We start from the raw sequence: 72,089 nt of genomic DNA on the forward strand, positions 1-72,089 counted from the left end.
GTAGTAACCTGGATTTTCTCGTAATTAGATTGCATTGGGTTGCCCGACCAATTCAGGTCTCATATTGGATAAGAGTCCAGTAGTAAGACCCGGATTTCCTCATAATTAGACTGCATTGGGTTGCCCGACCAATTCAGGTCTCATATTGGGTAAGAGGACCCAGATTGGATTCTCAAAAATGGATCCAATTAGCTCTTCGAACCAGGTTCATCCATCGCGTGAATTGGTCCTTTCCCTTCCTGCTGACTCCCGTTATTGGAATCGAACGGAGCATTTCAGTATGCCCCGGCTGACTATAACGGGGTGACTGAACCTGGCCACTCAGTATTTACACTGGAGTTGGTCGTTGCTCCCAATATTCGAGGTAACTGAACATTAATAAAAGTCTCTTTTCTTTATATTTTCATGGTATACTCGTGTTACAATACGACATCCACCCCCTCTGAACCTATGCATCCTCCGGTATGCACCAATTTATCCAATTGCTGTTTGATTCAGAATATATCCTCTACGTCTTTCTCCTGTTCATCTTCGTCACCTTCATTACCCAAATCACTATCATCTTCTTGCTGCTAAATCTCTATACCTTCATTAAGGTCTTCCATATTTATCTTTGTGTGTCTTCGTTTAAATATTTTTACTCGCTTCCCTGCAATTGGTATTTTCAATTTTATACCATCTAACTCCCGTAATGAGTAAGTCGCATTATCATAAACTGTTGTTACCACATATGATCCAAACCAACGTTTTGAAAATTTTTGCAAAATACTATGTTGATTATCCAGACTATTGTCATAAACAAGTACCCAATCACCTTCCTCGATTGCTTTTAGTCTCAATCGATGTTGCTTATCGAATCGTGCCTTGTTTTGTAACCTTGCTCTTTTTAACCTTTCCAATGCTATCTGCACATCTTCCGTTCTTTGCTCCAATTATCAAATCCTAATAGCCAGAAGTTCTTCTCTTGTCAATCCATCTTTCCATGGTAGCCTACTCCAAGTAAGTACCTTTTCTTTAATCGGCATAATTGGTTTTTGACCTGTCATAAGTTCTACTGGCATATATCCTGTCACCGAACTATGTGTTGTTCGATAAGCCCATAATGCAAATGACAAAAGCCGTGGCCACTCTCTAACTTTCCCATTACAAGCTTTAACTAATGCTTTCACAATCGGTGGGTGACCGCGTTCGCTTTTTGCATTCCCTTCTGGATTATAAGCAGTAGTCAGTGATAGTTTAATTCCACATCTTTCAAAGAACTTACGAGCTTCTTGTGCATTTAATTCTCCACGATCTGCAGTGATTTTTTCTATACATCCGTAGCGGCAAATGACATCTTCAAGCAAAAACCTACAAATCTCCTCTGTAGATTTTGTCCTCAATGCTCTTCCTTCTACTTGATTTGATAAATCTTCACGAGCTAAAACCAAATATCTCATCTGCCATAACCCAATCGGCATAATAACCAAATCAACAACCCATTTAAAATAAATAGCCAGAGGATACGTAGGATGAAGACCATCTCGATATCGGATATTAGAATACGATTGACAGATTTCACATGACTCTACAAATGAGAGCACATCTCGATACATATTTTTCCACCAATATCGTTCTTTTAGTTTAGCAAAAGTAGCTCAGATTCCTCTATGCCCTGCCCATAAACTAGTATGAAACTCCTTTAATAATTTTAGTTTTTCTTCCTTTTTGCCTATCACTCGTTGTGGCATCCCAATTCCTTTCTTCGGTCTCTTCCATAAGAATCCATCTCGAAGCAAAAATCCATATGCTTTTTTTCTTATTTGTTTGAATTTTTCTGTAGACCAATTCCCCTGCTTAGTCAAGGTATTCAAGTAACGACCAATATCCAATAATTCTCCTTCATAAGATTCTTCAAGAAATAGCTTGTCTTCTTTGTTGAGATTTGATATTGAATAGAATTTCAATCCGACGTCATCAATGTCTTCAACCATTTCGTCCTCCCTCTCGTATCTTGTTCGAGATAGCATGTTCGCTACTAAATTGTCCTTCCCAGTAACATGCTTAAATTCTAGATTTAATGACTTAATATAAGCAATCCATCTCAACATTGCAATATCTGGCATTGAATAGTTAGTAATCATTCCAAGCAATGGCAAGCAATCTGTTTCAATTACTACTACTGCCCCAATCAAATAGTCCTTTTCAGCTTTCATAGCCGAAACAACTCTCCAAAGTTTTCTTTTGACTTGCGAATATGCACGCTAATGAATACTTAAAACTTTAGTTCTAAATTGAACTACAAATCTATTCCAACTTGAATCATCTTGACCCACAGCCCATCCAATGGCAATTGGACTAGCGTCCACAATAAGAATCACTGATCTATTACACTTATAATCAACCTTCCTCAATATTGGAGGTGACATCAATAATTTCTTCAATCTTTGCATTGCTTGAATATACCTTTCTTCCCATTTAAATCGGTAATCCTTGCATAACAGTTCATATAATGGATCCGCTATGTGAGCAAAATGAGGGATCTAGATTCGATAAAATACACATGCACCCAAAAACCTGCAAACCTTTGTTAAAGAATCACAATCCTCTTTCATCCTTCCAATTGCATCAACTTTAGTCGGATTTGGTTTTCTTCCGTAAGATCCACATAAATGTCCAACAATTACAACCTCTCGTACTCCAAATACGGACTTCATACCCGATAATGTAAGATGAACTTCTCCAAGCCGAGTTAAAATCTTTTCACAATCTTGTATATGATCAACAACATATTTGCGACACCCCCTCGTATCTAAAGTTTCATCCTTGTCTCCTTCTCTGCACCCTTTTATAGGAACATCATCCAGAAAAGGCATAGTCTTTTCCAGAATAAAATCTCTCAATACCTTATTCGTCCCATTCATCATATGCGCAACTGAGTTGGTCGCGCCTTGAGGAAGAGTGCACATTCTAACCAATCCAAGTGGTGTCCTCATAGTTGTCATATCTCTACTTCCTTCGGTAAGTTGAAATTGATTATAACCTGAATACAATTCACCTATTGAATAGATCGCCCTTCCAGCAAACGCCTCAGTAAATTCATCCACAATAGGTCCAATTCCTGTATTCCTGACAGTTACTGCATTCACCAGTTGCATATCTTGAATAAACCGTAGTGACCCATTCTTCTTAGGTACCGTAAACCATCAACTAGAATACGGCGCAAATGAAGGTTCCAATATTTTCATCTTTATCTTTTCTTTTAATAGTTCAACCAATTTAGGTAAATGTACCCTCGATACTGGAATCGGTCTTAGATTCCAAGGTACATGTGGTACAGTGAAGATAACCATAGGTGTTACAATATTTGGATCCACACACCCAATTTCATGAGATTTGAAGGCAAATGATTTACCATATTTAGCCAACATCTTTTTGAAGCAAGTAATTTCCTCTGGTAATAAAGAACCATCAGAACCAATCTTCAATTCTTCAAAAGTCTCTTTAGTAAACTGATGTCCAATACTCATTGGATCTCTTAAACTTGCTTCTTTTGATGCTTCTCCCATTTGTTCTTTAGAATCTTCTGGTAATGGTCCGGCAACAGGCTTTACCTTCTTATCTGCTATTTTATATCTCGTCTCTATAGTGACTTCTGGTGCTTGAAAAGATTCAAGTATGGTATAAACCTCTCTTGAATGAATCTCAACAATCTTATCATTATCCTCTAACCCAATAGATGTAATCAATTCCAATGAATCTTCCAGTCCATTTTCTTCATAAACACCTAAAATCCTCTCATCATCTTGTAATGTACCTAACTTGCGTAATTGTCCTTCAATATCATATAATCTTTTTCTTTCTTTTCTTTTAAAATCATCAACTTTCTTATACATAATATTTCCATTCTCCAATATATCAATAAAACTCGCATCAAAGGCACCTTCATCTCGCGAGAGTACCTCATCTTTTGTACCTCCATAATCTCGCTTTACAATGGTACCTCCCCAAAATCCTTAAATCCTTTAATAATCTTAGGCAATGGTTTCTCCCTCAACCTATCTCAATTCCGTTCATAGTTAGGAGGTACTGTTAGAAATTGTACAGTTTTCCTCCCATCTTCGCTCCGTACCCTTGCATAAGCAGAACCATCGTCCAGTACTTTTGTTTCCATCCGTGTTGCCGTAATATAAGGTTGTCTTAAAATCAACGGATAGGACGTTGTATCTTGAACAAAGAAATATTGCTCCGTCGCAACATCCCCAATCCAAATTTTGACATCTGGACAAGCTCCATATAATTCGCCCTGTGTGTTATTAGTCGCTCGAATTGTCCATCCATATTCCATATCAATTGGCCATTTTTGCTTCTTATAAAGATCTTTAGACATAAGATTCATTTCAGAACCATGGTCGACTAAAGCAACAATTGGTTCTTCTATATCTCCTACTTTCACCAATACCTCAGTAGTTGCCCTTGCCCAATGCTTTCGAGTATAATGGCTCAAAGTCCCCATTTCCTTGTCACTAGAACCTTCGAAACGTACTCGTTGATTATACCCATTCTTTTCATTTGTTTGTTGCTTGTAACCAATATCAACCTCTTCTTCATCTTTATATATTCTTGCATCAATAGCATGACTCATTCTAGTTTCACCCATTAATTGCCTCTTTTGCATAATGCTGTCAATGATGACATCATGAAACTCCTTCTTTGCAATTTCCAAGACTTCTTTCAATGTGAATTCCATCTTAGCATTTAATATACGTTCTTCCAACACCCCTTTCAAATTTGTTGCTGCTTCAATGTCAGAAAGTAGCTTATAAGCAATTGATTTGCCCTTATCTTTTGTCTCCTTTGTTTTTTCTCCCAATGATGCTAAGGTATCCTTTACAGGCAATTCTTGTGAAGCTGCCTCCCGAGCCTTGTCTCCTCGAGTTTACCTCTTAGAAGAATTTCCTTCTTTAGTATCATCAAAATTTCCTCGTCTCTTTTCTTCCATCAAAGCTTCATGTTGGCTCTTAGCAATATATGCATGAATTGAAAGAGACTCAACAAGATCCTCCCAACCTGTTCTACCTCGTATTGTAGCTGCAGTCCTCAATAACACTTCTCGAGGTAATTTCCCTTCTCGCATTGTAGAAATGGCAGAAGCCCAAAACTCACTAGTTTCCGTACTTCGACCAAGGTCATCATCTACTCTAGCACCATAACTTGCACTTTCTCGTGCTGCTGTTTCATGCTCTTTTAGGTAATCTTGAACCAATGCTCTCATTCCTCCCTTATCAAAATTGGTTTGAAGAAGATCCTCTCTATTTTTCAATGCTATCTTCCCATCTTTCCAGCAAATAATTCCCTGCCGTATCATATTATTAAATTCATTGCAATCTTTTCTAGTGTATGAAGCATCATCACACCAAATGCATCTTTGTACATATCTTTGTTTTGAAACATTCTTCGAATTGTTTGTAGAAGTATTCTCTTCAAGTCTTGCCAATTTGATTTGAAGATCTCGCATTCCTCGTATAATTTCTTCCATCCCCATATCTGCTTTCTTTGATAAGGATGTCGAAGGTTGAATTGTAGGCATTGTTGGTGGTATTGTACGTACTGGAGCTTTGGGTGCTTGTACTGTTTTCGTAATATTGCTCCTATCCTTCCTCCTTTCTCTTTTTGTAAGCAACCCCACCGCATCTTCAACGTTCTTCCACTTTGTTGTCAATCCTTCATCTTCTTCTTTGTCTTCAAGAAGGAGTTCTAATTTCCCTTGCAATTCTCCATCAGCAGCTTGAAGAAATAGATCAACTTTATTCGGCTCCAATGTCAATTTTTCTACCTTCGATAATTGAGAGTACTGCCTCTCAAATTCCCTTAGTAGCTCTGTTGCTTGCAAATTCTTATTGGGCCGTTCAATCCATTCCAGAAACAGCTTCTTAGTAACGCGATCAGGATCTTCCAAGAAATATTCGTCTTTCAATGCATGTGAAAAAACCTCCCATGAATTCCCATAACGATCTGTAATTGATGTAATGTGGTCTCTTATCTCCGGTATCGTGGCAAGTCCAAATAGTGCAACCATTTTTTTCTCAGAAACCCGATTTAATTCCATTTCACGAACATAACATCTTAAATACCTTGAAATATTCCTCCCATCAAATTGATCAATTTTATTGACCACTGCTTGCAATGCTTTGGTTGCCAAAGCTTCCTTTCGATCATTGCTTTGCTATTGCTGCATTGATAATAAGAAGGCTTGAAACATACTAGCAATAGACAGATCCATGTGCATATCTTGTCCTTTAGAAGACTCCCCACCAGAAACTCCTTCCAAAAATCCTTCAAAATTTTTATTTTCGTTTTCCATAAAATAAAGATAAAATCAACTGAAATCCAATACCTTCCACCTCAAGCTTTCACGTCGGGTTTACCACTTTTGTCGTATTACGTGCTTTTCTGCTCGAGAATACGCCGGGCGTCTGGCTGTAGAAGGTAGTATGGAGATTCGTCAATAGTCAAGCAGTCTATCAGTTTTTGACTGCTGGAATATAAACGACTGCAAGAATACACCGTAAATCTATACAGATGCCCTCCGACTACTTGTCGAAGTCCTTTTTGTCCCACCTGATAGGTCTCTAGATGTTACAGAGAACCCCGAACAACCCAAACTGTTAATCTTCAATACCGCTTTGTACTTACGATCTTGTATCTACTGACTGTCTTGTTAGATTAACCCAATAAATTTCATTCACTCCGTATACTCAATCCTATAGACACCCTTTTAATTCTTCAATCACAGACGTAACTCGATTTCACAAAACAGTTAAGAGTAATCAAACCCACTTCATTAAAAATCCCGATTCACCATTACAACACTGACTTCAGCAACGATTGCCTCCGTCTTTCCAAAACTCTATGAAGAAGAAAAATCCAATTCTCCGTCTTTTCTTCCCCAACCCGAAGCATGAAGCTCTTCTCCAATCCCCTTGATCTTCAAAAACCTTCAATGAAAAAAAAGAAAAAAAACTAGTAACCTTCCCAAGAGCTTCAAGCTACCTCTTCCCTGATCCCCAAAAAAAAACCCCCCCCTGATCTCAGTCTTCCCCTAACCTTATCCTCTGAATTTCTTCTATCTTCCGTCTTAGATCCGGAATTGGCTCCCATCGTCAGAGCTTAGATCTGAAATTGGCTCCCGCAGTCAGAGCTTTCAAAATGGCACAGAGAATAGGACAGCCTGAAACAGAATCAAAACCCCGTACTCGGGTCCACATCGAGTGGCCCGACCAATTCAGGTCTCATATTGCGTAAGAGGACCTCTAGTAACCTGGATGTTCCCGTAATCAGACTGTATTGGGTTGCCCGACCAATGTAGGTCTCATATTGGGTAAGATGTCCGAAGTAAGACCTGGATTTTCCCGTAATTAGACTGCATTGGGTTGCCCAGCCAATTTAGGTCTCATATTGGATAAGAGTCTAGTAGTAAGACCCGGATTTCCCTGTAATTAGACTGCATTGGGTTGCCCGACTAATTCAGGTCTCATATTGGGTAAGAGGACCCGGATTGGATTCTCAAAATTGGATCCAATTGGCTCTTCGAACCAGGCTCACCCATCGTGTGAATTGGTCCTTTTCCTTCCTGCTGACCCCCGTTATTGGAATCGAATGGAGCATTTCAGTATGCCCCGACTGATTGTAACGGGGTGACTGAACCTGGCCACTCAGTATTTGCACTGGAGTTGGTCGTTGCTCCTAATATTCGAGGTAACTGAACATTAATAAAAGTCTCCTTTCTTTATATTTTCACGGTATACTCGTATTACAACACGACAACGGTTATAATCACGACATCAATTTCAGTATCCTGTGTAATTCACAAATACACAAGCACAATCCAAACCCTAGAACAAACAACTTCCAATCCACAAAATCTGATCGAGACAATTCCTTCGACTACAATTCCTCTCTACTGAACTTACAACCTTGTGATAAACAATGACTGGAAACTTCCACACATCTTCAATCTTTCATAACAATTGATAAATAGTGATCCATAAACAACTTCATAAATCAAACATTAATTCATTAAATCAATTCTCTTCACTAGAATCAACACTAATACTAAAGAAACAATAAAACTAAGAAGAAGACATAGCACCAAACTTATCCCTAGCTCAGTACTATCGCAGTCTGGTATTTTCTTCCCCTCTCCCATCCTCCTTATACAATCCCGAGATACCAACTCCTATACTATAGATGATAACTACTTTTCCTGATTATTCATCTATTCTACTTGCTGAACTGCCTTTTCAGCAGTTATCTATCTCTGTTTACACTATACACTAGGTATCTTCATTCTGTAAAATAACTACTTATTCTATATAGCCCCACTCCTAACTGTGTAGCGTCCCCGCAAACACATTATTGATAAACAAAAACCAATTTTTTTTTTTTTTTTTTTTTTTTTTTTTTTTTTGTAAACTGGATTGTTCAATCTCTTCAATTTTTGGCACTGGCTCAATTTGGTCTTGTTCCAATACTATATCTTCTTCCTCCCACTCGTCTTGAATCTCTGCCAATAATTGAGTTGTTAAATCTTCATTATACGCTCCCAATTTTTGAACCTAAGCTTCCAATTAGACAATTCTGGCATCTTTAGCTTCCAATTGTTGCTGCTATTGTTGCAATTTCTCCTTCAATTTTCCAATTCTTACTGCCGTTGAAGCAGATGTCTGTGACTGACCAATACTGACCAAATCACTCTCCAATTTTATTACTGTTTCCTTCAAAACAACAATTTTTGCATGTAGCTCATCCATTTTGTTTCGATATTAGTTACCCAATTGTTTCTTTTCAAGTTTCAATACCTCCTTCTTCTCTTATTCTATCTTCAACTCAACGTTCCTCTTCTCTTGTTTCAATTTATATGATTTGCAAGTTTGTAGTAATTCTTGTCTTTGATTTTTTAAGATATGTTGAATCCTCTGTTTCTCCTTTGACCAGTTTTCCACTCTCTCATCCAATTCACGCTTCACTCGCATCTTGGATTCCGATTCTACCTTGATGACTTCTTCTTGTTCCCTGATTTTATAATTTTGATCTAATATTATTTTTTTGCTCGCTTCTACTTGCCTTTTTAAGCTACCCTCATCTTCGAGCTTACTCACCGTAAGTTGCAGCTGAGAAATTTGACCCAATATAACTTCCTTAAGATTCCACCCTTCCATTACATCCCGTTGAAACCCTAATTGGTTGCTTTTTTTTGGTACTTATATTGGTATCGTCATCTCTATTGTTGGCCGAATTGGAACTCGCTCTGGTGTAGATATTGGTCTTGCTTCCCATTCTGCCACTCTACTGGATTCTCTCGCTTCATATACCATTACTCATGGACTAACTGTTCCCGTTTGTAAACTTGAAACTACTCGTTGAGATTCCTGTTTCAATGTATACTTAATCATTAAGTTTACATAATTGGAATATAATAGTGAAGCAAACTTCCACGTCTTCCGCTTAGCTCCCATTTCTGCATGTATCCTTGTGGCCACATAAGTTACCCAATTGAATACCATGCCTTCCAATGTTCCTATCACAGAAAACAGTAATCGCTTCGCCATGTAGGTGGTATGCCGATTCAATGTTAATTGCTTCTAAACGAACCACATCCATTCTATAAGTTTGGGCGTAAGTGCCTCATATACCTTTTATCCTTGATTTCACTCGAGAGACGACATCCCTCCTTTGAAGTAGCTTCCTAGCCTGAAATCATTTGATGCATTTCCTCCCACCTCAAGCTCTTTGGTTAGTACATGCAAGACCTGTATAAGATATTCTCATCTATTCCAATCAAGACTCCTCTTACTACACTCGAACCAACCTCTGGATCATAATTTTTTATATATTCCGCCACTCGTTCTACATCAATTGGTGGTAGTTTATCCGATCCTTGCAGAAACGTAAATAACTATGTATTTCTAAAATCTTTTTGCCTTTTCAATGACCAACAGATATCTAACTTCATTGGTTCCATGTTGGTGATAACTACAAGAGACGACGATCCTAAATCGTACTTAGACCTCACATTGCAGTGTCTTTTTGATCGTTCCGGTGCTCTCTTCGCTCTTTTCATCGACATTGTAAAAATCAAACTCTCAATACTTCATCACGCTAATACTATTGCTGATTACTGTCGTAAAGCTTACAATTCAAAGCACAATGTCTGAAATTTGTAACAATGAAATCTTCTATGAGTGCCTCACTCCTAACTGCTTACTCGGGGTCCGAATCAAGAACATCTAATCTAATGTACCTTATTCTCACGTCTAATCAAGAATGTCTAATTTCCTAACTAGTCAGTTTCAATACCCAAAATTAACCATCAATTGTTTCTAAACTATCACAACCTTTCTAATCCTATCGGTAATCATTATTACGGAGACTCCCTCCCTCCACTGAGTAAATCCGTGTCAATTTTACGTATAATATAGACGTAACCGATTTCCATTAATGCGTGTTGTTAATTGGATTCCCAAAAAATCTTTTAATTGAACGGAACCATTAGGGAAACCTTCCACCTTTCGATATGGCCCATGCCATCGTACTTGAAATTTACTGGGAAAGTTGTTCAAGCGGCTATCATAAAGTAGCACTAGATCATTGGGCATAAAATATTTTGGCCGTAACTTACTGTCGTAATAACTCTTTCTGCGGCACTGTATAGCTTCCATAATCAAAAGAGCCGTAGCCCTAGCTTCATCCAATTTCTCCAATTGGACTAACCTATATTGAAGAGATTCTCTACCTCCTAAACGTTCATCCAACACAATTCATAAACTTTGGACTTCCAATTCAATTGGTAGAATTGCCTCTTAGTCGTATACCAATTGAAATGGGATAGAATTGGTAGTTACTTTATATGCAGTATGGTACGCCCATAAAGCTGCAAACAATTTAGTGTCTCAATCAGTTCCCGCTCCTGAAATAGTCTTTGTTAAGATCTTGCATAGGATACCGTTTGTCTTTTCGGTCTGCCCATTGGCTCGTGGATGATAAGGTATAGTTTTGTGGTGCTTGATCTCATACTTCACTGTTAATGCTTCAATTGTAGCATTAAGAAAATATGTGTCGCGATCACTAACCATTTCTTTTGGATAGCCAAAACGAGTGATAATGTTCTCATATAAAAATGTTGCTACGGTATTGGCATTATCAGTTTTTGTTGCCATGGCCTCCGTCCATTTGGTGACATAATTAGTAGCTACTAGAATATAATGTTTATATCTATTTCAAGAGGCAGGTGCAATTGGTCCGACAAAGTCAATATCCCATTTTTCAAATGATGCCTGTGCCAAAATTGGTATCAATGGCATTGCAGAAGTTCCAGTAGGGCGACCAATTTGTTGACAAGGATCACAACGACGAACATATTGGTGTGCATCTGAAAACATTGTTGGCCACCAATATCCAGCCATTAAAGCCTTACGTGAAGTGGTATCATCCACAAAATGTCCATAACTGTCCAAATGACATCCTTCCAAAATTGCACGAACTTTACTTTGAAAGATGCAACGGCGTAAAATTCCATCCCGCCCTTGTTTGTACAAGGCATCGCCAATCATGATATACGGTGCACTTTTTAAAATCAGATGCTTCTTTAATTGTTCATTATAAGAAATGAAAAAAATCTGAAACGTTAGATATTGGATCAATTCACCATATTTGGGTGTAATGACATCCATAGAAAATAGTTGTGCATCCGAAAGAGCATTGTTTATCGGCTCATTACCCAGTATATTAGATAAATGGGATAAGTGATCCCCATTGGCATGTTTTGTACCGGATCGAACTTTAACCGTAAAGTTGAATTCTTGGAGAAGTAACACCCATCGAGTAATTTGTCCACTCAATTGAGGTTTATTTATCATATACTTAAGTGCATCATGATCAACGTGGAATACAAATGGATATTTGTCACGAACATAGAACTACAGACTTGAGATCTAACAAGAAGTTCAAGAAGAACTGGCAAGAACTAGATTAATTAGATGAATACAAGAACAACACCAGAGAGGTGAGCTAGAGCTTCAAGAGATGTGTTGTCGAGACTGAAGAACTCTTCAGCCTCGATTCCAATATATATTCCTATTTAAGAAGCTTCTCAAGCAACTTCTACTAACTAGAAAGCTTCTAAAAGGTTCTAGAGACTTGCTTCTAGAAGGTTCTAGAAACTTATCTCTAGAAGGTTCTAAGGATTATGTCCCTAACATCTTCTATCAACTAAGAAGCTTCTAGAAGATTCGAGAGACTTGCTTCTAGAAGGTTCTAGAAGCTTATCTCTAGAAGGTTCTAAGGACTATGTCCCTAACACCCTAACATCTTCAATCAACTAAGAAGCTTCTAGAAGATTTCGGAGACTTCCTTCTAGAAGGTTCTAGAAGCTTGTCTTTAGAAGGTTCTGGAAACTTGTCTCTAGAAGGTTCTAAGGACTATGTTCCTAATATCACCCCCTCTTTTAGCTTCGAGGTCTCTAAGAAGCAATGTTGTTGTCAATCAGTACCAACGCAAGAAAATGAAGATCTGTCGCATAACGTCTGCTATGAACTCCAACTGTTGTTCACGAGGTAAGTGGTTCATCAACCCTTGAAGCCAACGGTAGTGGCCTACTCCTTCAACTTCTAACCAAGCATGAACTTCCGTGTCTTCATTGTGAAATTGTCCTGCAAATATGTCTTCTGGCTGACCATCGTAAGCAGGCTCGGACTCAAATCACCACTGATCGATTACTTGGTATCCTCCGTCGTCGTCATGGTGCAGGTGGTTCTTCATCTCTTTCGCCTTCGTGAGTTAGTTGGTTGAGATAATCTGACTGGCATAGTATCTATCTCTTGGCTATCCATATCAGAAGACCAAACTATGGCTATTGAAAAATTCTATTTTATCTTGGAGAAAATAACTACATCAACTACGAATTTTGGTGGTGATCTCCCCCTTTCTTATATTCTTGGGTGAGTAAGCTTCCGAAGGAAGCTATCATCAAATCGGCTTAGGTTTATGAGGATGTTGTTGATGAAACTCCTGTACCTTTTGCGACGCATTGGCCAGATTTTTAGTTGGCTCCCACGTTCGCTCATTAATGTCGTAGCCGCACCAATGAACAAGATACTCCAACTTGTCCCACCTTCGCCGTGAATCCAGTACCTTTTCAACCTCGTATTCCTTGTGGTTCTCGAACTCAATACTAGGTGGTGGACATTGCACTCTTCCAGGAAAAGACGACTCTCGATAAGGCTCCAATAGGGAAACATGAAAGACTGGATGTACCTTCATAAAAGCTGGTAATTCCAAACGATACGCAACGGGATTGATTTGCTTCTGGATGATAAATGGTCTCAATCTTCGATAGTCCAACTTATCACATGGTCGCTTAGTCTTCATATTTTGTCGAAGAAGCCATGCTTTATCTCCAATTTTGAAAGTAGGTGCTTGATTCCGAAATCTATCTGTAGACGCCTTATAGGATTCTTGAGCGGATTGTAATTGAAGCTTCAACGTATTTTGAAGCTCTGATAGTTGTTTCGCAAATCCTTCAGCTGCTCGATTGTTATTTGTTGATGGACTCAATAAATCAAGCTTCGGATGATATCCATAGTTAGAAAAGAATGGTGTGTATTGAGTCGACGCATGGAAGGTGTTGTTATATGTAAACTCGGCTAGCGACAGATATGTGGTCCAATCGTCTTACTGATAGTTGATGCTGCATCGTAAGTATTGTTCCAAGACTTGGTTCATCCGTTCCGTTTGGCCATCAGTTTGAGGATGAAAAGCCGAAGAAAGCTTGATATCCACCTTCAATATCTCAAAGAGAGATCTCCAAAACTTTGATACGAACTCGGTTCCTCGATTTGATACGATATCATCTGGTAGTCCATGATATCGATACACATTATTGAGAAAGAACCTTGCTGTGACTTCACTCGACGATGTCTTCTTGCAAAGAACAAAGTGCGCCATCTTTGTAAGCCGATCTACCACGATAAAGATGTTGTCAAATGAGTTTGATGATGGCAAGTCCATTATGAATTCCATGGAAATTGAAGACCATGGTCGACATGGAATCGGCAATGGCTGTAGAAGTCCATAAGGGCGATGCCGAGGATACTTAGATCTTGAACAGATGTCACAAGAGAGGACAAAATCTTTCACATCCTTCCACATTTGGAGCCACGAAAAATCTCGAGAAATAAGCTCCAAGGTCTTGTTGAATCCAAAATGTCCCGCAGCTAGAAAATCGTGGCAAGATTGAAGAACTCGGAGTCGTGCTGGTCCTTTTGGGATATATAACCGCTCCTCAAAGTATAAAAGATCTCCTTCCACCTTGAACTTGTCATCATTGGTACGTTGCTTAATATCAATGGCTATTAAATCTTTAATGGTCATGGCACGTACCTGATTCAGGAAGTCAACATCAATTGGCACAATAGTAGCGCAAAGCTGAAATTGCTCTGGCTTCAACAATATCGTATATTGTTGATCAAACGCTGCTTCTCTAGCCTTTGGTATAAGATACGATCTCCTCGATAAGACATCAGATAGTCCTTGTTGCTTTCCAGGTCGATAAGTGATAACAAAATCGAACCAAGATAGCAACATACTCCACCGAGCTTGACGTCGATTTAGAACTCGAGCCGACATGAAATACTCCAAATTCTTGTGATCTGTGTATATGGTCATTGGATGTACAGCTCCTTCAAGAAAGTGACGCCATTCTTGGAAAGAATCTACTATAGCAAGAAGTTCCTTATCATGGATCTCATAATTGATTTCAGCAGCAGCGAACTTTCGAGAATAGAATGCAACTGGATGGAGCTTCTTGTCTTCTCTCATTTTTGAAAGTACAGCTCCTAAAGCAAAATCCGAAGCATCAGTTTCTAAATAAAAGGCCTTTGTAAAGTCTAGATGTACCAAGATTGGAGCCATAGTAAATGTGATTTTTAGGTCTTGAAACGCCTTCGCCGCTAGAGGTCCCCATTCGAGCTTATCCTTGCATGTCAACCAAGTGAGAGGAGCAGCAACTTGAGAGTAATTCTTGATGAAGATCCAATAGAAGTTGGCAAAGCTAAGAAAACATTGTACGTCTCTCACCGTCTTCGGAACCTCCTTGGACATGATTGCTTCCACCTTCTTGGGATCCATCTTTAAGCCTTTTGTAGTCGCAACAAACTCCAAAAACTCCATCTCTATTTAGTGAAATAAACACCAACTTGGCATATAGTCCTCGCTCGCGTAGTTTCTACAAGACCAAACGAACGTGCTTTTCATGCTCTTCCTCATTTTTGGAGAATATCAAAATATGATCCAAATAGATGATAACGAAATCATTAAGGTACTCTCGGAAAATGTCATTCATCATATGTTGAAATATCGATGGAGCATTGGTAAGACCAAAGGGTATGACATTATACTCAAAATGGCTATACCTTGTACGGAACGCTGTCTTCCACTCATCTGCTTCTTTGATTCATACGAGGTTGTAAGCTCTCCTTAGATCAATTTTTGTAAAAATCCTTGTACGTCCAAGTTGTTCTAAGAGACCAGAAATCAAGGGTAACGGGTAACGATTCTTCTTTGTTCCCTTGTTGAGGCCTAGATAGTCCATGTACATCCACAATGAGCCATCTTTCTTCTTCACAAATAAGATGGATGCTCCAGTTGACGATTTTGAATGAGAGATGAAGTTCTTGGCTAGATTCTCGTCAATGTACTTCCGCAACTCCGCCAACTCCGTCTGCGATAGATTTTAGATTGAGCCAAAAGGCGATTGTGCTCCTTCCTGCAAGTCTATGGCGCAATCATATGGTCTGTGTTCTGATAGCATGTCGGCATTTTTCTTTTGAAACACGTCTTTAAAATCCTTATATTGCTCCAGTATACTTGTTGTCGAGATCTTCTCCTCGGTCGTTGGAGCTGCATAAATGACAAACAGTGTGCCTTCCTTGGACGATCTTATAAATGCTCTTGCTCCAATAAATAAGGATTTTTCTATTCGAGATTTTCTACTAGGCTTACTCTTGGGTGGTTTTGTGGGAAAGGTCATCTTCCGCAACTTCCAATCTATGGATGGGTTATGCTTTTCCAACCAAGAAAGACCAAGAATAATAGGATTTGATGGGGTTCTAATAATATTGAAAATAATATGACTACTATGGCCCTTAAACGTCACTTCTATAGGTTTTGATTCATGGGTGACACTACCAGACAATAAAGGTCGCCCATCTATGACCTCAACGTGAACAAGTTTGGATTTTTGTACTAAAGGGATCTTTCGATGCTTCACAAATTCTTCGTTTAAGAAACAAGCAGATGCTCCTGAATCTAATAATGCTAAGGTTCTCAATTTCTGAGGGCCAATAAGCAAAGAAATTGTAAAACAAAGGACAGGTTGAGTGGAAAGAAAGGAACCTGGTTGTTATTGCGATATTTCACTATCCAGCCGCACAGTTTCTATTGTAGCTGGGCATCCTCGTTTTCTTGAATAAACGTGCCCCTAGTCTTGATAATACGTCGACTTTGCTTCTTGGAGCAGTTCTCAACTTTGTGGCCTTCTTTACCGCAATACTAGCATAGACCTTCCTCCATACGCCGTTTTTTTTCTTCTAGAGTAAGGAATTTGACACGTACCGCATCAATTTGCATGTCTTCTACCTCTGAATGTGAATTCACGCTGCTTGTCGACATAGTTGGGATGTGACGAACCATATGTTGTCTTGAACATTGGTCTTGGTGACGTTGAAATAGGCGGTTACCGCACTTCACAACTTAGCTAATAGCTTCGTTGAGCATTTGCGGATCAGGAAGAGTTAACAACAAATCCTTCATATCGTCCCTTAAACCCCAATAGAATTGACTCATCAATGTTTCTTCATCTCAATTGATGTCGCATACTAATTACCTGAAGTCCGATGCATAGATTGATGTAGAGCGCATCCCTTGTCGTAGTGACCGGATCTTTGTTGTAGCCCATCGAACCTTGTCGTGTTCACCAAATGCTTCCACAAATGCCTCCAAAAAGGTTTCAAAGTTATTTAGTATGGATGATCATTTCTCAAACAAAGGAGCAAACCATGATAGAGCTTGTCCTGTAAGTAAGGTCCCAACAAGCCCAATACGTGACTCCTCCGTTGGATAGCGTTCGGGTTGTAAAACTGTTATCAACCTGATTTGGTTGACGAATCCTCGAAACTTGGAATGCGTACCATCGAACTTGTCCGGAAGGCTAACTCGGGGCTCCTTATGTTGTAGAACCAGCGGTGCTTGTCGAACTTGAGGCAAAGTTGCTTCTCCAAGTGCAGAAGTTTGAGGCTGGTGCAACCTAGATTGTGCCATCCCAGATGCTCCATCATTATGAAGTCTTGCCACGACTCCTTCAATCTCTGTAGTTCTTTGTGATAACGTAGCGAGGGCATTCATGATAGCATCTAACTTGGACTTTGAACTTTCCGTCATACTAATGTCTTGACCCCCGGCCATTCTAAGAGAAGAAAAGAAATGACTCTACAAGAAGACAATATTGGTTTAGAGGAGGGTACTCCGCAACCTCTAAAATGCCTTAAGAGCTTCAAGAAAAGGGGTAATCCACTCTCTCCAAGAAGAATAAGACTCCAATATTATAACAAAAGAAGTATCAGTTTAGAGGAGGGTAATCCGCAACCTCTAAAATGCTAGTACACTTCCAAGCAGAGGGGTAATCCACACTCTAAGAAAGAAGAAACTAGCTCTGATATCTGAGTTGAGTGAAGTCTCGACAAACTGTCACGGACATAGAACTACAGACTTGAGATTTAATAAGAAGTTCAAGAAGAACTGGCAAGAACTAGATTAATCAGATGAATACAAGAACAACACCAGAGAGGTGAGCTAGAGCTCCAAGAGATGTGTTGTCGAGACTTAACAACTCTTCAGCCTCAATTCCAATATATACTTCTATTTAGGAAGCTTCTCAAGTAACTTCTACTAACTAGAAAGCTTCTAGAAGGTTCCAGAGACTTGCTTCTAGAAGGTTCCAGAGACTTGCTTCTAGAAGGTTCTAGAAACTTATATCTAGAAGGTTCTAAGGATTATGTCCCTAACATCTTCTATCAACTAAGAAGCTTCTAGAAAATTCCAAAGACTTGCTTCTAGAAGGTTCTAGAAGCTTGTTTCTAGAAGGTTCTAGAAACTTGTCTCTAGAAGGTTCTAAGGACTATGTCCCTAACAGTATCCAAGTAAATAGTAGCCAAATTTCTTTACAGAATAGATCATGCTGAGGGCTTCTTGCTCAGTAGTATTATAATTTTATTCTACAGCAATGAATTATCGGCTCGCATAATATATGGGATGATCTAATCTTTTTTCATCCTTTTGACTGAGAATGGATCTAATAGCAACATTGGACGCATCCACATAGACATGAAATAGTTTTGTCCAACAAGGTGTTATAAGAATTGGAACAGATATCAATTTCCGTTTCAATTCATCAAATGTAAAAGTACAGTCTTTAGTCCATATTGGGCTAGATCCATCTAACGGAGGTTTCTTTAACAAGTGGATTAACGGTTGACAGATAACTGCAAAAGATTCAATAAAACGCTGATAGTTGCTGACATGGTCGATGAAACCATGCATGTCCAACATCATATCTCGCTTTGGTAAACCCAATATATGAGTAACTTTATCGGAGTCCATAGCAATACCTTCAACAGAGACAATGTATCCCAATAGCTTTCCCAATGGTATGCCAAATTGATACTTCTCCAAATTTAGAGATATCCCATACTTGTCGCATTGATTTAAACAGTTATCCAGGCATGTTAGATGTTCAGTCGTTGTGCTAAAGGTGCAGAAATCGTCCAAAAATATCTCCATTGATAAACGTAGATAATCTTGAAATGCTTGTATCATTACCCATTGAAAAGTAGCTGGGGCATTACATAACCCAAATGGCATTATTTTATAGATGAATGTGCCCCAATCTGTGATAAATGTAGTCTTCAACTGGTTTTCTTCACTAATTTTAATTTGATTATATCCCAAAAATCCGTCCAAAAATGAGTAACATTCATGTCCGGCCATTGCGTCCAAAATACTGTCTGTAAATGGTAACGGAAAATAGTCCTTCTTAGTAGCCACATTTAACTTTCAAAAATCTTGACATATCCTGATTTTCCCATTCTTCTTCGGTACCATCACGATTGACAACACCCATGCACTATAGAGAACATGATAAATAAAATCCACGTCGAGAAGTTTATCCAATTCCTCTTTCACTTAAAGGGAATATTTTGGGTTAAGCTGGTGTTGTCTTTGATGAACTGGCGTAACACCCTCCTCCAAAATAATCTGGTATTCACACACGTCAACTGGAATCCCTTTCAAATCCGCATACAACCACGCAAAGGTAGATTTGTGATGGACAAAAAATTGTTTCCAAGCATCCAATTCTCTACCTATAATATCGGCATATATTTTAATTAGCTGTGGCATTTTGTTGGTGCCCAAGTTAATGGATTGACACACAGGGTCTTCAAAAACCTCTGATTAAATTATCTTCTCATGATCTAAATATCTTGTATTATTTGACATATAAAAATCATGCAAATCTGGTTCCAATGTGCTGACTCTATTGACTACGGAATTGTTCATTCATTTGGCAATAGCATGATCCGAGTTAGTCGCATCCTCTTGATGCAATAAATATTCGCCGGGACCTCTACATTGGTAGACTCCTACCTTTGCTGTTGAAGTATTTTGTCCTACCTCAAATTGCGATGAACCTATAGCATCGGCATCTTCCTTAATCGATTGACTCTCGTTGTCCGATATAAATTTTGATTCTAAAAATTGAGATTCTCCATGATATTGTACCGGATACATCTGTAGAACAATCTGGTCCCGGCCTTTTTTAATTGTCAATGTACCTCGGCTCCAATCGTTCTTAGCTTTGGCTTGATAAAGCCAAGGTCTACCCAATAAAATGAGATATGATAATGAAGAACTTTGTAATCAAAATACAATATAATTGATTTTGTATGTCAATCCCGCGATTACAGTGGCAATATTTCGTAAGATTTTCATTGGCTTTACCTGACTATGATCTGCCATTCGTAAGACCAATGTTGTAGGTAACAATTGCTTTAGATCCAAGTCCTCCATTGTATCCACGTTCATTAAATTCACACTGGAGCCACCATCGACGTGTACCCCTGGAATTAAAACGCCATCGATTGATACCTCGATTGTTGGTGCTCCCGAATCTAGGTTTAAACTAACTTCATGAATTTTTTTAATGCGGGATCTTCGTCGTATTAGCGCTGAATTCAATGTAAATCGACATTCCGATGCTACAGCCAAAAGTTGCTTCATTGTAATTGAAGGCTGAATAACATCCAAATCCTTCAGAATGTCATAGGGTTCCATATTGAGAGTAATTTCCAATACTCTTTTGTATTTCATTGGTTTCGATTTTATTCCATTCGGCAGCAATTCCTTCTTGGTGATTGAGATTGCCGCTGGTAACTTTGCTAACTTTTCTACCACTAAAGGTTCCTTTAATGCGTAAGATCTTTTATTGGACTGTACAGGTATTGGTAGTTGGTCAATTGGAATCGTTCTTGATGGTCCCGGCAAATTGGCACGTGGAACTGAATTGGGTTCCTCAGTCTGTTGAGGTCTCAATATTGGGATACGTTCCAATATTAATATTGGTTCGTTTAGCCCCATGGACGATGCTACTTGCTCTCCTACGATTGCTTCATCCAGGTCCTGAATTAGATTCTTGTCTTTTTGTTGGCCTCTAATAAGCACTGCATTCACCACCTCGACATGATGTACTGGTGAGTCTCGTTGAACAGGACCTTTGTTCTCCGCCAGTTAGCTTGTTTGCATTTGCTGGTTCCGATTATTATAATTAAAGGGTATATTGTACTACTCATAAGTGTGACCAATCTGCTTATAATTTCCAGATATTGAAGCATAGTCATCATTGGCCCTTGGATTAGGACATTCACTCGCATAATGTCCAATTTGTTTGCAACAATAGCAACGAAGTGGTCTCCTACCAGCTCTTTCAGGGATATTGGGTGTCTCTAGTGGTATATAACGGCTAGGTGTGTTCCATGTCGGATGAGTAAAGGATCTTGATTGATCCATTGTTACTATAGACTCTAGCATTGGCTTCGTCATGGATAGATATTGATGGTATCTTAGTTGGTTTATCGCCAATCCGTGAGTATTGGATACACCTTCTTGGTGAAATTCAGAGTTTAGAAAATTGAAATAATTCCTATTTTGTTTATTTGCTCGATTTCCATTCCAACCAAACCTATTATTTGTTTATACTTGATTGACATCCCACGAAGTTGATTGAGTCATTATCTGATTACTGAGTTGTTGTTGCTTCCGTAAATTCCAACAGTTGGTGGTAATATGCTTGCCCCTGCAAAAGGTACATAGTATAGTCATTTAGAGAGGTGAAGGATATTTTTTATTAAATGACCTTGTTCCTTACAATTCTTCCACCAGACATTGGGACGCATATTGGTTGGTTTATACCTTTTTTCTTTATCCTTGGCCAGATTCACAGCCAATTCATCCATTTTTTTCATCAATGTTAACAGCAATGATTCATTGGGATCTCTTGATACCAATGCATTTGGCAATTCTTTCGTAGGTATTGATTTTTGATATGCAGAATAAGGTGCATATGATTGTGATAATGATGGTGGTACAGCTTGCAATGGAACGGCATCCACTATTCCTTGTGGAATTGTACTATAATTATTCTTTCTCAGATAACTTTCTGATGCATCATTCCAATTTATCATTTGATAACCTCCTTGAGATGGAATCATTGTGGCTCCAACTGTTAAGTTTTGGTCATAGTGACATTTCTTCCATACTTTTGCTCGCTCAATAGATGATGCAATGGTGGCTGATTGGGCCTCCTTTACAAACATCTTCAATTCTAGTGGATGTAGTCCATTAACCAATATGGACAATACAAACGATTCCAGCATTTGGTTATTTGGCCATTTTCGAAGTATATCTACTACGCGATCGTAATATGACTATACTGCTTCCCTTGGTACTATTCTGTTGTTCATTAATTTTTCTCTAAGATGTTTTTCAAAACCAATTGGTCGAAAATGGGCTAAAAATATATTTTTCAATGCCTCCTAATTGATAAATTGTTCCATAGGTTGGCGGTTATACCACTCAAACGCTGTGTCTTTTAATGTTGCTCGCAGCCATCTTAACCAAATATCTTCAGTTCTGTCATTATTGGCTACACACACCATCAAAAATTGAGACAAATGTTGATCTAGATCTGCACCTGGCAAACCCTAAAAAGTAGGTAATGGCACGATGCTAGTCGTTTGATTGTCCACTACACCCATTTGAACTCCAATTGAAACTATTGGTCCTACGGAGGCCATTAAAGATGCCGGTGTTCCGCTCAATTCCTTATTAAAATAAAAATTGACTCCCGCAAAAGTCTTTTTCGGACTTCCACGCCTTCTCAATTGATTATTATTATCCCCAAATAATTTTACTGGTTGAATATGAGGTGAAAACGACAAGTTTTGATATACTCTGAATTGGTCTTTATTGGCAAGTGATTTATGCCGATCTTCAAAACCAGTCTTCTTAGAATTGGACGTATGTCCAATTGGGAAAATACCCAATGAGGTACCTAATTCCTCTGTGCCTTCTTCGCTTTCCGTTAATGGTTTGAAGAGGTATGCTGGACTATTAGCAGCACTCCTCGCAAGTCTTCTTGGCAATTTTTTTAACAGTATGTAATTTTGAAATATTAGAGGTCAATCGTCTTTTGGGTATGATCAAATATGCCAATAAGCATGCAACCATGGCTTAATCCAACTTTGTCGATGCTTCTTTTTTAATTTGTGATCTCGCCCATTATACAATAAATTTCTTGCTTGCGAGCTCTCTGTTCTTTCCTTTGATTGCTTTATTCTCTTTGTTGTTAAATTCTCATTCTTAATAATCATACTCTTTCATTATTTCTACTGAGTTTGCTTCCTAATCTCCTTTATTGCTTCAGCAGTTAATTCCTAACATTCAATAATGTTGTCAATCCCCAGCAGTGGTGCCAAAATGTGGTTGTCATTTTACTTATTCCGAAAGAAACCTCCCAAAATAAACCCGTATAGGAAAATTCGAACATAGGGAAAGACCATGTATATGAGCTCCAATTGTTAGGGTCACACAATTAACCGCTATTACTGAATGCTTATAATATCGAAGAACACTTAATTTTTCCTCCTATTGTCCACTCTCTCATATCAATATGATAATAATCACGACATCAATTTCAGTACCCTGTGTAATTCACAAATACACAAGCACAATCGAAACCCTGGAACGAACAACTTCCAATCCACAGAATCTGATCGAGAAAATTCCTTTGATTATAATTCTTCTCTACTGAACTTACAACCTTGCGATAAACAGTGATTAGAAACTTTCATACATCCTCAATCTTTCACAACAATTGATAAACAGTGATCCATAAATTACTTCATAAATCAAACATTAATTCATTAAATCGATTCTCTTCATTAGAATCAATACTAACACTAAAGAAACAATAAAACTAAGAAGAAGAAATAGCACCAAGCTTATCTCCAACTCAATACTATCGTAGTCTGGCATTTTCTTCCCCTCTCCCATCCTCCTTATACTACCCCGAGATACCAACTCCTATACTATAGATGATAACTACTTTTCCTGATTATTCATCTATTCTACTTGCTGAACCACCTTTTTAGCAGTTATCTATCTCTGTTTACACTATACACTAGGTATCTTCATTCTGTAAAATAACTATTTATTCTACATCTACCAATGGCAAAAAAGTTGTCCAATCATCTTATTGGTAGTTGATGGTACATCTTAAATACTGCTCTAAAATTTTATTAACGTACTCTGTTTGTCCATCAGTTTGAGGATGGAATTCCAAAAATAGTTTTACATCCACTTTTAAAATCTTGAAAAGAGTCCACCAAAAACTTGATACAAATTGAATTTCTCTATTTGATATAATATTCTTGAATAATCCATGTAGTAATAGATGTTATCAAGAAAGAATTTAAGTGTTTCTTCACCTATGATAGATTTTGTACATAATACAAAATATGCAATCTTGGTAAAATGATCTACTATCATGAATATAGAGTCATAAGAACCTGAGATTAGAAGATCTATGATGAAATCTATAAAAACAGAACACTATGATTGTTCTGAAATAGGTAATGGTTGATGAAGTCCGAAAGGTCGATGACGAGGAGTTTTTGATCTTGAGTAAATGTTGCATGACTGAACAAAGTCTTTCACACCCTTTTACATTTGTGTCCACCAAAAATCTTTGGATATAAGCTCCAAAGTCTTGTTGTATTTGAAATGTCTTGTTGCTAAAAAGTTGTGACATGCTTGAAGAACATGTAATCGTACTTCTTCTTTTAGAATATATAATTAACTTTCAAAATAGAGTAGGTTGTTTTTGAATTCAAACTTAGAAATATCTTTGAACTTAAAAGAAGGATTCTTGATATTGTAAACAAGAAGATCAGAAGACATACTTCATTGGATTTTTTTTACAAGGGTGGAATCAATAATCAATGTTGATTTCATTACTTAAAGATGAAAATACTTTAGTTTCAAGAAAATTATTTTTTGTTGATAGTATAAGATAAAAATGTCTAGAAAGGGCATTTGACAAACTTTGTTGTTTTTTAGGTCGATATGTGATTTTGAAATCAAAACTCAATAAAGACATGCTCCAACAGACTTGACAATGATTCAAAACATGTATTGATATGAAATACTCAAGATTCTTGTGGTTTGTATATACGGTGACTAGATTGAAAGTGCTTTCTAAATGATGATGCCATTCTTGAAATGAATCCATGATTGCAAGAAGCTCTTTATCATGGATTTTATAGTTAATCTCAATTACTAAAAAAAATTTGGAATGAAAAACTACTAAATATAGTTTATCATCTGTTCCCATTTGTGATAATATGGCACCCAAAGCAAAGTTTGATGTATTTTTTTCCATAAAAAATGCCTTAGAAAAGTCAATATAATATAAGATTAGTATAAAAATAAAATTTGACTTTAAAGCTTCAAAAAATGCTTTAGCTTTTCTGTGCCACTCAAGTTTATCTTTGCTAGTCAAATGTGTAAGTTTGGCTACAATTCAAAAGAAGTCTTTGATGAAGATCTGATAATAATTGGCAAAGTCCAAAAAGCATTGGACATCTCTTATCATTTTTGAAATCTTCTAATCTATAATAGTTTGAGCTTTCTTAGGATCCATCACAAGTCCATCATTTGAAATAAATGATATATTCTAAGAAGTCAACTTGAGTAATGTGGAATACATACTTTTCTATCTTGGCATAGAGTCCTACATTTCTTAATTTTTGTAACACACAATGAATATGAAATTCATATTTACTTATATTTTTAGAATAGATCATAATGTCTTCTAGATAACAGATAACAAAATTGTCCAAAAACTCTAAAAAAATATCATTTATTAGATGTTGAAAAGCTACCGATGCATTTGTAAGTCTAAAAGGCATGATGTTGTATTCAAAATATCCATACTTAATTTAAAATGTAGTCTTCTATTCATCTCCTTTTTTAATACGTACTAGATTGTATGCTCTTTGTAGATCTATTTTTTTGTAGATTTTATGTTGATTAAGTTGATTGAGAAGTTTGGATATGAAAGGTAGATGGTAACTATTCTTGATGGTGATCTTGTTGAGTCCTTGATAATCAACACACATTTGCAATGATCTATCTTTCTTCTTCACAAATAAGATTGAAACTCATGTTGGCCATTTAAAATGGCATATGAAATTCTTAGCTAGATTCTTTTTAATATATTCTTTGAATTCAACAAATTTATTTTGTAATAAAATATAGATTGGTCGAAATGATGGTTGTGCTCTTTTTGAAGGTCAATTGAGCAGCCATAGGAATAATATTCTTGAAGAATATCCATATTTTTCTTCTCAAATATATCTTGAAACTCTTGATATTGGCTTAGAATGCCACTTGAAGTCTTTGCATCATTAAAAATAGGTGTGGCATAAATGACACAAGGTGATCCTTCTTTTGCAGCATACAAGAAAGCTCTCGCACCTACAAAGATAAGTTTTATTATACTAGACTTATGACTTTCTACTAGATTAATTTCACTCTTAGTTATACTTTTAGAGAAGTAAAGAGTACTAGAAATTCAATCTATACAAAGATTATATTTTTCTAACCATGATAAACTTAAAATGATTGGATTAGAGGAAGATCTAATTATATTAAAGATTAAACAACTACTATGACTATTTATTACTACATCTATAAGAAGTGTTTCATGAGTAATATCTCTAAAAGACAATAGACGACTTCTACATGAATAGGTTTGGTTTTTTGTATTAACAATATTTTATGATTTTTAACAAATCTTACATCTAAGAAACAAGTTGAGGCTCCTAAATCTATCAAGGCAAACGCTTTATAATTATTAGGTCCTAAATGCACATCTATTATAAAATAAGGAGAGGATTTTGAGGAAAAGATAGGACCTTGATTAGCTTTGAAGTTGAAGTTCAATCACAAGTTGTACTTGATTGATGAATCCTCGAAATTTGGATCTTGTACCATCAAACTTCTTGGATATAGCAACTCTTGGTTTTCTAATACTTGAATAATGTTCTTTTATAGGTAGAAGGATATGATTTGGTATACATGTTGAGGCAGCTCTAATCATCTCTATATCCTCACTTTTTGCCATTCTTATTGATTCTTATAGTGGTAAGCTAAGTTGATGCATCACAAGCATCAACTTTTTCAATTGCTCTTGCATATGTGCTATTGCACTCTTCATTTCAACAAGCTCTGCCATAATAACACTCAAAATAATATCTATTACTATTCAAGATAAGTAGAAGAAAGAACTTGAGGACAAAGAAAATACTAAGAACAATATTAGTTTAGAAGAGGGTAATCAGCAACTTCTAATATATTTATGTTTTATCATGAGAAAGGGATAATTTACTCTTAATCAAGACAAAAAAAATCTCTGATATTATAAGTATACTCTTGTCAATCTATCAAAGACATAAATTCGAAGATGGTGCATAAACCAATGAAATTTGTGTCAAAAAAAAATGACAAAATAGAAATAAGGAAGTACATATATTAATAAGAAATTGAAATGGCTTATTGCCAAAAGATAAGAAAATTTGAGACTCTTGAAACTAGACTAGAAGCAAGAAAAGAATTAACAAGAGTGAAGAGGGCTTTACTCTTATCTTTATATATACTATCTAACTAGAGGCTATGTGATGATGTTCTGTAGGACCTCTAATATGTATTGACTTTATACGATACATGCTTTAACTTATAAGGCAAGTTTTTTTATATGTTAGCTATATAATTAGCTTGTTCTTCAAGCTACCAATATGTGTAGCACATGGTTAAGTTGTTGATTAAGTTTCTAACCTAAAAATCAAACAATAGATATATATAAAGTCAAAGTAGAGTCTATGAAGCTTTTAGGAAGCTTTTTTAGAAGATATTATAGAATTAACTTACTTTTAATTACTTCTATCTACTTCTATTTATTTATACAAGTAATTATTGGCTTACATGTATATATCTAGGATACTTACATGTGTATGTCTATGACAATATATCATTTTAAATGATAGTTTTACGATAGATCCTAAGAAGGTCTAAACTATTATGGATTAAAAGGTTCCAAAAAAAATATGAGATGTGTAATATAACTTGAATTTGTCAATTATTATTTGATCTTCATCAAAAAAAAATTTCAAGTTGCAGCTCTTCTTACATGTTTGACATGTAAAGACAAACTTAAATAAAGCAAAGAAGCTAAAGAATTTTTTGAAGCCTTAAAGATATCATTTATTTTTGTACCAATCTTATATTGCATTGATTTTTTAAAGATATTTTTTATGAAAATAGATGCATCAGAATTTGTTATAGATATAATATTGTCACAAATAGAAGTAGGGGATAAGTTTTATCTAATAGATTTTTATTCTAAGAAATTTTTAGCTACTAAGATCAACAATGAGATCCATAAAAAAGAGCTTCTTGCAATAGTAAATTCATTACAAAAATGGTGTCATTATCTAAAAGGTACTTTAAGTGTAGTCACAATGTATACAAATCACAAAAACTTCAAGTATTTTATGGTAGCATATGTATTGAATTGTTGTGAAGTCCATTAAAACATGTCTTTATCAAGATTTAATTTCAAAATCACTTATTGATCTAAAAAATAAATAAACTAAGACATCTTTTTTAGACATTCCTATCTTATATCTAAAGAAAAAGATATAGCTTTTGATCAATAAAGAATAATTTTCTTGAAGTTAGAAAATTTTCATCTTTGAGCAATGAAATCAACATTGACTGTTAATTCAATATTTTTTAAGTAAGTTGAATTGAATATATCTTCTTATTCTCTTATTCATGTTATTGAGAATAATTCTTTTAAGTTTTAAAATAATTTCTAACTTTAAATTCAAGAATAATCTAATCTATTTCAAAGAATGATTATATATTTCAAAAGACAAAGCACAATTACGTGTTCTTCAAGCTTGTTACGACTTTTTTAATAATTATATATTTTGAATATAATAAGACTTTAGAACTAATATTTAGAAATTTTTGATGGCATCAAATGTAGAAAAAATCAAAGATTTTGTACAATCATTTGATATTTGTTCAAAAATAAAAATTTCTCATCATTGATCTTATAGATGTTTTTAGCCATCACCTATTTTAAAAAAGTGATAATCTTTTGTTTCTATAGATTTTATCATGGATCTATTAATCTCAAGTTCTTATGATTTTATATTTATAATAGTAGATTTTTTTAATAATATGAAGTATTTTGTATTATGTACAAAATTTATCACATGTAAAGAGATAGCTAAATTTTTTCTTAAAAACATCTATTGCTATTATAGATAATTCAATGATATTATATTAGATAAGAAGATTAAATTTGTATGAAGGAGTAATTTCAATTCCACATTGATAATAAGGTATAGACTTTGTTGCAATATCAAAATTAACTGCCCTTATGATAAATTGGATTATTATAGACTTTGATTATTTTCTATTTGTAAATAAATAAATCTAGTTTCTTACCAATTATATTTATTGAAATCCATGAAGATTCATCTCATATTTTATATGTCTCTTCTTGAGCCATATAAGACAATAAATATCTTGGAAAGAAGAAAAATATCAATTCTTATAGAAGTAGATAATAATGAAGAATTTAAGCTAGAAGCATTTTAATTCAAAGAAATACTAAAATAGGTTGAAATATCTTATTTATTGGTATTTATATGATATTAATAAATGTACATAGAAGCGTGCTATAAATCCTATAAATGCATCAAATAAGATTGATGTTCTTTTTTGACAACATCTATCAAAATCAAAATAAAGAATAACAAATCTTTGTTATAAAAGAAATAAGATCTTAGAAATATTTAATTTTACCTTCTCTCTTTGTTTGTATTTATGTGTACTTGTAGTGCTAAAGAAATAAAAAACCAATAACTAGCAAATTTAATTCAAAAACTATCATTTATTGAGTTATTAGACAAGACATTGCAATTATTATAGTCTTTAAGACAATACAATAGAGACATAAGAATATATAGAGTTTTTATTTGTTTGAAATTCATATTTTTGAAAGTAATACAAGATTTTTCATTTAATTTCTATTGTCATAAAATTAAAATACTTTTAAATTAAATAATCTATTTCAAATTCATAAAATTAATAGCTCTATAATTTTATAGTTAACTGTAATATTGTATCAATTCAAGAACATAAGCCTATTATATGAGAGCTCAAAAACTACATAATATTTTGTAGCCAAATACAAGTTTTTACATTTAGAAGTTTCTAGAAATATGTAAAGTATTCTAATAAATTAGAAGTTGAAAGAATTTTTATTTTTATTTTTATTGTTTCAAATTTTTAAATATAAATTATTAGATTATTTATAAATAATAAAGCAATATGGATTATATTAAAATATATTTTAAGTTTTTATTTAAGAATAATATATAATTATTATTTAATAAATATTAGCTAAAAATAAACTATAGTAAAATTTAGCAAAAATATTATCTAAAGAAATGATTTACAAAATAATAAATAATTTTTATGCAACTATAAAATAAACTTTAAATATTTTTAAACTAATAAGTACATAAATTTAATAAATAATAAGATAAATCATTATTTCTGTTTTTATTTTATATAAAAAAAGATGAATATACTTCACAATATCTTTATATATATAATTAATAAATATGTACTTGCACTAAATATGAAAATGGTTTATTGAAATTACAAATACATTTGATATTGGCCATATTTTTTAGTACATATATAGTTTTTTGTTAGTCAAAAATATTTTTATAAAAAATACTTCTCAACACATGTATATTTTGAATCAATTACTTAAAATTTTAGATTTAATTATATAAATATTTTATCTAAAGTACATGTAGTTCCTTAAATAATTAGAAGGCTTATCTATTTGTTGAATGATTGTTTATATTCTAAATTATCAAATAAATCTTAATAAGTTTTGATTATTCAATAAAATAATTCATGGTAAAAAAATATATATTTATACATATTTTATAATAAAAATAATTATAATATATATATATATATATATATATGATATTTTTAATGGTATTAGAATTTTTATTATTGCAAATACAACTTTTGCTATTGCTACTACAATTCCTTATCTACTGAAGATATTTTTAGTTTTATTTATTCTAATTTTTTTCTAATAATATATTTATTAATATATATAAATATATGTTTTATTTTTTTGATAAAAAGTATTTTAAAATTAATAAAATAATTATTTTCACAAAATAGTTATAACAAATGTTATTATAATAAATAATATAAATTATAAAAAATAATTGAAAATTTTATACTTTTTAAAATTTAGCATTAATAAATGGTATAGATAGCTTGTGATGGTTGAGAGTTTGTGGTGGTAGTAGCAAAAAATTGTGGTGGCATTAGCAATACCCTATTATTATATCTTGTACATATACATTTTATTTATTTTTATAAGTAATAATTTAATTTATTACAATTGCAAGGACTTAAGAAGTGGACATCAACAATCCCTTATTTGTCATAATTTTTTAAGAAAACCAAATAGAACTACTGTTAGGACTTTATAGAAATAAAAATAAAATAAAATAATGTGTCCATGTTAAAAGATTTTTATGCAAAGATAGAACATATATTAAATTTAACCAAAAGAGATCTTATATGAAACAATAGAGTTTGCATGAAAGAATATTCCAATAACAATAGAACAATAGAGTTTGCATCAAAGAATGTAAAATATTTACTAATTTCATTTTAAAATAAATTATTGAATTGTCTCATGAATTACATTTGTCTAATAATATTTGTCTATATACATATATTTTGCACATGATAGAATTATTACTTGTTATCAAAATTCAGTGCATAAGATCATTTCAAAACAAAATAACACACTATCAAAAAAAAAAAAAAAAAAAAAAAAACAAGAACTTTTTAATAAACGATGTAAAAAAAGCCAAACTTCGACTCCACTATTTTTCACGGAGAGTGTATTCATCAACTCACACATAATGTACTTTTTCAAAAAGCTTACTAAGCATAGTAATCCCCCCTGCAGACGGTGATGAGTACGAGCGTGGGCAAGGAATGACACACCCCAATTGCCAAGAACGGAACCTATCTCCGTGCTGACAGCTGGACAGTTGTCACCCCCCTTTCCGTACTGGGCTGGACGCCGCGAGGATGGCGACAACGCAGCGACCCCGCTCCCCAATCGCCGAAACGTGTCGCCGACGTCAAAGCGTATGGCCGCAAATGGCGCTGCGGGAATTGGCGGGCGCGGGGGCGGGGACGAGAGATCGGAAGGAAGCTCTCGATAGATTGGAAAAGGGAGGGGACTCGATTTGTACATGGCTCTCGACGAGAAGAGGTGTTTGTGTGATTTGGTGTGGTATGATGTGGTGTCGTATCAGGTTGCGTACATCTGAGTAGGGAAACCGCGTCGATCTCTCACGCAGGGGTGTGATTTCGTCACCATCCTGTCACAGGGCCCCACTTTGCCCTCTCCTTCTGCAGAATGTTTCGTCACGAGTTGCGAACGAGTTCATAGAAAAATAGTGGCAATCTGAACATCGGTGGGCCCGGGTATATATAGCTTTTGATCGAAATGGTCGTTTTTTTATAGCGATGATTGATTCGGCTTATTTGTATGTTGTGGTTGTGATTGAAAGTGGTATTGACGCGATGATGCAATAGACCCGGTGCAGGTGATGCGGGATTTGGCGAGGGTTGTGTCCTGGCTATGATTGTATAGTTGTACAGGATCCTGTAGGTGGATGCTCCGGATCGTTTCGTGATTTCTCTCTGGCTATGAAAGGGAACACATGGTGGTTGTTGGATGGAGAGTGCTAGTGGGGTTAAATCGACGTGAAATTGTGCAGAAGTTTGAGAGGGGTTGGTTGCTTAGCTGCGAGGTGAAGATTTCTGGGTAGAGATAGGAGGCGTTGGTTTAGTTGGAAGGTGTCTTTCGAGCTGGGGACTGAGGGAGAGAGAATTGATCGATTTTTTTATTTTGATTTTTTATTGCAAGCATGGATGTAGATGGCGAAATTAAGAGGCTTCCCGCAATTGCGCTCCTCGGATGTGGTGTGTTCGCGCGTGACGCTTACATCCCAGTGCTCTCTTCTCTGAGCCCCATTGCATCTCTCCGATACGTTTGGTCGCGGTCGGAATTCAAAGCTCGCCAGATGCAGGAAAATGTGCTCCATTTCGCGCCTGATGTGGAAGCGGAGTGGGGCGATGCTGGCCTGGAGATCATCCTCTCTTCTCAGTTGGTCCACTGCTGTGCCGTAGCTCTCCCTATCCTCACCCAACCCGCGGTCGTCACGCGCGCCCTCCGAGCCGGCAAGCACGTCCTCCAGGAGAAGCCAGTGGCGGGTTCCGTTGAGATCGGCCTCAAGAGCATGAGCTTCTATCATTCTCTTCCCTCCCCGGCACCCATTTGGACAGTCGCAGAGAATTACCGCTTCGAGCCGGCATTTCACGACGCCGCAGCCATGGTGAAGTCCCTCGGTACTATGGTGTCCGTCACGGTGACGATCGACGTCCCCATGACGAAGTCCAACAAGTACTTCGGATGCGAGTGGCGCCGCGACCCTGCACTAAAAGGTGGTTTTATCCTTGACTGTGGGGTGCATTTCGTCGCTGGGTTGCGCGTTATGACGGGATGCGACATCAAGCTTGTGACCGCCATAGCTACGCACAGGGATCCATCGGTTCCAGCACCCGACACCCTAACCACGCTTATAAAATTTGATAATGGCTGTTCGGGGGCTATGGTGATCTCTTACGCGGCTTCCGTAAGTAAGGCGTGTTGGCGGGTGGTCTGTTCGAAGGGGACGGTAATAGTGGAGCGGGGAGTTGGCGACGATGGTCGGTTTGGCTACCAGCTGAAAATGCAACCTCGTGTGGGCGATTCCTCATTGCAATTTTATCCGCTTTCGGGGTTAGAGTTGGAGTGGAAATCTTTCATTGCTGATGTGCAGAAGGCCATCGATCACACGGGATATGGATCTGTGAATACGAGAGGTTCCCCGCGGGAAGCATTGAAGGATCTCGCTATCGTGGAGGCGGCCCTGGCTTCGGGATTGCACGCAGACGCGCCCATGAGCATTAAGCCACAGATGGTCTAAAATTATGACTCTAGACTTGAGTGCGATTCTTACTCATCTCAGATAAAATACTTGTGCAGTAGCTCCTTTGGATATGTGGATACATTCTTTTTGTATATTTTTATATAGAGGCATTGGGTTCATTCAAGTTACTATTAGTAGGGTTCAGTGGCTGGATTCTGCATTAGAAACACTGGGTGGATTCGTGTTTTTCTTCTCTTACAAGTGGGTTGTCTTCTCCTCCACTTTCGAAATAGAACCGGTGACTTGAATTTTGATTAAGAAGGCCACGAGGCTCCTCGACGCACCTTCAATTGACCGAATTCTGCTCCTTGTTGTGCTGGCCAGCAGTACCATGTGCATCCAGCCACAACACAGCTCTTCCAGCTGTGAACCTCAGTAATGTATGTGGATATGTCAGAGCTGTTGCTGGACAAGGGACAACTAGATGACGAGAGTGAGTCCTGACGAACTCTTTTCCGGAAACTTTGACGCGAGCCCTAACGCAAACATTGCAACTCTTGCTGGTATCACCTGGGGGTGGAGGTTATCCGGTTCGAAAGTTCTGAATCTATGCTTATAATGACGAAACAAGCGGCTTGCGTGATGCATTGGCTCCTGAGAGACAATAAAAGACGGTATCTGATGTCGGGAAAGGGTATATGTCCCTCGTATTAGATCGGGAAAATTACTGTGTGCAAGTCCACACAAGCCAATGAATGTGATCGAGAGAATCAGAGATAAGTATTATCCATCTATGTTGTCTTGTGATTGTGGGTGTGGATCGAAGCTCCAGCATGGTATCTGTGAAGCCGATTGTTTGGATCTTTTCACTGCCTTCACTTAGCCTGAACAACCCTGCCTCTCAGTCACACGTGTTAGTCTTTATGAATACAGATCATGAATAAATTGACTGTATCAGTGCGAGTCGATTGCTGTGCAGTTTCACCAGAGTGGGATCCTGAACCTGATTAGACTCGTCGTAACTATCTCTGTTGTGACTCATTGTTCGTGTTCTGTATTGTGGTGATAGCAAGTCTGTCTGGTAACCTGATCAGCATGGGTCATGTTCCAGTATGGATGTACGAGAGTTGATTAAGTACATAAACTTCACATTAAGTATAAAAGTTAACATTGAAGATAGTTATGGCTTTGTGATTTTGTATCAATTTCTAGCAAATCTCTTCCTGGAGAATATGTATATATATATTTATATACATGTGTGTACACACACTTGTTTTTAAGACGAAAACCATAATCTCAAGTTTCAACAATAAACTCACATGCATTTCAATTGGTAGCTGTTTATTTAAATGTTTCACTTGTGTGAATGTATGTTAAATAGTACGTGTATGCTCAACTTGCATCACATGTTTCTTAATACAAATATTTACAAATCATCCATTTCTCTTTCAAGAGGAAAAATATATATGGAGAAAATCACCTCAAGAAGAAGAAAGAGATAAACAGCAAAGGATGTCCAATTTTAAGTGAACATTGGCTGTTGCAATTGCCACTAGTGCATCGACAAGGTACTTTAGTTGTACACAACCATGACTGGGCACTAATTTCTTTTTACTCCTTCCTTCCTTATACACAACCAACTCTACGAATATAATTAAAAATATTAAAAAAAAAAAAATTGAAAGAAAAATAGATTATACATAAAAAAGTTTAAAATAAATAATTATAATTAGATGTTTGAAACTTATTAAAACTACTGTAATGAGTTTTCTTAAGATAATACATTTTTAAAATTTTCATGTTGTATATATTAATTTAAAAAAATTGAGAAACTCTCGACTTATTTCAAAAAGTTTAATTTATTTTCACTAGATTTTTCGAAATTTAAATCTATATTTTTATTATTATAATATTTTTTTGCATATTTTACATAAAATATTTTTGATACACTGAATTATGTTTAAAAGACTATTAATACATTAATCATTACTATATATATATATATATATATATATATATATAAATACACATACACATATTAAATTAAAAAATCAAGATATCTAAGATATCAGAATTTCTAAAAAATTCACTTAAATAAAATTCGATGAAAAATTATATACATCATAAGAATGTAATATATTGATATTATTTGATTAAAATTTCTATTTCAAGTGTCACTAATTTTTTTAGATTTATAGTTTTATATAATATCATTGAAATTATTAAGCATTTTTTTTAAAGTACAAAATATCTTTTAAAAAAATGTTAAAATTTTTAAATTTGGGATTATAGAAAAAAACTAAAAAATATTATAATATTTATATTAAAATGAAATATTCAAAGTGTATGATATAATTTGTTTAAAGAAATACAACTTTATAAATAAAGATTTATATTAATAATATCTATTAAGTGACTAGATACAACTTTTTGGAATATATTTATATTATATATATAAAATATATATCTATAAATTTTATGTATATTTGTTTAAATATTTTTGTTAAACAATATATTGATGTATACATATGTGTATATGAATTTTTTTCTTCTGGTTTATTTTTTAATGTTTGTGTTTTGTAAAGACAATTTTTTTTATTTAGTTATAAAATTATTTTCTATACTATTTTTATATTACTTGTAAAAAAGTATGTTGAAATAAATATATATATATATATATATATAAATATATATTTATTATATAATATTTTGAATTGCAATCATTCTTTAAAAGTATGTTTATATGTATTTAGAATAAAAACCCATTTAGTATTTTGATAGTATTTTTTTTTTTAATTTTTTTATTGGTTGTTGCAAATAAATTTATAAATATGATATACATATATATATATATATATATATATATATGCACACATTAAAATCTATAAAATCTATACAATTTGTTTCTATTTATTATAAAGTATATTATAAAAATTTACTATTTAATCATTTTTTCATTCTTATATGCTAAGTCATGTAAATAAAAATTGCAAATAAGAATATAACCTCCTTTTATACCTTATTTATAGCATTTTACTATCACTTTATACTGATAACTTGAGAAGAATTCATTATCAATTACGTTTAAGTTAAACTCATCAATAAATGTAATCAGATCTTTTCTAACAGAACAAATGACCTTTTTTGCCACTAGCAATAAAGCATTCAACAAAATTACGAAAACCAATGAGTACTCTCTCCCAGTGATCTCTAGATTAATTTGTATTAAGAGATTCACTAATTTAATCTCAAAGTTTCTTTTTTTCATGGTTGTGGCGATGAAGTCTTGCCGACATGGGTGCAAGCCAGACGATGCAGACACATCAGATCACATTACCGACTGTGAAGGAGTACACACACCGTATATATATATATATATATATATATAAAACTGAATAAATTGATGGATAGATAGAAAAACTCTGTTGCAGTTTTATCTCAAAATGGAAGACCTCTATGCACATCACCCCATTGAACCCATGATTCATCGCTACCAGTGGTGCCGAACACTGCCTCCCTTTCCGAAAGCGAGAATTTCCACAAGCTCCACAAACCATAGTGCATCTAAGCTACGAATGCACAACTTATTTACCCCATGTTCACAGCTTCATTATCTCCGAATCAGCAGGGCAGGTTGGAGTCATAACAAACATCACGGCGCATGTGAAAATCTGGAAAACAGTTGTGTGTTACTCGGGAGAATCGCAATTCTAACAGAGAATGAGAGGAAATAGCAGCATTACAGACATATAGAGGAGAACGAAGAGCGGCGATGGTGACTGCCTCTTGAAGGTCATGCTGGTTGACTGCAGAGGGTAGTTCCCCGCACAGTACCCATCCTGCACAGACACGGGCTGTGGTGAGCAATGCTAGTCTATGACGATGCAATTACATAAGGGAGCTTTGAAGTAAGGTTAAGAGTTTTGCAACTGGGTTGGTGTTGGTTTGAAAGAGAGTTGGAGGAATGGACATATTTGTACCCCTGCTGTGCACATGAGAGGTCCCGAATCGCTAGTGATGATCTCCACCAAGGATGCCGGACGAGCTGACAAACTCATGGCTTTGTTGTACACTGATGCTCCGCCGTTGGCTCCAGAGCTTTCGAATGTGGCACCGTTGAAGAGCAAGTCACCACTCGAGGCCCAGTTCCAGTTTTCCTCGCCACCGTAGTCATTGCCCCCATCATCCACGCGCTTTGTCACCTGCAGACATCATCTTGTCATAGACAGATCTTGTCGGTGAATGTGCTTGGATCATGTTGCTTTTTGTTGGTTGATATGTCGTTTGTATGCAGGTAAACACATGATCATGCACGAGGAGTGATTGTTTGAAGTTATTGAACCTCCTTATTTTTTGATGCCACGAATCGATTCCCCTCACTGAGAAATGTAGGGTCTTCACTCCCTCCAATGGCGTACATTCCCCAACCTGATGGGTAGTCGTTATTGACTACATGACAATACCCAAAACGCATCCTTCACAAAACGAAAGAGACTCAACTAACGATCAACCCAAAAAATCTTTTCCCAATAGAGGTAGCGAGTGAATCAGAATCCTTTACAGGCATGTTCCAGTCTGAAGCTCAACAAAAGCATGTGTTGTCTGATTCAATGAGCAACGCTTAGTTTGCAAGAATGATATGCTTCAGAAACACCAACCTAAACATGTTCGCGGAGTACAAACCTTTCAGACGTTTCAAAACTTATCATACATACCTGGGGAGGCGCTGCATAAGGTTTGGTCCGAAGTGGTTGAATGCGACGGTAACAGTCATGTCTCTATCTTCAGTGTCTTGCTTGTGTGCTCCAAACAACATAGCCTGTCACCATCACCCAATGGACACATGATTGTTTCCTCCCTCTCTCATTCAACTGACCTTCAAACAAAGAAAAAACAAAGAGTGTAGAAAACAATGTAGAGTGTACCAATAACAAACAATGCAAGAACAGTGAATCGATCGATCGTACCTTGTCGTGATTGCTGAAATAGCAATTCGACACAGTGATCCTGGTACTCCCACGGATAGCGTCCACGAGCCCATCGTCAGCCTTGGAGAAGAAACAATGATCCACCCAAACATCATGACTAGTGAAGATGGCAATGGCGGTGCCATCTGTTTTATCTCGGTGCCCCACATGAGTCGGGCTGCTCCGAATCACAGCAGGACCTGTGGGGACGATGTTGTGGAAATGAATCCCGTGCACTATGATATTTTGCACAAACTGGATTTTCAGCCCAGCTCCATCCGAGAGGTGGACGTTCGCCCCGCGGCCATCGATAGTTTTGTACGAGGTCAAGATGAGCTCGTTCTTGAGCTTGATCTTCATGTTCCTGTCAAAAACGATCCACAGGGGCTCTTCTTGCAGCACACCGTAGCGGAGAGTGCCCTCCTTGGGGTTCACGACATTGTCGTCGCTGTCGTCTGTAACGACGTATACTCGGCCTTCTTTCCCACCGGCAGCATTTTTACCGAATCCAATAGCGCAATCCGCTAGCGCTTGGCGGTCGTTGTGCCAGTTGGAATCGGAACGCCAGCAATCGTCCACCGGATTCCCATTGGCAGAAGCGAGAATACGCCGAGTGGAGTTCTTCTTTCTTTCCACGTAACTACAGAATGGCATCACGACGATCAACGCTCAGCTGTTATCCCGTTTCAGATATAATCCTGCTTAATCTCTACAAGAGAATCATTCGCAAAAAAAAAAAAAAAGAAAAAAAAGAAGAAGAAAAAAGGTCGCGCTTCGATTGACAACAAGAAAGTTTCCAAAAACGCGAAAAAAATGTTTTTCGAATTCTGACATTATGGTCTCAATATTCTGCAATAGCTCAAATTGAAACCTGGAAGTTGTGCAAAGAGAGACGATACAGAAGGGACGAAGAGAACCTACTGAGGGTCGATAGTCTCCAGCACCTTGGACAAGAAGAGGTCGGCAGATGCAGGCAGCTGAGTCATTGTGAGATCCTCATCCATAAGCAGGTGCGCCTGGGTGCAATGCGCCCACCACGCCGTTGCAGCTACTGCAGCAAGCAAGAACCACTCCATCGCTGCTTCAACTACGCCGCAACTGTAGCTGCTCACAAATCAGCCTGTTCTACTCTCCACTGACCTGCTGTATGCTTCGGCCAAATCTGTTGTCAATCTCAAGAGTATGGACAGGTATCCATGAAATGAATACATTCCAGTTGATACACTAGCTCGCAAATGGCGATTGATGTGCCAGCTCTAAAACGATCCTTCATTATAACTGGCTCTTCTAAAGCTGCTCTCGTGAAAGGGTAGAGCTAGAGATTGAAAGTAGTGCATAAAGTTCTAAGAAACCTGCATTAAGCAGGAATGATTAACAGAAACCCATGACCAAAGAACCAAAATAACAGTCAACAAGTCGATTGTCAAAGATTCTAAGCCATGGCAACAAAGCTTAGAGACTGTCAGAACTACTGCTTTCAAATTGTAGCCCACCATCTCCAATAAAAATGCGGCCCTACACAGAGAAAAACAATCTCCTCAACTGTAGGCGCTCGCTGATCATGTCAGTAATCAGCCTTGCCACCACCTCACACCGCTAGCTGCAGCTAATTCGAAAGTAGAGCTTATTTTCGCAACAACTTCAAAAACCTGACAGATAGACTCCAGTTCCCTCGCTAAGTCCAAACTGGTCCTCTAAGTCTGCCGACCGAGCAGTGGCGAACCAGTATCATCAGCGTACAAGCACCCCAATCTGCCTCCCTCCCCCTACCATTCCTCCCTATCACCATCCTCGTCCTTTTCCCTCTACGCTAGCTTCATGTCAGGTCTTATGAGACTCATGCATAAGTGGTACGGCGAGCTTGATTGTGGACACTGACAATCAAGGCCTCGCATCTTCTAAGTAGAATCTAGAAATGTATCCAGAAATGAACCACAGCGTGACAGCCCACAAGACCCTGGTAATGGATGGAGACTACTACGGCTTTCAAGCCTTGATGCACGTATTAAGATACAGCTCCAAAGAATGCTTTTTATGTGGGTGTGGTTTGAAAAACACAAGCACGAAATTTGATTGGAGGTACAAACCAGAAACCCATTGACGAGGTTTAGGCAGTTTGGGTGGAGTTTGCATCTCGAAGCATCAATAAATGTTGCAACTTGTCCCAAGTGAATAATAGTCTCGATGACTACAAATTCTTACATGTGTGTAGTGGATTACCAATCTATGACTTGAAACCAATGTCGTATATTCTTCGCTTGTCATCGAAGGTGATAATGGAGTCTTCTTTGAAGATGATTAATTCTGCCATCAGCAGAAATCTGGATGTTTGACTGTCAGCTTGCACGTCTGGGCATTGTTATCTGTCACGACAACACCCAAATCCTTCAGCACCAGGCTCATGGCTGATGTAATGATACTTATCACTCTGAACACACTTTCTCAAATTAAAGCGTCAGAGAAAGAAAATCCACGCCACATACGTAGCCTCTCTTTAGCGATGTACATCTCTGCGAATACGGCCAGAGTGAGTGTTCCATTACATCTGTAAATGAATCGCGATCAACCGAGTATACCAAAAAACCAAATTTTCATATACCTTAGTCATGTTTTTGGAAAGTATGCTTGCTTGTAATAATCAGTGAGTGCATCATTGTCCATGGTATTACGAATTGTACTCCCTAGAGCATTTATTTTTCTATATGTTAAATTGAATTTCTCACTGTATTGAATCAAGACATAGAATACATCCAGCTCGAAGAGCATGATTAGCACAACAATTAGAAGTGCTTATGTACATTTCCTATCCAAATAATGAAAAAAATTAGAGAGACCAAATTTAGTGTAATTAGGCTGAAGACAGCAAGTGTGACACTGGGCTTTGTACATTGGTCAACATCAATTGAGCCATGTCAAAAATAATAAAGTGACGGCATTAGTATTGAACGGTGTTCAACAAAGCATGGATGAATGAGTTTCATTCAACATTCCCTCTTGCACTCAACCGTCATATAGACAACATGTTGCAACACATATTTCTATTATCAAATACAATTCAGATGTTGCAAACATAGGTGGATGATTTAAAAGTTATAAATAATTCTTCTCATTTAGATTGTTGTAGTGGTTTTTTAAAAGTCAATATATTTTTAGGGTTTTTTCATTCTTGAGTGTTGAGATTAGTACAATGAGAAATTTTCTCAATTCAAATAAGGATCTTTTTTGTGTTGCTTTATTGTTTTTTGTGATTTGATCCTTGTTCAAACTATTGTTTATTTGATATGATCTCTGAGAGGATTTTTTAGCTATAAAACTAACAACCAACTCTTGACTACTTCTAAAGATATGTTTGAAGAAAGAAGTTTCTACAAGGTTTGTTAGGCAAATCTTTTTTATGTTTATTTTTTTAAAATATCATATAATTTTGATTTCTTTGCAAATTATGACTACAAATTTCAACTTAAAAACATATTGTGTAGCTTGGCTTGATTAATCTTTTTAATTAAGCCAACCTGCACAACATGTTTTTAAGTTTGTAAGGAAGAATTACAATGATAATTTTTTATTTTAAAAAATTTATATAATATATTTTCTAATCCTAATAAATAATAGGATAATAAGTTTAGTAAATTAAATCCTAGATCTTTTAATTCTAATGACAAGTTTATCAAGAAAGAGCTTAAGATTGATAGCTTAACAACTCTAGAATGAGTTAGGGTTATGTTTTGTTGATTTTTATTAAAGAAATCTTTTGTATTCCAAGTACTTCTCTAAGTCTTTGAAAACTAGTGCTTGCTACAAATTTAACAAGAATGTTTGCATCTTATTGAGAAATAAGAATATATTTTATTTGATTTTTTTTTTAATATTTTTTAAAAAAATGATACAATACTTCAAAGTCTTTTGTTCTTGCATGTAATATAAGAATGTATACCAAATTTATGCAATTTTTTTTCTTGATCAATATTTGTGATGGTTCATCTTGTATAATTTTTAATTCTTAAAATATGTCTTGCAAATAGATTATATTGCAAGCAACATTAGATAAAACTTTGTACTTAGATTTGGTCATATTTAATATAATTATTAATTTTTGTTTTGACTTCTAATAAATTGTGGCATTTGAAAGTTTAGATATCATTTCAAAAATAGGCATTTTAGTATCTATACATCTTTCATAATTAGTATCAATAAATATAATAAATACTATTATTTTATTTTATTTATTTTTAAAATAATAAACCATCATCACCTATTATTGTTAGATTTTATAAGATTCTTTTGATTGAATTAAATGAGATTCTTGAGATACAATGATAAATTTTCTAATAAATTTTATTATATAAATAATATCAATTTTGATAATAGTAGTAAAGATTAGGTATCTAAATAAGGCTTAGTAAAGGTCGATCAACTTCTCGATATACTCGAATATGCCAACAAGCATGCAATCTGTTAGGGACATAATCCTTAGAACCTTCTAGAGACAAGTTTCTAGAACCTTCTAGAAGCAAGTCTCTGGAACCTTCTAGAAGCTTCTTAGTTGGTAGAAGATATTAGGGACATAGTCCTTAGAACCTTCTAGAGATAAGTTTCTAGAACCTTCTAGAAGCAAGTCTCTGGAACTTCTAGAAGCTTCCTAGTTGGTAGAAGTTGCTTGAGAAGCTTCCTAAATAGAAGTATATATTGGAATCGAGGCTGAAGAGTTCTTCAGTCTCGACAACACATCTCTTGGAGTTCTAGCTCACCTCTCTGGTGTTGTTCTTGTATTCATCTGATTAATCTAGTTCTTACCAGTTCTTCTTGAACTTCTTGTTAGATCTCGAGTCTATATTTCTATGTCTGTGACAGTTTGTCAAGACTTGACTCACCTCAGATATCAGAGTTAGTTTCTTCCTCGTTATAGTGCGGATTACCCCTCTGCTTGGAAGTGTACTAGCATTTTAGAGGTTGCGGATTACCCTCCTCTAAACTGATACTTCTTTTGTTACAATATTGGAGTCTTATTCTTCTTGGAGAGAGTGGATTACCCCTTTTCTTGAAGCTCTTAAGGCATTTTAGAGGTTGCGGAGTACCCTCCTCTAAACCAATATTGTCTTCTTGTAGAGTCATTTCTGTCCTTCTTTTAAAATGGCCGGGGGCCAAGACATTAGTATGACAGAAAGTTCGGAGTCCAAGTTGGATGCTATTATGAATGCCCTCGCTACGTTATCACAAAGAACTGCAGAGATTGAAGGAGTCGTGGCAAGGCTTCATAATGATGGAGCATTTGGAATGGCACAATCTAGGTTGCACCAGCCTCAAACTTCTACACTTGGAGAAGCAACTTTGCCTCAAGTTCGATAAGCATCGCTGGTTCTACAACATAATGAGCCCCGAGTTAGCCTTCCGGACAAGTTCGATGGTACGCATTCCAAGTTTCAAGGATTTGTCAACCAAATGAGGTTGATAACAGTTTTATAGCCCGAACGCTATCCAACGGAGGAGTCACGTGTTGGGCTTATTAGAACCTTACTTACAAGACAAGCTCTATCATGGTTTGCTCCTTTGTTTGAGAAACGATCCTCCATACTAAACAACTTTGAAACCTTCTTGGAGGCGTTTCCGGAAGCATTTGGTGAACACGACAAGGTTCGATGGACTAGAACAAAGATCTGGTCACTACGACAAGAGATGCGCTCTACATCAATCTATGCATCGGACTTCAGGTAATTAGCATGCAACAACAATTGAGATGAAGAAGCATTGATGAGTCAATTCTATTGGGGTTTAAGGGACGATATGAAGGATTTGTTATTAACTCTTCCTGATCCGCAAACGCTCAACGAAGCTATTAGCCAAGCTGTGAAGTATGATAATTGCCTATTTCAACGTCGCCAAGACCAACGTTCAAGACAACATACGGTTCGCCATGTCCCAACTATGTCGGCAAGCAACGTGAATTCACATTCAGAGATAGAAGACATGTAAATTGATGCGGTACGTATCAAATCCCTTACTCTAGAAGAAAAAAAGCGGTGCATGGAGGAAGATCTATGCTTGTATTGCGGTGAAGAAGGCCACAAAGTTGGAAACTGCCCCAAGAAGCAAAATCGACGTATTGTCAAGACTAGAGGCACATTTATTCAGGAAAACAAGGATGCCCAGCCACAATAGGAACCGTGCGGTTGGACAGTGAAACATCACAACAACAACCAGGTTCATTTCTTTCCGCTCAACTTGCCTTTTGTTTTACAATTTCTTTGCTTATTGGCCCTCAGAAATTGAGAACCTTAGCATTATTAGATTCAGGAGCATCTGCTTATTTCTTAAACGAAGAATTTACGAAGCATCGAAAGATCCCTTTAGTACAAAAATCCAAACCTGTTCACGTTGAGGTCATAGATGGGCGACCTTTATTGTCTGGTAGTGTCACCCATGAATCAGAACCTATAGAAGTGACGTTTAAGGGCCATAGTAGTCATATTATTTTCAATATTATTAGAACTCTATCAAATCCTATTATTCTTGGTCTTTCTTGGTTGGAAAAGCATAACACATCCATAGATTGGAAGTTGCGGAAGATGACTTTTCCCACAAAACCACCCAAGAGTAAGCCTAGTAGAAAATCTCGAATAGAAAAATCCTTATTTATTGGAGCAAGAGCATTTATAAGATCGTCCAAGGAAGGCACACTGTTTGTCATTTATGCAGCTCCAACGACCGAGGAGAAGATCTCGACAACAAGTATACTGGAGCAATATAAGGATTTTAAAGACGTGTTTCAAAAGAAAAATACCGACATGCTATCAGAACACAGACCATATGATTGCGCCATAGACTTGCAGGAAGGAGCACAATCGCCTTTTGGCCCAATCTACAATCTATCGCAGACGGAGTTGGCGGAGTTGCGGAAGTACATTGACGAGAATCTAGCCAAGAACTTCATCTCTCATTCAAAATCGTCAACTGGAGCATCCATCTTATTTGTGAAGAAGAAAGATGGCTCATTGTGGATGTGCATGTACTATCGAGGCCTCAACAAGGGAACAAAGAAGAATCGTTACCCGTTACCCTTGATTTCTGGTCTCTTAGAACAACTTGGACATACAAGGATTTTTACAAAAATTGATCTAAGGAGAGCTTACAACCTCGTATGAATCAAAGAAGCAGATGAGTGGAAGACAGCGTTCCGTACAAGGTATAGCCATTTTGAGTATAATGTCATACCCTTTGGTCTTACCAATGCTCCATCGATATTTCAACATATGATGAATGACATTTTCCGAGAGTACCTTAATGATTTCGTTATCATCTATTTGGATCATATTTTGATATTCTCCAAAAATGAGGAAGAGCATGAAAAGCACGTTCGTTTGGTCTTGTAGAAACTACGCGAGCGAGGACTATATGCCAAGTTGGTGTTTATTTCACTAAATAGAGATGGAGTTTTTGGAGTTTGTTGCGACTACAAAAGGCTTAAAGATGGATCCCAAGAAGGTGGAAGCAATCATGTCCAAGGAGGTTCCGAAGACGGTGAGAGACGTACAATGTTTTCTTAGCTTTGCCAACTTCTATTGGATCTTCATCAAGAATTACTCTCAAGTTGCTGCTCCTCTCACTTGGTTGACATGCAAGGATAAGCTCGAATGGGGACCTCTAGCGGCGAAGGCGTTTCAAGACCTAAAAATCACATTTACTATGGCTCCAATCTTGGTACATCTAGACTTTACAAAGGCCTTTTATTTAGAAACTGATGCTTCGGATTTTGCTTTAGGAGCTGTACTTTCAAAAATGAGAGAAGACAAGAAGCTCCATCCGGTTGCATTCTATTCTCGAAAGTTCGCTGCTGCTGAAATCAATTATGAGATCCATGATAAGGAACTTCTTGCTATAGTAGATTCTTTCCAAGAATGGCGTCACTTTCTTGAAGGAGCTGTACATCCAATGACCATATACACAGATCACAAGAATTTGGAGTATTTCATGTCGGCTCGAGTTCTAAATCGACGTCAAGCTCGGTGGAGTATGTTGCTATCTTGGTTCGATTTTGTTATCACTTATCGACCTAGAAAGCAACAAGGACTATCTGATGCCTTATCGAGGAGATCGTATCTTATACCAAAGGCTACAGAAGCAGCGTTTGATCAACAATGTACGACATTATTGAAGCCAGAGCAATTTCAGCTTTGCGCTACTATTGTGCCAATTGATGCTGACTTCCTGAATCAAGTACGTGCCATGACCATTAAAGATTTAATAGCCATTGATATTAAGCAACGTACCAATGATGACAAGTTCAAGGTGGAAGGAGATCTTTTATACTTTGAGGAGCGGTTATATATCCCAAAAGGACCAGCACGACTCCGAGTTCTTCAATCTTGCCACGATTTTCTAGCTGCGGGACATTTTGGATTCAACAAGACCTTGGAGCTTATTTCTCGAGATTTTTCGTGGCTCCAAATGTGGAAGGATGTGAAAGATTTTGTCCTCTCTTGTGACATCTGTTCAAGATCTAAGTATCCTCGGCATCGCCCTTATGGACTTCTACAGCCATTGCCGATTCCATGTCGACCATGGTCTTCAATTTCCATGGAATTCATAATGGACTTGCCATCATCAAACTCATTTGACAACATCTTTATCGTGGTAGATCGGCTTACAAAGATGGCGCACTTTGTTCTTTGCAAGAAGACATCGTCGAGTGAAGTCACAGCAAGGTTCTTTCTCAATAATGTGTATCGATATCATGGACTACCAGATGATATCGTATCAAATCGAGGAACCGAGTTCGTATCAAAGTTTTGGAGATCTCTCTTTGAGATATTGAAGGTGGATATCAAGCTTTCTTCGGCTTTTCATCCTCAAACTGACGGCCAAACGGAACGGGTGAACAAAGTCTTGGAACAATACTTACGATGCAGCATCAACTATCAGTAAGACGATTGGACCACATATCTGTCGCTAGCCGAGTTTGCATATAACAACACCTTCCATGCGTCGACTCAATACACACCATTCTTTTCCAACTATGGGTATCATCCGAAGCTTGATTTATTGAGTTCGTCAACAAATAACAATCCAACAGCTGAAGGATTTGTGAAACAACTATCAAAGCTTCAAATAACGTTGAAGCTTCAATTACAATCCGCTCAAGAATCCTACAAGGCGTCTGCAGATAGATTTTGGAATCAAGCACCTACTGTCAAAATTGGAGATAAAGCATGGCTTCTTCGACAAAATATCAATACCAAGCGACCATGTGATAAGTTGGACTATCGAAGATTGAGACCATTTATCATCCAGAAGCAAATCAATTCAATGGCGTACCGTCTGGAATTACCAGCTTCTATGAAGGTACATCCAGTCTTCCATGTTTCTCTGTTAGAGCCTTATCAAGAGTTGTCTTTTCCTGGAAGAATATAATGTCCGCCACCTAGTATTGAGATCGAGAACCACGAGGAATACGAGGTTGAAAAGGTACTGGATTCACGGTGAAGGTGGGACAAGTTGGAGTATCTTGTTCATTGGTGCGGCTACAACATTAATGAGCGAACGTGAGAGCTAGCTGAAAATCTGGCCAATGCGCCACAAAAGGTACAGGAGTTTCATCAACAACATCCTCATAAACCTAAGCCGATTCGACGATAGCTTCATTCTGAAGCTTGCTCACCCAAGAATATAAGAAAGGGGGAGATCACCACCAAAATTCGTAGTTGATGTAGTTATTTTTTCCAAGATAAAATAAATTTTTTTCAGTAGTCATAGTTTGGTCTTCTGATATGGATAGCCAAGAGATAGATACTATGCCAGTCAGATTATCTCAACCGACTAGCTCACGAAGGCGACCCCGAGATAAAGAACTGCCTACACTATGACGGGGATGGAGGATACCAAGTAACCGATCACTGGTGATTATATTTGAGTCCGAGCCTGCTTACGATGGTCAACCAGAAGGAGTGTTTGCAGGACAATTTGATAATGAGGACACGGAAGTTCATGCTTAGTCAGAAGTTGAAGGAGTGGGCTACTACCGTTGGCTTCAAGGACCGATGAACTACTTGCCTTGTGAACAACCGTTGGAATTCATAGCAGACGTTATGCGACAGATCTTCATTTTCTTGCGTTGGTACTGATCAACAACATTGCTTCTTAGAAACCTCGAAGCTAAAGGAGGGGATGATGTTAGAGACATAATCCTTAGAACCTTCTAGAGACAAGTTTCTAGAACCTTCTAGAAGCAAGTCTTTGGAACCTTCTAGAAGCTTCTTAGTTAGTAGAAGATATTAGGGACATAGTCCTTAGAACCTTCTAGAGATAAGTTTCTAGAACCTTCTAGAAGCAAGTCTCTGGAACCTTCTAGAAGCTTCCTAGTTGGTAGAAGTTGCTTGAGAAACTTCCTAAATAGAAGTATATATTGGAATCGAGGCTGAAGAGTTCTTCAATCTCGACAACACATCTCTTGGAGCTCTAGCTCACCTCTCTGGTGTTATTCTTGTATTCATCTGATTAATTTAGTTCTTGCCAATTCTTCTTGAACTTCTTGTTAGATCTTGAGTCTATATTTTTGTGTCTGTGATACAATCATGGCTTAATCTAACTTTGTCGACACTTCTTTTTTAACTTACATTTTTGCTCGTCTTGCAATAATTTTCTTACTTGCGCTCTCTCTTGTCTTTATTTAATTAGTGTGTTTTTTTTCCTACAATGTTCTCATTCTTAATAATCATAATCTTTTAGAATATACTACTAAATTTGCTTCCTAACTCCCATCCAACTACCCTTTCTCTTCACTTTCGAACCAATTTCAATTTTATAATCTCTTTGTACAACATCCAAAACTACTCATTCGGCAGCTAATTCCTAATACTCAATACTATTGTTGACTCGTTGCAGCAGTATCAAAATATGGTTGTCGTTTTACTTATGTGACATATTCCTTTCAAAATAAACATGTAGGGAGGGATTTGAACACAAAAAAAGTTTATCTGCATGAATTTACACATTAGGATCATACAATTAATTATATTCCAAACCACTAAAACACCAAGAAATGCTACAATGCTTTCTCTCACTAATAATACTACATAAATTGATAACAACAATGTGCAATCTTGCACTCTCAAAAGATCGTTCAAAATACACAAATTCCATCCAATATTGGAAATAATAGTCTTCCACTCTAACCAATCTCGCTTCACACAATTTTTGTAATCACAGACTTCTTCTGTTGAAACACACACAACTCTCAATTAACAACAATTATAATCTTTCATCCAAAATTGTCATGGACATACTCATGTAAGCTAGTAATTACATATATAAATAGGTGGAAATAAGTAAAAGTAGGTAAAAGTAAGTTAATTCTATAGTATTTAATATAGAAGCTTTTTAGAAGCTTCATAGATACTGCTTTGACTTCATAAGTGTCTTTAATTGACTTTTTGGATTAAAAACGTGGTCAACAAGTTGGCCATGTGCCACACATGTTGTTAGCTTGAAGATCAAGCTAACTATGTGGCCCACACGTAGAAAAACTTGCCTTGTAAGTCAAGGCATGTATCCTACAAAGTCAACACATATTGGAGGTCCTATAGAACGTCGCTACGTAGCCCTAGTTAGATAGTATATATAGAGACAAGAGTGAAACCTTATCAACTCCTTTCTTGCTTCCAGTCTAGTTTCAAGGGTCTCTAGTTTTCTTGTCTTTTGGCAATAGCCATTCTAGTTTCTCTTTCAATATACATACTTATTTATTTATATTTTGTTACTTTTCTTTGAGTGAAGGCTCACTTGTCTGAATTACTTTTTCATCAAGTTCTTGTCCTTGACAGATTGACAAGAGTACACCTACAATATCAGAGCTTTGTCTAATCTTGATTAAGAGTGGATTACCCCTTTTTCTTGATAAGATATAAGCATATTAGAAGTTATGGATTACCCTCTTCTAAACTGATATTGTCCTTAGTATTTTCTTTGTTTCCAAGTCCTCTCTTCTATTTGTCTTGAGCAATATTAGACATCTTCACTCTTCTAAGTGTTACCATGGCAGAATTTGTTGAAATGAAGAGTGCAATGGCACAAATATAAGAGCAATTGAGGGAGTTAATGCTTGTGATGCATCAACTCAATTTACTACTATAAGAAGCAACAAGATTAGCAAGAAGTGAAGATATAGAAATGGTTGGAGCTACTTCAACGTCTGTACCAAACTATGTCCTATCTCCTATGGTGGAACGCCCTTCAAATGTTAGAGAACCAAGAATTACCCTATCCGAGAAGTTTAATGGCACCAGATCCAAGTTTCGAGGATTTATCAATCAAGTGCAACTTGTGATTGAACTTCAACCCCAAAGCTATCCAACTCCAGGATTGCAAGTTAGATTCATTGGTATGCTTCTTTCAGGTTCAGCACTATCGTGGTTTTTATCTTTTCTTAGATGACAAGATCCAATATTGGATAATCTAGAAGCTTTTCTGGTGAAGTTTCGATCCATGTATGGAGAACATGATGCTATTCGTGTTGCAACCAATAAGATCCGTATTTAACGACAAGACAATCGATCAGTAACGTTGTACGCTTCACAATTTTGACAACTTGCAACTGATATTAAGTGGGATGATGCTGCACTTATTAGCCAATTTCTCTACGGATTACAATATGAGGTAAAAAAATTAATGCTTAACTTACCTGATCGTCAAACATTAAGTCAAGCAATTGACTTTGCTGTAAAGTACAACAATCGCCTTTTTGAATTTTGATCTGAGAACCGTACAAGTGGACCTCAATATTGTCATGATGTAATATGACTAGTAGGTGAAAAGATGAAGAAATATATCATATTTTGAGGATCTCACTTCAAAAATATTGTAGCAAATTATCTTGGAAAAATAGATATTAGTAAAAGGGTAGAAAAATTAAAGGTGCTAATGCTGCCTTTTTACAAATTATGCTTCTATTTACTTTGTGAGGCCATAAATAAGGCAAAACAAGGTAGATTAGAAAAATAAAGGATATAGACATATGTAGGGAGGAGTTAGGAGTGCAAATTAGTAAAAATTACCTCAAGAAGATGAAAGTTGATACCCGGAAAGGACCGGTTATGAAACAGGATCGAAATCAGACCCTGAGTCACAAAACCGAGTCTCGACGACGACTTCGGGACTCTTTGGCAGATCGGAGAGTGGTGTTTGATAGAATATTGGATAGGATTTATATAGGCATTGATTTTGGATGATTTGGAGTTGATATGACTTTGTAAGAGCTTTGCAAAGTGGAGGTTTGTTTCGGATGACTTGGATTTTATGAAATAAAATAGGATTTATGTTTTGAGTGATTTCGAGAGTTTTGTTGCAGATTTATGGGTGAAATTTTTTGGGTTCATGGTTATAGTTGTGTTAAATACATGTTGTGAATTTGAGCTCGATCTAACAGTTCAAGTGAGAGATATTGAGGTTTAAGCAGGTCAAGATCTCAAAAAGTAGAATTTTTGGTCCAATGAGGGTTTTTAAGATTTCATGCAATCTACTAGTTGGATTGGAGTAAAATTTGTGTAAGAGGGTATTAGACTTATTTTTCTATGTCCATGAGAAATTTGAAATTAATTGAACAGTGCAAAGAAGAGAAATTGGCTCTGGAAGGTTGGCATCAAGATTGGAGAAGGAGGCCGGCTAACACCCGTACACATTTTTGAGGTTTTCGTCAATTTGGTAACTTCGATCTTTTTCAAATTTTTTTTACTTGTTTTAAACTTGATTTTTAAGAAGTATGAAAATTTTGAATTGAGATCAACGGTTTATTCATTAGATATTGAGGTTTAAATCTATCATAGGAATTACTAGGATTTGGATTAGGGTTTGGCTAGGGTTCGATTTAGAGTTTGATTTAGAGTTTAGGATTTGGATTAGGATTTGGTTAGGGTTTGATTTAGGGTTTGGATTAGGATTTGGATTAGGATTTAGAGTTTGGTTAGGATTTGATTTAGGGTTTGGATTAGGGTTTGGTTAGGGTTTGATTTAAGATTTGGTTTAGGATTTAGGGTTTGGATTAGCGTTTAGGGTTGATTTAGGATTTGGTTTTGGATTTAGGATTTGAAATAGGGTTTAATTTATGGTTTGTTTAGGATTTGACTTAGGATTTAGGATTTATTAGGGTTTAAGATTTAATTAGGTTTGGTCTAAAGTTTGAGTGAAATTCAATAGGGTTTTAACTAGAATTAAATTAAGGTTGAATTGACATATATTTGTGTAATATTTGTGATCATTCTAATATTTTTTTAAGAATTCTATTGTTTGTTTGAAATTTCTTTGAGTTGTTTTGAATTTAATTACGTTGGTTTACCATTATTATAGTCTAATAAGAGCATTGTTAGTATTCTATTAGAATTAGGATTTTGTTATCGCAATTTCTATTCTTCCTTCTACAGCCAGGTGCCCGGAGCATTCTCAAGCAAGACTTCACACATTACGACAATGTTACTATAATTCAATGGCAACACCAACACCTCTTCAATACATACATTCGGAAGTAGAGGATATGCAAATTAATGCAGTACGTTTTAAACCTCTTACTGAGCAAGAAAAGACTCGTTTTCGTCAAGAAGGATTATGTTTATATTGTAGAGAACCAAAGCACGCTGCTCAACATTGTCCAAAGAAACGACGCAATCACAAAATGAGGAGTATGGCTGTGAAAAAAGACAATATGTCAGAAAGCGAGTTTATCCAACTACAATAGGGACTGTGTGGCTAGAACCTTACACAACATCTAGTAAAGGTCATATTCTTTCCTCAGAGCTCTCTCCTTGTTTTACATTAAATGTTATTTTAGGACCTAAACATTACGAAGTCTCTACCTTGTTAGATTCAAGAGCCTCAACGTGTTTTTTAGATGAAGAATTTACTAAAAGGCATATCATATCTTTAATAAAGAAAACTAAACCTGTTCATGTAGAAGTCATAGATGGTCGTCCATTATCTTCTGGAGATATTACTCACGAAACCCTTCCTATAGAAGTAATAATCAATGGTCATAATAGCTTTGTAGTATTTAATAACATTAGATCTCCTTCTAATCTAGTCATTTTAGATTTATCATGGTTAAAAAAATACAACCTTCAAATAGATTGGATTTCTCGAACTCTCACTTTCTCTAAAAGTATAACTAATAGTGTAGTTAATCAATTGGAGAGTCATAAGTCCAGTTCAATTAAACCCATATTTATAGGTGCAAAAGCTTTCTTACATGCGGCTATGAAAGAATCACCATATATTATTTATGCCACACCTGTTTCTACTGGTGGAAAGAATTCAAGTGGCATTCCAAGCCAATATTAAGAATTTCAAGATGTATTTGCAAAAAAGAATGTGGATACGCTCCCGGAACATCGTCCCTATGATTTCTCAATTGACCTTTAAGAAGGAGCACAACCACCATTAGGACCAATCTACAATTTATCACAAAATGAGTTGACTGATCTCAAGGAGTATATTGAAGAAAATCTAGCCAAGAATTTTATACACCATTCTAAATCTCCGGCAAGAGCTCCAATTCTATTTGTGAAGAAAAAAGATGGATCATTGCGGATGTGTGTTGATTATCGAGGACTCAACAAGATTACCATCAAGAACAGGTATCCACTATCTTTAATATCCGAACTTCTTGATCAGCTGAATCAAGCTAAGATCTATACAAAAATAAATCTCCAGAGAGCATACAATCTAGTACGCATCAAAGAAGGAGATGAATGGAAGACTACGTTTCAATCTAGGTATGGACATTTTGAATACAACGTCATGCCTTTTGGACTTACAAATGCACCAGTAGCTTTTTAATACCTAATGAATGATATTTTTTGAGAGTTTTTGGACGATTTTGTGGTCTATTATCTAGACGACATCTTGATTTATTCTAAGAATCCAGAAGAACATGAACTTCATATTCGTCGTGTGTTACAAAATTAAGAAATACAAGACTCTATGCCAAGATAGAAAAGTGTGTATTCCACACTACTCAAGTCGATTTTTTAGGTTACATCATTTCAAATGATGGACTTATGATGGATCCTAAAAAAGTTCAAACTATTATAGATTGGAAGATTTCAAAAATGGTAAGAGATGTCCAATACTTTTTTGGGATTTGCCAACTACTATCGGATCTTCATCAAGGACTTCTCTTGAGTTGCAACTCTACTTACACGCTTGACTTGTAAAGACAAACTCCAATGGAATCAAGAAGCGGAAGTTTCTTTTGAATCTTTGAAGACAGCCTTTGTTTCTACACTAATCTTGTATCGTGTTGATTTTTCCAAAGCATTCTTTATGGAAACAGATACATCAGACTTTGCTCTAGGTGTGGTTTTATCTCAAATGGGAACAAATGATAAACTTCATCCAGTAGCCTTTCATTCAAGAAAATTCTCAGCAGCAGAAATCAATTATGAGATCCATGATAAAGAACTTCTTGTAATCATGGATTCTTTTCAAGAATGGCATCATTATCTAGAAGGCGCTTCTAATCCAATCACCGTGTATATGGATCACAAGAACCTCGAGTATTTTATGTCAGCACGCGTATTAAATCATCGTCAAGCTTGTTGAAGCATGTCTTTATGAAGATTTGAGTTCATCATCACTTATCGACTAGGAAAACAATAAGGTTTGTCTGATGCCTTGTCTAGACATTCTTATCTTGCACCAAAAGAAGGAGATGCAGCTTTTGAGCAACAAAGAATGGTTCTCTTGAAGCTGGAGCATTTTCATCTTGGAGCAATAAAATCAACATTGATTTTTGATTTAACTTTTCTTAAGCAAGTCCAATTAAGTATGTCTTCAGACCCTCTTGTTCATGATATCAAGAATAATTCTTCTAAATCTCATGATCCTTCTAAATTTGAATTCAAAAACAACCTACTTTATTTTGAAGGACGCCTATATGTTCAAGAAGGAGAAGCACATTTACATATTCTTCAAGCTCGTCACGACTTTACAACAACAGGACATTTTGGATACAATAAAACTTTGGAACTAATATCCAGGGATTTTTGGTGGCCACAAATGTAGAAAGCAGTCAAAGATTTTGTACAATCTTGTGATGTTTGCTCGAGATCAAAAATTCCTTGTCATCGACCTTACGGACTTCTTCAACCATTATCCATTCCAGAACAATCATGGTCTTCTATTTCTATGGACTTCATCACGGATCTTCCAATCTCAGGTTCTTATGACTCTATATTCGTGATAGTAGATTATTTTACGAAGATGGCACATTTTGTACCATGTACAAAATCTATCACAGGTGAAGAAATAGCTAAGCTCTTTCTTGACAATATCTATCGCTATCATGGATTATCCAAGGATATTATATCAGATAAGGGAACTCAATTTGTATAAAGATTTTGGCGGACTCTTTTCAAGATTCTAAAAGTGGATATAAAACTATCTCCGACATTCCATCTTCAAATTGATGGACAAATGGAGCGTGTTAATCAAGTTTTGGAGCAATATTTAAGATGTACCATTAATTACCAACAAGATGATTAGACAACTCTTTTGCCATTGGTAGAGTTTGCTTACAATAACACGGTGTCGTGTTGTAATACGAGTATACCATGAAAATATAATGAAAGGAGACTTTTATTAATGTTCAGTTACCTTGAATATTGGGAGCAACGACCGATTCCAACGCCAATATTCAAGGGCCAGTTCAGACATCCCATCATAGTCGGTCAGGGCATACTTACCAGTAACGAAATGCTCCATTCGAGTCCAATAGTGGGAGTCAACAGAATCGAAAGGACTAAATCGATGAGTGAGCGAGCCCGACATGAAGGACCAATTTGACCCAATTACGGGAACATCCAGGTCTTACTACAGGCCTCTTAGCCAATATGAGACCTGATTTGGTCGAGCGACTCAATGTGGTCCCGATTACGGGGCTTCCGATTCCATTTCACGTTGTCCTGTTCTCTTTGCCGTTTCAGGGAACGTTGTTTCCAGAAAAAAAACCTTTTAAAAGGAAAAAAAAAATGGAAGAGAAAGCTTTGACGATGGAGCCAATTTCAGATCCAAGACGGAAGATTGAAGAAATTCAGAGGTTAGGATTTGAAAGGGGGGAGAATTAGGATTTTAAGGGGGGAGAGCTAGCTTCATGCTTCGGAGGTAAAAAAGACACAGAATTGGGGATTTTTTTTCATAGGGTTTTGGAAAAGACTTCTGGCGATCAATGCTAAAAGGTCGATGTGTTGTACTGGTGAATCGGGGTTTTATTGAAGTAGGTGTGATTACTCTTGACTGTTTTGTAAAATCGAAGTTACGTCTGTGATTGAAGAATTAAAAGGGTGTCTATAGGATTGAGTATGCGGAGTGAATGAAAATTTTTAGAACAATCTAACAAGACATTCAGTGGATACAAGATCGTGAGTATAAAGCGATATCGAAGATTAGCAGATTGGGTTATTCGGGGTTCTCTGTAATGTCTAGAGACCTACCAGATGGAGCAAAAAAGGATTTCGGTGAGCAGTCAAAGGACATCCATATAGATTTATGATATATTCTTGCAATCATTTATATTCTAACAATCAAAAATCGATAGACTGCTTGAATATTAGCGAATCTCCATACTACCTTCTATAATCAAATGCCCGATGCGTTCTCGAGCAGGAAAGCACGTAATACGACATAAGTGGTGAACCCAACGTGCAAGCTTGAGGTGGAAGGTATTGGATTTCGTTTGATTTTATTTTTATTTTATGGAAAACGAAAATAAAAATTTTGAAAGATTTTTGGAAGGAGTTTCTGGTGGAGGTTCTTCTAAAGGACAAGATATGCACATGGATCCATCTATTGCTAGTATGTTTCAAGCCTTCTCGTTATCAATGCAGCAACAGCAAAGCAATGATCAAAAGGAAGCTTTGGCAATCAAAGCATTGCAAGTAGTGGTCAATAAAATTAATCAATTTGATGGAAGGAATATTTCAAGGTATTTAAGATGTTATGTTCGTGAAATGGAATTAAATCAGGTTTCTGAGAAGAAAATGGTTGAACTATTTGGACTTGCCACATATCAGAAATAAGAGACCATATTACATCGATTACGGATCATTATCGAAATTCATGGGAGGTTTTTTTACATGCATTGAAAGACGAATATTTCTTGAAAGATCTTGATCGCGTTACTAAGAAGCATTTTCTGGAATGGATTGAACGACCTAATAAGAATTTGCAAGCAACAGAGCTACTAAGGGAATTTGAGAGGCAGTACTCTCAATTATCGAAGGTAGAAAAATTGACATTGGAGCTGAACAAAGTTGATCTATTTCTTCAAGCTACTGATGGAGAATTGCAAGGGAAATTAGAACTCCTTCTTGAAGACAAAGAAGAAGATGAAGGATTGACAACAAAGTGGAAGAACGTTGAAGATGCGGTGGGGTTGCTTACAAAAAGAGAAAAGAGGAAGGATGGGAGCAATATTCCAAAAAAAGTACAAGCACCCAAAGCTCCAGTACGTACAATACCACCAACAATGCCTACAGTTCAATCTTCAACATCCTTATCAAAGAAAGCAAATATGGGGATGGAAGAAATTATACGAGGAATGTGAGATCTTTAAATCAAATTGGCAAGACTAGAAGAGAATACTTCTACAAACAATTCGAAGAATGTTTCAAAACAAAGATATGTACAAAGATGCATTTGATGTGATGACGCTTCACACACTAGGAAAGATTGCAATGAATTTAATAATATGATACGGCAGGGAATTATTTGCTGAAAAGATGGGAAGATAGCATTAAAAGATAGGGAAGATCTTCTTCAAACCAATTTCGGTAAGGGAAGAATGAGAGCATTGGTTCAAGATTACTTAAAAGAGCATGAAATAGCAGCACGAGAAAGTGCAAGTTATGGTGCTAGAGTAGATGACGACCTTGGTCGAAGTACGGAAACTAGTGAGTTTTGGGCTTCTGCCATTTCTACAATGCAAGAAGGGAAATTACCTCGAGAAGTGTTATTAAGGACTGCAGCTACAATACAAGGTGCAACAGATTAAGAGAATCCCGTTGAGTCTCTTTTAGTTCATCCATATATTGCTAAGAGCCAACATAAAGCTTTGATGGAAGAAAAGAGATGAGGAAATTTTGATGATACGAGAGAAGGAAATTCTTCTAAGAGGCAAACTCAAAGAGACAAGGCTCGGGAGGCAGCTTCACAAGAATTGCTTGTAAAGGATACCTCAGCATCATTGGAAGAAAAAACAAAGGAGACAAAAGATAAAGGCAAATCAATTGCTTATAAGCTACTTTCTGACATTGAAGTAGCAACAAATTTGAAAGGAGTGTTGGAAGAACGTATATTAAACGCTAAGGTGGAATTCACATTGAAAGAAGTCTTGGAAATTGCAAAGAAGGAGTTTCATGATGTCATCATTGACAGCATTAAGCGAAAGAGGCAATTAATGGGTGAAACTAGAATGAGTCATGCTATTGATGCAAGAATATATAAAGATGAAGAAGAGGTTGATATTGGTTACAAGCAATAAACAAATGAAAAGAATGGGTATAATCAACGAGTACGTTTCGAAGGTTCTAGTGACAAGAAAATGGGGACTTTGAGCCATTATACTCGAAAGCATTGGACAAGGGCAACTACTGAGGTATTGGTGAAAGTAGGAGATATAGAAGAACCAATTGTTGCTTAAGTCGACCATGGTTCTAAAATAAATCTTATGTCTAAAGATCTTTATAAGAAGCAAAAATGGCCAATTGATATGGAACATGGATGGGCAATACGAGCAGCTAATAACACACGGGGCAGATTATACGGAGCTTGTCCAGATGTCAAAATTAAGATTGGGGATGTTGCGATGGAGCAACATTTCTTTGTTCAAGATACAACGTCTTATCCGTTGATTGTAGGACAACCTTATATTATGGCAACACAGATAGAAACAAAATTTCTTGACGATGGTTCTGCTTATGCAAGGATACGTAGCAAAGATGGGAGAGAAGCTGTATAATTTCTAACAGTACCTCCTAACCATGAATGGAATCAAGATAGGTTGAGGGAGAAACCATTGCCAAAGATTGTTGAAGGATTTAAGGATTTTGGGAAGGTATCACTGTAAAGCGAGATTATAGAGGTATAAAAGAGGAGGTATTCTTGCGAAATGAAGGTGCCTTTGATGCGAGTTTTATTGATATTTGGGAGAATGGAAATATTATGTATAAGAAAGTTAATGATTTTAAAAGAAAAGAAAGAAAAAGATTATATAATATACAAGATATGCAACCGGTGAATGCAATAACTGTTAGGAATGCAGAAATTGGACCTATTGTGGATGAATTTACTGAGGCGTTTGCAAGAAAGGCGATCTATTCAATGGGTGACTTGTATTCAGGTTATGATCAATTTCAACTTGTCGAAGGAAGTAGAGATATGACAACGATGAGGAGACCACTTGGATTGGTTAGAATGTGCACTCTTCCTTAAGGTGCGACCAACTCAGTTGCGCATATGATGAATGGGATGAATAAGGTATTGAGAGATTTTATTCCGGAAAAGACTATGCCTTTTCTGGATGATGTTCCTATAAAAGGGTGCAGAGAAGGAGACAAGGATGAAACTTTAGATACGAGGAGGTGTCGCAAATATGTTGTTGATCATATACAAGATTGTGAAAAGATTTTAACTCGGCTTGGAGAAGTTCATCTTACATTATCGGGTATGAAGTCCGTATTTGGAGTACGAGAGGTTGTAATTGTTGGACGTTTATGTGGATCTTACGGAAGAAAACCAGATCCGACTAAAGTTGATGCAATTGGAAGGATGAAAGAAGATTGTGATTCTTTAACAAAGGTTCGCAGGTTTTTGGGTGCATGTGTATTTTATCGAATCTAGATCCCTCATTTTGCTCACATAGCGGATCCATTATATGAACTGTTATGCAAGGATTACCGATTTAAATGGGAAGAAAGGCATATTCAAGCAATGCAAAGATTGAAGAAATTATTGATGTCACCTCCAATATTGAGGAAGGTTGATTATAAGTGCAATAGACCAGTGATTCTTACTGTGGACGCTAGTCCAATTGCCATTGGATGGGCTGTGGGTCAAGATGATTCAAGTTGGAATAGATTTGTAGTTCAATTTAGAGCTAAAGTTTTAAGTATTCATTAGCGTGCATATTCGCAAGTCAAAAGAAAACTTTAGAGAGTTGTTTCGGCTATGAAAGCTGAAAAGGACTATTTGATTGGGGCAGTAGTAGTAATTGAAACAGATTGCTTGCCATTGCTTGGAATGATTACTAACTATTCAATGCCAGATATTGCAATGTTGAGATGGATTGCTTATATTAAGTCATTAAATCTAGAATTTAAGCATGTTACTGGGAAGGACAATTTAGTAGCGAACATGCTATCTCGAGCAAGATACGAGAGGGAGGACGAAATGGTTGAAGACATTGATGACGTCGGATTGAAATTCTATTCAATATCAAATCTCAACAAAGAAGACAAGCTATTTCTTGAAGAATCTTATGAAGGAGAATTATTGGATATTGGTCGTTACTTGAATACCTTGACTAAGCAGGGGAATTGGTCTACAGAAAAATTCAAACAAATAAGAAAAAAAGCATATGGATTTTTGCTTCGAGATGGATTCTTATGGAAGAGACCGAAGAAAGGAATTGGGATGCCACAACGAGTGATAGGCAAAAAGGAAGAAAAACTAAAATTATTAAAGGAGTTTCATACTAGTTTATGGGCAGGGCATAGAGGAATCTGAGCTACTTTTGCTAAACTAAAAGAACGATATTGGTGGAAAAATATGTATCGAGATGTGCTCTCATTTGTAGAGTCATGTGAAATCTATCAATCGTATTCTAATATCCGACATCGAGATGGTCTTCATCCTACGTATCCTCAGGCTATTCATTTTAAATGGGTTGTTGATTTGGTTATTATGCCGGTTGGGTTATGGCAGATGAGATATTTGGTTTGAGCTCGTGAAGATTTATCAAATCAAGTAGAAAGAAGAGCATTGAGAACAAAATCTACAGAGGGGATTTGTAGGTTTTTGCTTAAAGATGTCATTTGCTGCTACGGATGCGTAGGAAAAATCACTGCAAATCATGGAGAATTAAATGCACAAGAAGCACGTAAGTTCTTTGAAAGATGTGGAATTAAACTATCACTGACTACTGCTTATAATCCAGAAGGGAATGCAAAAAGCGAACGCGGTCACCCACCGATTGTGAAAGCATTAGTTAAAGCTTGTAATGGGAAAGTTAGAGAGTGGCCACGGCTTTTGTCATTTGCATTATGGGCTTATCGAACAACACATAGTTCGGTGACAGGATATATGCCAGTAGAACTTATGACAGGTCAAAAACCAATTATGCCGATTAAAGAAAAGGTACTTACTTGGAGTAGGCTACCATGGAAAGATGGATTGACAAGAGAAGAACTTCTGGCTATTAGGATTTGATAATTGGAGCAAAGAACGGAAGATGTGCAGATAGCATTGGAAAGGTTAAAAAGAGCAAGGTTACAAAACAAGGCACGATTCGATAAGCAACATCGATTGAGACTAAAAGCAATCGAGGAAGGTGACTGGGTACTTGTTTATGACAATAGTCTGGATAATCAACATAGTACTTTGCGGAAATTTTCAAAACGTTGGTTTGGACCATATGTAGTAACAACTATTCATGATAATGCAACTTACTCATTACGGGAGTTAGATGGTATAAAATTGAAAATACCAATTGCAGGGAAGCGAGTAAAAATATTTAAACGAAGACACGCGGAGATGAATATGGAAGACCTTAATGAAGGTGTAGAGATTCCGCAGCAAGAAGATGAAAGTGATTTGGATAATGAAGGTGACGAAGATGAACTGGACAAAGACGTAGAGAATATATTTTAAATCAAACAGCAATTGGGTAAATAGGTGCATACCGGAAGATGCACAGGTTCAAAGGGGGTGGATGTCGTGTTGTAACACGAGTATATCATAAAAATATAAAGAAAGGGGACTTTTATTAATATTCAATTACCTCGAATATTGGGAGCAATGACCGATTCTAGTGCCAATATTCAGGAGCCAGTTCAAACACCCCATCATAGTTGGTCAAGACATACTTATTAGTAATGAAATGCTCCGTTTGAGTCCAATAGTGGGAGTCAACAGAATCGAAAGGACTAAATCGATGACTGAGCGAGCCCGACATGAAGGACCAATTTGATCCAATTACGGGAACATCCAGGTCTTACTACGGGCTTCTTAGCCACTATGAGACCTGATTTGGTCGGGCGACTCAATGTGGTCCTAATTCCGTTTCAGGCTGTTCTATTCTCTATGCCGTTTCAGGGAACGTTGTTTCCAGAAAAAGAACCTTTTAAAAGGAAAAAAAAAAATGGAAGAGAAAGCTCTGAAGGCGGAGCCAATTTCGGATCCAAGACGAAAGATTGAAGAAATTCAGAGGCTAGGGTTTGAAAGGGGAGAGAATTAGGATTTGAAGGGGGGAGAGCTAGCTTCATGCTTTGGGGGAAAAAAAGACAGAGAATTGGGGTTTTTTTTTCATAGGGTTTTGGGAAAGACTTCTGGCAATCAATGCTAAAAGGTCGATGTGTTGTACTGGTGAATCGGGGTTTTAATGAAGTGGGTGTGATTACTCTTGACTGTTTTGTGAAATCGAAGTTACAAAATTCTTTTGAAGAATTAAAAGGGTGTCTATAGGATTGAATATGCGGAGTGAAAATTTTTGGGTTCATCTAACAAGACAGTCAGTGGATACAAGATCGTGAGTATAAAGCGGTATCGAAGATTAGCAGATTGGGTTGTTCGGGATTCTATGTAATGTCTAGAGACCTATCGACTAGGGCAAAAAGGATTTCGACGAGCAGTCGAATAACATCCGTATAGATTTATGGTATATTCTTGCAATCGTTTATATTCCAATAGTCAAAAACTGATAGACTGCTTGAATATTAACGAATCTCCATACTACCTTCTACAGCTTGATGCCCGGTGCATTCTCGAGTAGGAAAGCACGTAATATGACAACGGTACATTTTTCTACAAAACAAACACCTTTCTTTGCTAATTATGGTTATCATCCATGACTTGATACTTTTGACTTTTCAAAAATTGATAATCCTGCTGTGAAAGATTTGGTGATTCATTTATTAGAGCTACATGCAATGATGAAGGCGCAGTTAAAAGAGGCTCAAGAACAACAAAAGGTCAATGCGGATGTCTTTCGAAAGGAACAACCACCATTCTTTTTGGGTGATAAGGTATGGCTACTTCATCGCAATATCAAGACCACTCGTCCTTGTAATAAGTTGGACTATCAAAGGCTTGGACTATTTTCTATTTCTGCACAAATCAATCCAGTTGTATATCATTTACATCTACCGGTGTTGTATTACGTGCTTTCCTGCTCGAGAACGCGCCGGGCGTCTGGCTGTAGAAGGTAGTATGGAGATTCACTAATATTCAAGCAGTTTATCAATTTTTGACTGTTGGAATACAAACAACTACAAGAATACACCGTAAATCTATACCGATGTCTTTCGACTGCTTTTCGAAGTCCTTTTTGCCCCAATCGGTAGGTCTCTAGACGTTATAGAGAACCCCGAACAATCCAAAGTGCTAATCTTCGATACCGCTTTATACTCACGATCTTGTATCCACTGACTGTCTTGTTAGATTAACCCAATAAATTTCATTCACTCCGCATACTCAATCCTATAGACACCCTTTTAATTCTTCATTATAGACGTAACTCGATTTCACAAAACAGTCAAGAGCAATCACACCCACTTCATTAAAAATCCCGATTCTAGTACAACACTTTGACCATTCAACAATGATTGCCTCAGTCTTCCCAAAACCCTATGAAGAAAAAAAACTCCAAATCTCTGTTTTTTTTCTCCCACCCGAGGCATGAAGCTAGCTCTCCGACCCTTTTCAAACCTTATTCTCTCTTCTCCCAAACCCTAGCCTTTGAATTTCTTCAATCTTTCGTCTTGGATCCGGAATTGGCTCCCACCGTCAAAGCTTTTTCCTCCGTTTTTACCTTTAACCAAAAGGACGTTCCTAAAATGGCACAAAGGACGGAACACCCTGAAACGGAATAGGAATCCCCGTAATCGGGACCACATTGAGTCGCCCGACCAATTCAGGTCTCATATTGGCTAAGAGGCCCGTAGTAAGACCTGGATGTACCTGTAATTGGGTCAAATTAGTCCTTCGTGTCAGATTGGCTAAGAAGCATGTAGTAAGACCTGGATTGGATGTCTTGAAATTGGATCCAATTGGCTCTTCGAACCAGGTTCACCCGTCGTTGAATTAGTCCTTTCCCTTTCTACTGACTCCCGTTATTGGAATCGAATGGAACATTTCAGTATGTCCCGATTGACTGTAACGGGCTGACTGAACCTAGCTTCTGAGTATTTACACTAGAATTGGTCGTTGTTCCCAATATTCGAGGTAACTGAATTTTAATAAAAGTCCCCTTTCTTTATATTTTCACGGTATACTTGTATTACAATACGACACCGGAGTCAATGAAAATCCATTCAGTATTCCACGTGTCTCTTCTTGAACCATACAAGACAGTGGACATACCAAGAAGAAGACAAGCTCCACCTCCTCCTATAGAAGTGGATAATAATAAAGAGTTTGAAGTAGAAGAAGTCTTAGATTCAAAGCGGCGTCGAAATAAATTGAAATATCTTGTCCATTGGCACGGATATGATATTAATGAATGCACATGGGAGCCAATAAAGAATCTTGCAAATGCAGCAAAGGCAGTGGAGGCTTTTTATCAACGACATCCATCAAAATCAAGATAAAAAGCTTTTTTATAAAAGAAACAACCCCTAGGCAAGATAACATTCTACTTTCAATCCTTGTTCGTAGCTTCTTTGTAGTTGTGATGCTCAGGAGATGGAGAACCAACAACCAGTGGATTCGACTTAAGAGCCTTCACTTGCTGACCTATTGAACGAGACATTACGATTGTGACAACCTTCAAGACGATGCAATCGAGATGAAGATCTTCAAGAATGACATGTTCTTCCTCAAATAGATGGCAAGATACAATGTATTTGGTATCACAATTTGGGAAGGGACTCCTGATGTTTGGTGATTTTGCTAGAGGTAAGAACAACTCTTGCTGGTATTCCAAATGTTCTATTCGAAGGAAGTTATGAAGGCCTCAACAATGATCAAATAACTAGGTGGTCTTTCCGCCTTGGTATGGGACACTATCGATGGTTGAAAGGCCGTATCAATCATCTTCGAAGAGAACAAAGATCAGAGAATGTGGCGAATATAATTCGTGGCATCATAGATTTTCTCAACATATGATCACCGCTCCTCGTGGAACTCGTCCCTAGAAGGAGGAGTAATGTCACGGACATACTCATGTAAGCTAGTAATTACATATACAAATAGGTAGAAGTAAATAAATGTCAAGGACAAAGACTCGATGAGGGAAAATATACACCAAAAGGCTATCTTGATATAATAAGTCAAAATATAAACAAGTAGGTATATTAAAAGGAAACTGAAATGGCTATTGCCACAAGACAAGAAACTAAAGACTCTTGAACCTGGACTAGAAGCAAGAAAGGAGTTGACAAGAGTGAAGAAGCCTTCACTCTTGTCTCTATATATACTATCTAACTAGGGGCTACGTGGCGACGTTCTATAGGACCTCCAATATGTGTTGACTTTGTAGGACACATGCCTTGACTTACAAGGCAAGTTTTTCTATGTGTGGGCCATATAGTTAGCTTGATCTTCAAGCTAACAACATGTGTGGCACATGGCCAACTTGTTGACCACGTTTCTAATCCAAAAAGTCAATTAAAGACACCTATGAAGTCAAAGCAGCGTCTAGGAAGTTTCTAGGAAGCTTCTATATTAAATATTATAGAATTAACTTATTTTTATCTACTTTTACTTACTTCTACCTATTTCTATATGTAATTATTAGCTTACATGATTATGGCCGTGACATTACCCCCCCTTCTAGAGATGAGTTCCACGAGGAGCGGTCATCATATGTTGAGGAAATCTATGATGCGACGAATTGTATTCGCCACATACTCTGATCTCTGTTCTCTTCGAAGATGATTGATAGGGCCTCTCAACCATCGGTAGTATCCCATACCAGGGCGGAAAGACCACCCAGTTATTTGATCATTGTTGAGGCCTTCGTAACTTCCTTCGAATAGAATATTCGAAACACCATCAGGAGTTGTTCCTACCTCTAGCAAAATCACCAAACATCGAGAGTCCCTTCCCAAATTGTGATACCAAACGCGTTGTATCTCACCATTTGTTCGAGGAAGAACATGTCGTTCTTGAAGATCTTCATCTCGATTGCGACGTCTTGAAGGTTGTGACAATCGTAATGTCTCGTCCGACAGGTCAGCAAACGAAGGTTCTTGAGTTGAATCCGCTGGTTGTTGGCTCTCCATCTAATTAGCGTCACAAATGCAAAGAAGTTACAAACAAGGATAGGTGTTATGGACATACATTAGAAGATTCTTCGAATATTCTTCTAGAATATTTTCTAAAGATTCTCTAAAGATTCCTTTAGAAGGTTCTAGAAGATTCTTAGAATATTCCCTAAAGATTCTCTTAGAAGGTTTTAGAATATTCTTAGAAGGTTCTAAAATATTCTAATAGATTCTAGGAAGTTGCTCGAGAAGTTTCCTAATTAGTAGAAGTTGTTGGAGAAGCGTCCTAGTTAGCGGAAGTAGCTCGAGAAGCTTCCTATTCAGTAGTATATATAGGAGTCGAGGCTGAACGGTTCTTCAGTCTCGACAACACATCTCTTGGAGTTCTAGCTCACCTTTCTGGTGTTGTTCTTGTACTCATCTGTTTAATCTAGTTCTGCCACTTCTTCTTGAACTTCTTGTTAGATTTCAAGTCTGTATTTTGTGTCCGTGACAATAGGAAATTGAATGTTATCTTGCCTCAATCTTGTCTCTTTTATAAGAGAGATTTTCATCTTGGTTTTGATGGATGTCGTTGATGAAAAACTTTGACTTTAGCTGATGCATTTCCTAGATTCCTGGATGGCTCCCATGTGCGTTCACTAATATCATATCCGCGCCAATGAACAAGATATTCCAGCTTATTTCGGCGCCGCCTTGAGTCTAATATCTCTTCCACCTCGAATTCTTCATTATTATCTTTTTCTATAGGAGGCGATGGCATTTGTCTTCTTCCTTGTATATCCACTGTCTTATATGGTTCAAGAAGAGACACGTAGAATACAAGATGGATCTTCATTGACTCCGGTAGATGTAACCGATATGCAACTGGGTTGATCTGTTCAGAAACAAAAAAGGGGCCAAGCCTACGATAGTCCAACTTGTCACAAGGTCGAGTAGTCTTGATATTGCGACGAAGTAGCCATACCTTATCACCCACGTTGAGTTGTGGTTGCTCCTTACGATATAGATCTACGTTTATCTTTTGTCGTTCTTGAGCTTCCTTCAATTGCGTCTTCATTATTGCATGTAACTCTGACAACCGATTTGCCATATCTTCTGTTGCAGGATTATCAACTTTTGAAAAATCAAAAGTATCAAGTCGTGGATGATAGCCATAATTGGCAAAGAAAGGTGTTTGTTGCGTGGAAGAATGTACCGTATTATTATAAGCAAATTCTGCCAATGGCAGAAGGGTTGTCCAATCATCTTGTTGGTAGTTGATAGTACACCTTAAATATTGCTCTAAGACTTGGTTTACGCGCTCTGTTTGTCCATCAGTTTGAGGATGGAAAGCCGAAGATAGCTTTATGTCCACTTTTAAAATCTTGAAAAGGGTCCTCCAAAATCTTGACACAAATTGAATTCCCCTATCTGATATGATATCTTTAGGTAATCCATGATAGCGATAGATATTATCAATGAAAAGCTTAGCTGTTTCTTCACCTGTGATAGATTTTGTACATGGCACAAAATGTGCCATCTTGGTGAAACGATCTACTATCACAAATATAGAATCATAAGATCTTGAGCTTGAAAGATCTGTGATGAAATCCATAGAAACAGAAGACCATGGTTGTTCTGGTATAGGTAATGGCTGAAGAAGTCCGTAAGGTCGATGACGAGGAATTTTTGATCTTGAACAAATATCACATGATTGTACAAAGTCTTTGACTGACTTCCACATTTGTGGCCACCAAAAATCTCTTGATATGAGTTCCAAAGTCTTATTATATCCCAAGTGCCCTACTGCTGGAAAGTCATGACGTGCTTGAAGAACACGTAAACATGCTTCTCCTTCTGGAACATATAGGCGTCCTTCAAAATATAATAGATTATTCTTGAACTCGAACTTAGAAGGATAATGAGACTTGGAAGAATTATTCTCGATATCATAAACAAGAGGGTCTGAGGACATACTGGACTGGATTTGCTTGAGAAAAGTTGAATCAACAGTCAATGTTGATTTCATTGCTCGGAGATGAAATTGCTCCGGTTTCAAGAGGACCGTTCTTTGTTGCTCAAAAGCTGCATCTCCTTCTTTTGGTGCAAAATAAGAACGTCTAGATAGGGCATCAGACAAACCTTGTTGTTTTCCTGGCCGATAAGTGATAATGAACTCGAATCTTGACAAAGACATACTCCAACGAGCTTGACGACGATTCAACACGCGTGCTGACATGAAATACTCAAGGTTCTTGTGATCTGTATACACAGTGACTGGACTAGAAGCGCCTTCTAGATAATGACGCCATTCTTGAAAGGAATCCATGATTGCAAAAAGTTCTTTATCGTGGATCTCATAATTGATCTCGACTGCTGAGAATTTTTTTGAATGAAAAGCTATTGGATGAAGTTTGTCATCTGTTCCCATTTGTGATAAAACTGCACCCAAGGCAAAATCTGATGCATCTGTTTCCATAAAAAATGCCTTGGAAAAATCAACACGATATAAGACTGGTGCAAAGACAAACGATGTCTTCAAGGCTTCAAATGCTGCTTCCGCTTCTTGATTCTATTGGAATTTATCTTTACTAGTCAAGCGTGTAAGTGGAGCTGCAACTCGTGAGAAATCTTTGATGAAGATCCGATAGTAATTGGCAAATCCCAAGAAACATTGGACATCTTTTACTGTCCTTGGAATCTTCCAATCCATGATTGTTTGGACTTTCTTAGAATCCATCATGAGACCATCATTTGAAATGATGTATCCTAAAAAGTCAACTTGAGTAGTGTGAAATACACACTTTTCCATCTTGGCGTACAATCCTGCATCTCTAAGTTTTTGTAATACTTGACGAACATGTATTTCATGTTCTTCGACGTTCTTAGAATAGATCAGGATATCGTCTAGATAGCAGACGACAAAATTGTCTAAGAATTCACGAAATACATCATTCATGAGATGTTGAAAAGCAGCTGGTGCATTCGTGAGTCCAAAGGGCATGACATTATATTCGAAATGTCCATACCTGGTTCGAAACGCAGTCTTCCATTCATCTCCTTCTTTGATCCGTACTAGATTATATGCTCCTCTTAGATCTATTTTTGTATAGATCTTAGTTTGATTCAATTGGTCAAGGAGTCCTGATATCAAAGGTAATGGATACCTATTCTTGATTGGGATCTTGTTGAGTCCTCGATAATCAACACGCATTCGTAAAGATCCATCTTTTTTCTTTACGAATAGAATTGGAGCTCCTGCTGGAGATTTTGAATGGCGTATGAAATTCTTTGCTAAATTCTCGTCAATATATGTCTTGAGTTCAGCCATCTCATCTTGCGATAAACTATAAATTGGTCCAAATGGTGGCTGAGTTCCTTCCTTGAGGTTGATTGAACAATCATATGGGCGATGCTCAGGAAGAATATCTGCATTCTTTTTCTCAAAAACGTCTTGATACTCCTGATATTGACTTGGAATGCCACTTGAAGTCTTTACGTTTTCAGAAATAGGTGCAGCATAAATAGCAAAAGTTGATCCTTCTTTTGCTGCATGTATAAATGCTTTTGCACCTATCAGTACGGGTTTTACTATACTAGACTTATAATTTTTTACTTGGTTAGTAGAACTATTAATAACGCTCTGGGAAAAGTCAAGTTTACGTGAATTCCAATCTATTCGAGGATTATATTTTTCTAGCCAGGATAAACCTAAAATAACTGGATTGGACGGGGATTTAATTATGTTAAAAGCTATGTAGCTATCATGACCGTCTATTGTTACTTTTATAGGATGAGTTTCATGAGTGACATCTCCAGAAGACAAGGGACGACCATCTATGACTTCTACATGTACTGGTTTAGGTTTCTGTACAAAGGGTATTTTACGACTTTTAACAAATTGTTCATCTAAAAAACATGCTGAGGCTCCCGAATCTAATAAAGCAGAGGCTTTGTAATTCTTAGGTCCTAAATATAAGTCTATTATAAAACAAGGAGGAGGGTTCTGAGGAGAGGATAGGACCTTCATTAGGAATTGTACAAGGTTCCAGCTGCACGGTCCCTATTGTAGCTGGACGAATCCGTTTTCCGACATGTTGTCTTCTTTGACCGTCGTACCCCTCATTTTATAGTTGCGTCGTTTCTTTGGACAATGTTGAGCAGTGTGCTTAGGTTCTCCGTAATATAAACATAATCCTTCTTGATGACGACGAATCTTTTCTTGCTCAGTTAGGGGTTTAAAACGTACCGCATCAATTTGCATGTCTTCTACTTCTGAATGTACGTTTGGCAAAGATGTTGATGTTGTCATTGAATAATAATGTTGAGGTTCCCGTGATTGATTCTCGGATCGAAATTCAAAAAGTCGATTATCACATTTTATCGCAAAATCGATTGCTTGACTCAAAGTTTGAGGATCAGGTAAGTTGAGCATCAATTTCTTTACTTCGTATTGTAATCCATAAAGAAATTGACTAATGAGTGCAGCATCATCCCACTTGATGTCAATTGCAAGTTGTCAAAATTGTGAAGCATATACTGTTACTAAGCGATTTTCTTGTCGCAGAATTCGGATCTTATTTGTTGCAACACGAGTTGCATCGTGTTCACCATACATAGATCGAAACTCTGCCAAAAAAGCTTCCAAATTGTCCAATATTGGATTTCGTTGTTCAAAAAAAGACGAAAACCACGATAATGCAGAACCAGAAAGTAGAGTGCCAATAAACCTGACTTGTGATCCTGGAGTTGGATAGCTTTGCGGTTGAAGTTCAATTGCCAATTGTACTTGATTGATGAACCCTCGAAACTTTGATCTCGTACCATCAAATTTCTCAGGTAAGGCAATTCTTGTTTCTCTAGTGTTT

The 72,089-nt window shown here is 36.7% G+C and overlaps 2 protein-coding genes across 2 annotated transcripts; one reads left to right on the top strand and one right to left on the bottom strand.

The window, feature by feature from the left end:
- The first annotated feature begins 32,774 nt into the window (after nucleotides 1–32,774).
- Nucleotides 32,775–33,875, top strand: LOC112280416 (dehydrogenase FPY6). Its single transcript, XM_024515884.3, has one exon. The coding sequence runs from the start codon at nucleotides 32,775–32,777 to the stop codon at nucleotides 33,873–33,875; it is 1,101 nt and encodes a 366-aa protein (XP_024371652.1).
- A 3,325-nt stretch (nucleotides 33,876–37,200) lies between these two features.
- LOC112279568 (putative pectate lyase 5) lies at nucleotides 37,201–40,526 on the bottom strand. The gene is made up of 6 exons (XM_024514153.3): nucleotides 39,707–40,526; nucleotides 38,786–39,425; nucleotides 38,534–38,637; nucleotides 38,161–38,293; nucleotides 37,799–38,020; nucleotides 37,201–37,657 (listed from the first exon to the last, which is right to left on the bottom strand). Exons 1-6 carry the CDS (start codon nucleotides 39,859–39,861, stop codon nucleotides 37,529–37,531), a joined length of 1,383 nt encoding a protein of 460 aa, XP_024369921.1. The 5' UTR covers nucleotides 39,862–40,526; the 3' UTR covers nucleotides 37,201–37,528.
- Nucleotides 40,527–72,089: the final 31,563 nt, after the last annotated feature.

Source organism: Physcomitrium patens, chromosome 3, assembly GCF_059467195.1.
Source record: "Physcomitrium patens ecotype Gransden chromosome 3, ASM5946719v1, whole genome shotgun sequence".
Taxonomy (NCBI): Eukaryota; Viridiplantae; Streptophyta; class Bryopsida; order Funariales; family Funariaceae; genus Physcomitrium; species Physcomitrium patens.

What these genes read in the sequence shown, in the direction of transcription:
- LOC112280416 (XM_024515884.3), top strand. Translation starts at nt 32,775, where the DNA reads ATGGATGTAGATGGCGAAATTAAGAGGCTTCCCGCAATTGCGCTCCTC.
- LOC112279568 (XM_024514153.3), bottom strand. Translation starts at nt 39,861, where the DNA reads ATGGAGTGGTTCTTGCTTGCTGCAGTAGCTGCAACGGCGTGGTGGGCG. An exon ending in TGGCATCAAAAAATAAGGAG is followed by an intron (nt 38,021 to 38,160) that starts GTTCAATAACTT and finishes TGATGTCTGCAG; the next exon opens with GTGACAAAGCGCGTGGATGA. An exon ending in CTCTCATGTGCACAGCAGGG is followed by an intron (nt 37,658 to 37,798) that starts GTACAAATATGT and finishes GTGTCTGTGCAG; the next exon opens with GATGGGTACTGTGCGGGGAA.